The 71,900-nt window shown below is 39.9% G+C and overlaps 2 protein-coding genes and 2 long non-coding RNA genes across 5 annotated transcripts; 3 read left to right on the top strand and 1 right to left on the bottom strand.

The window, feature by feature from the left end:
• Window positions 1-15,842: 15,842 nt before the first annotated feature.
• On the bottom strand, window positions 15,843-52,697 carry GRXCR1 (glutaredoxin and cysteine rich domain containing 1). Of its 2 annotated transcripts, none has more exons than XM_053976847.1 (4): window positions 52,287-52,697; window positions 25,783-26,022; window positions 17,943-18,008; window positions 15,843-16,028 (listed from the first exon to the last, which is right to left on the bottom strand). In XM_053976847.1, the coding sequence occupies exons 1-4, from the start codon at window positions 52,692-52,694 to the stop codon at window positions 15,849-15,851; spliced, it is 894 nt and encodes a 297-aa protein (XP_053832822.1). In that variant the 5' UTR covers window positions 52,695-52,697; the 3' UTR covers window positions 15,843-15,848. The 2 variants fall into 2 exon arrangements, with proteins under 2 accessions (XP_053832822.1, XP_053832824.1); XM_053976849.1 differs by having other exon boundaries at window positions 25,783-26,012; window positions 52,256-52,697.
• Window positions 48,556-50,766, top strand: LOC128806949 (uncharacterized). The gene is made up of 3 exons (XR_008436988.1): window positions 48,556-48,681; window positions 48,879-49,103; window positions 50,593-50,766. It is a non-coding gene; the product is annotated as an uncharacterized LOC128806949 (long non-coding RNA).
• Window positions 52,698-55,229: 2,532 nt separating the features above from the next.
• Window positions 55,230-60,673, top strand: LOC128806251 (PHD finger protein 7-like). Its single transcript, XM_053975673.1, has 12 exons — window positions 55,230-55,630; window positions 55,960-56,051; window positions 56,137-56,238; window positions 56,517-56,641; window positions 56,718-56,880; window positions 56,967-57,073; window positions 57,290-57,403; window positions 57,543-57,661; window positions 57,815-58,919; window positions 59,272-59,643; window positions 60,143-60,454; window positions 60,548-60,673. The coding sequence occupies exons 1-9, from the start codon at window positions 55,588-55,590 to the stop codon at window positions 58,873-58,875; spliced, it is 1,926 nt and encodes a 641-aa protein (XP_053831648.1). The 5' UTR covers window positions 55,230-55,587; the 3' UTR covers window positions 58,876-58,919; window positions 59,272-59,643; window positions 60,143-60,454; window positions 60,548-60,673.
• Window positions 60,674-60,922: 249 nt separating this feature from the next.
• On the top strand, window positions 60,923-62,203 carry LOC128806252 (uncharacterized). Its single transcript, XR_008436744.1, has 3 exons — window positions 60,923-61,010; window positions 61,709-61,791; window positions 62,010-62,203. It is a non-coding gene; the product is annotated as an uncharacterized LOC128806252 (long non-coding RNA).
• Window positions 62,204-71,900: the final 9,697 nt, after the last annotated feature.

Raw genomic sequence — 71,900 nt, forward strand, 5'->3', positions numbered from 1 at the left:
TTTCTGCTGGTTAAGGTCACTTGCCCTTTGACTGGCTGTCTTTTCAAAGGCATGTAAAAATCATTTGCAAAGGTGCTGCCAGTCATTTTATTTCCTAGCAGACAACAAAATACTCAGTATAATGGCTCTGTTGTCTTTCTGCTCCCATGCATCAATCAATTAAGACCACACAGTACAGAAAGTCTCATAGCAGGGTAATATTCAATAAGGTCATAGTCTTACATTGATGAAATTGTTAGCAAAATTGCAAGTGAATTTAGTCTGGCAAGGGATGAAGCTGTTAAAGGCAAAATGTCCTCCAAATCATCCCTAAGGATCTGCAGGTTTTACACCCAAATGGTTTTCCTTACTCAGTGGTGTTTCAGTGGGAATTACAGGAGTCCAGTATGTCATGCAGTACTTTTTGTCTTTGAAGGGCTGTGCCTGGTCAGAGCAGAGTTTGGTGATGGAGGAAGGAAAAAAAGGGAACATAAGTAACACCAATGGTTTGAAATTAGGAACAGAAACAACTTTTTTCCTCCTTATAGGAGAGCATAAAATCTTTGTATGCCCCAATCTGAGTAATTACTATTAAAACATTTATCTGATATAAATTTGTCTTAATTGCCAAATGAAAATTGCAGTCATAGGATTTGTTTTTACAGGGGGAAAATAAAAATTATCATAGATATGTTATTCCATACAAGCACATTTTATTTTACCTTTTCATCTGTGGTTCATAATATCATCAGTGATCAATATATTTTCACACTTTCTCTGTTTACAATAATTATTTTTTATAGAGAGACAGTTCTACCCTGCTAACTTCCTACATAAACTCATCAACTTCTTTATAATCTACCACATCTTCCCAGAATACAGAAATTCCCTGTAAGGATAATGTTTTAGTTTGGTTCTGCTTTCAGAGCTAAGTCTGGAGGCAAAATAATCTCTGTCTTACCATGTCATGATCAGTCTTTTTTATTGAACTCTTAAAGACCACAGAAAAATGGTAAGCTCATATAAATATAGCATTATTTGTAAATATTCTAGTTATTTATTGCACTTTCTCCAATAAATACATTTAACATCAATTGTAAGCGACGATTCAGTGCCCTAAAGAGCAAGCACTCTAAATATAAGAATGATGATGCATATCAAAGCATTAAAGGGAAGGCTTAAAGAAGCCCATATGGTTGCTCATGGTATAAATTTTTTTGTTTATATCTGTATTCTTAGTTATAAATGCTATACCAATAGTATATCTATTTTACATATATATATGTATTTATTTATAATTAACAAACCCATGTCCTACTTAAGATATCTTGAGACATGGTTTCATTTTGGAAAAAATTATATGCATATATTTCCAGTTATCCAAACACTATAGAGTCACTCTTACATTTTCAAACCTGTTTATATCATCCAAATAATCATGAGCATTTAAAAATTTATTTTAGTGCATTTTTTGCTAGCCTAAATGCAGTAATATTCTCATGGGTGACAAGAAAAAATACCACAACAATTTAGTTGTTTGTTTCTCTGGTTTGGAAAAGCTTGACTCAGTGAAGAAGACTATTTCTTTGAAGCAATCTCTTTTAAGCTATGGCTTAAAAACACTAGAGCAGAAAAAGTAGTTCCCTTTTGAGTTTGTTCATTATTTATCCCTTTAATCTCAGCCAAGGGTGCCTCTCTTTCTGTGTAACTGCTTGTGAATGAAGGTCCTCAGCTACTGCTGATGCTCACCAGATTTCTCCTTGTCCAGTGTTAATGTTGTTTGGATTGTCTCAGTGTAATATATTTCTTGTGAAAAAGAGCAGCCCTTTTCCACAGACAGCTAATTACTCTTGGGACAACATAAAACCACTGTTCCAGAGCTGGAGGCTTTGTCCTCCACTTTTAACCTTATGGTGTCCTGAAGATTTTTAGGAACAACATATTCTCTTTCTTATTCAAACAGAAATTGTTTCTCTTATATTATTACTGTGCCTTTTTTCTTGTTATTCATTTTTGAGCAAAGTGACACAAGCTTTCTGAGCAACAGAATAGGGAAGCAGGGAATTGTGCTGCCAGCAGAGAAAGCAGCAGGCAAGTAAACAGATCTTTCCCTCTTACATCATGGTACACAGATTTAGCCCTCAAGAAGCAAGAGCAGCTCTGGGAAAAGCAATGACAATTTTGCCATCGCAATAAAAGAGAGTTTGAAGATAAGCTTACAGAGCTGAATTGCCTGGGACAGAAACAACTGGGACTGCAGAAAACACTCTTAAACAACCAGCAAGTTCAGCCAGTTTCCTGCAGATTTTGCTTTTGTGCATTTTTTTATTGTCAGAAAAGACAAAAATATGACAAAAGTGTACTGTAACACTGTAAAAACATGTCCATGGTATCACTAGATGTCTCAGTGTGACCACAAATTTTGCCTAACGTGTGAGCAATATAGTCATTAAGAAGTTTTCTAAACATTTTAAATTGCTTCTGGTATCTATAAAACTCCTGACAATAAAATGCTTTCAGGAAAGAAGTTCACTGATAATATACAACATTTCCCACATGGACATCTACCTACTCTGCTGGGTTCTCATTTACAGCAATACTAGGAAGAACATTTTCTTCTGCTGTCCTCCAGGTGCTGTTTTCATCAAATTTGTGGTATCACTGCTTTCTTGTATATTGTTGGCAATATTTCTTCTAATCCCTGTGGTTCACTGCCAGCACTACAAGCCATGTATTTCTTACTTCCAGAAATGGCTGTCCTGATGTGAAAGTTCCTAGTACAAACCATACAAAGGAGTTTTTGACACTATCGCCACCTACACACAACTACATTGTGCTTTCCAAGTGAGGAAAATCAAACATGAGGCACTCATAAGAAATGGTGCAGATTTAAAAGAGGCATTAATCTCCATCCTGCCAAATACAGGTTCTTTCCTACCATTTCTCCACTTAATAATTCAGGACAGTGGTGAGAATGCAAAGAGGAGCACTTCAGTTCTCTTATGTCCTGACTTTGGACCTTTCTGAAAGGTGTGTCAAGAAATCCTTCAAGAGGTGCTCAAGATAAAGGCACTCAACAGCTCTGCCAATAACCCTGGATTTGCCAAAATACTAAAGAAGTGAGAAGGGAAGGGCAGCTTTGAGTTTTTAGAATTTATTAGATGGGGGGTTATTTTTTTTCACTTTTTTCGAGCTTCTAAACTTATGTGATATATTCCAAATAATCATTTTAGTTCTGAAATCTCATCTTTTGTAATTAGGATATGCTCTCCTTTTCACTGTGAACAATCAATCAAATGTATTGCCCTACTAGTAAATCCTGTCTATATATATATATATATATATATATATATATATATTTTTTTTTTTTTTTTTTTTTTTTTTTTTTTTTTTTTACTTTTTTTTAGTTCCAGGTGAGAAAAAGTAGACTTTGCTTGTAATACCTACTTATTTCACTATGTTTCAAGGATTTAGAAATTGACAAATTATTTATTTTCTTTCCCTGATTCTTGCTATGTTATCTCTGAGGATGGAAAACCAGCCAAATCCCCCATATATTATGAAATGTTATTTTTTATTTCTAGGTCTGTAATAAATGTGTGCCAAAGCTGACAAGGAACCTTAAAAATTGAGACCAGTGTTAGTTTTGTTTTTTGACAGTCAATATTTTATTTGCCTTACACAGACATCATGACTTGCTGACATAATGGCTCCAACGTGTGTCATATTGCAGAGGCTACAGAGTTCCCCTGTGTCATATTTCAGATTGATATACTGGGTAATGTAATAGGCCAGGGCCTGCTGTAAATTCAGGTGCTATGGCCATGTGAGAAAAGATGTGTGAAAGATTTAACCAGAAAGTATTTTCTTCCAAGAAAATACATTCAAATATTTAGGGACAAGTGATGCTATGATTATTTGCATAGCTTTGGCATCTGAACTATGGTACTGGATCAGCAGAAACCCTCTCAAAGGGGATTTCTTTTACTGCATCCTTGAAATTCAGCCAGCTCACCCAAATTGTGATCTCTTGTGATATATGATATGCACTTAAATCATGAGCTTAGAGCAGCTGAAATTAGAGAGAGCAATCCCCTAGATTAAGAGAGGTGGAAGCAGCATCTACTTTTCATCAGGAACTTAAAATCCAAAGGAAATCATCATTGCTACAAAACAGGAATGGTTTCACTGCCTGTTCAGACCTGTTCATCATACTTCTCATTTGCAGCAATCTCCATCTTACTTATGCATATAGTTACATCATTTAGCATGATTAGAGATATGCAGTGGCAACTTTTGGCTAATCACTGTTCCTCAAAGATATCTCTACTTTCCCTAGAATTAAATAACACTTCTGCGCCTTTGGTTGTAATGCCAATTACTTTAGGATTATTTTAAAAGTCTTTCAAAATCACTTGTGCTGTGCCAGAATTTCTGTTGCATTCAATCCAGAAGACGTGATCTTTGCATGACTACTGTGTGCAGGCTATCTTTTTCCAGCAATATTTTTCAGGATTCCATGACCTTTCCCCATGAAGTAAAAATAGACTAACAAACTATTACCTCCTGATCAAGTAACTTTGAAGGCATCCAGGCAATATTTCTGCCCAGCCTGTCTTATCTACTGCTATTCCTGTGTATAGTCTCAAATCCTTTTTCTTGTTAAAGAGCTCAGTGCTGCTTAAAATCTATTCTAAAACTGCATTTCCAAGCTCAATTGTTATAGATCTCCTGCAGTAATTCAAAGTTTGCAGCAGAAAGTACAGTGCTAAAAAATCTAAACTTGCTAGAAACTCAATAAAAGGCCGCATGGCATAACTTAAAGAAACTACAGTATCATGTATTATATTTTTTCCCATTACAAGTCTCACAGTGTCACTGTCTATTCTGGTTTGCCTAACAGACTACTTCTAGTTTAGGGCTACTCGACTCAGTCCTTTCCTCCCCAGAAACAAAAAAAAAATATGTATAAATTAAGTTACATTAAGGAGGAAGGACATGGCTTCTGGTGTAGCTATTATGAATTTCTTTGTACTGGATGGTGATTTGTTCCAATATCATAGGATAGAAAGACAAAACTAACCAAACAGTAGCATCATAATTTCACAGCAGGAACATTCACAGTTAATATTAGAATGCAACTAAACTTCAGGTTTTTATTACAGGCAACAAGGCCATTGTGTCATCAGAGATGTGACTTTTTAGTGCAGTTGCACATCAAAGCTACTTTAATGCCATTTTGGAGAATGCTCTTAGTTTCAATGAGCATTTAACATGATCACTGACTCTGGACAGAGGCAGCAATTTCCATTTGTTATAAGGTTGTGATAAATTTAATCAGGTAAATTTTTCCTGTTATTAAAAAAATGAATTCATTCTAATGGAAAAAAAATAATTCATCCTCATTTACACAAGGAGACTGTGATGCCAGTAGTGCTTTGCACCAAAGGAACTTTTTCACTATTCAAATCATTAGGAATTTAACTGTTACACAATGTAACTTTGATACGGGAACAAAAGTTTTGCTTATTTAAATATTACAGTGGATTATTGACACCGTAGAAATTAGAAACAAATCAAGGTTACCTAAAAGAAACTGGTCAAGAAGCCAATGCCAAACCAAACTTTCACTGTGTACTTCAGAGGGACACTATTCAGAGTAACAAGATTGACTTGAATTGTCTCATAGTTGCCTTCCAGAACAAAAAAAACAGTCAAGCAAACAACAAATTATGCAAGATCTCATAATTTCATATAATTCCCCATGCAAGGAGTAATGAGTCTGAAGCTATCCTGCCCCAGCATAGATCAGAAAGGCACTTTGCATTTTCTCTCAAAAAGGGCAAACCCAGGTCTCTGTGAAAAACTCAAGGTTCTTTGGCATAAAAGAAAGAAATTAAAGAATATCCATAATAGAAAGAAAACCTAAGAAGTTAGCAGACACAGTAAAAGCTAACAAAGAGCCTTCCAGAACTTTAGAAGGAGGGTGTGAGGTCAGTGTAAGACACTGTTAGGTTGTGCCACTGAAAACAGAGTGGAAGAGAAAGCATTCAAGTTGTTATTGAGATGAGATATGTATGGGCAAGAGAACACAAAGGTTGTGAAGAGCCTGTCCTTTGTGCAGTGGCTGAAAGCCAGAAAACTACCAGATAAATATATGAAAAATATTTGAATTGGCATGATTTTTATTACTATTAAATTACTGATGTGAACGGATGCATTTGTGGGGAGACTTTTATTTGTGGTTATTTTAAAACTATATTAAATAAACTGAATACATAGCTTATGTTTCTTCTGGGCAAGCTTTTTTTTTTAATTTTACTTAACGGGCTAAATTTCACTAATTTAGGAGTTGAGACTGCATAGCCTCTTTCATCTGCAAGAATTGGCATTTAAACATTTCTAGGTGGAATGTTATTGGAGACCACTAGAGGTACATGGTTGAACATGGGACCTTGTGAGAAGGATTGTCCTACAGTATCCATGAATGCACATAGTCCAGGATAAATCTCTGACTCTGACTATATATATATATATATATATATATATAGTAACTACTAGACATCTTTTACTAAGTATAAACACTGCTACTGATTAAATCTATACTTTATATAGATAAAAATGTTCCTCTGCACATTTCTTTCTGAAATGAAGTTGTTATCGAGAAAAGAGATTGCATTTCATGTTCTTTTTATTTTCAGGTGTGAAGGGGAGCATTTGTTTGTTATTTGAAGCTCTTTTATGAGCTGTAGGTCTATACACACTTACTAGTAGGAATTGCTAAGCGTAAAATAGATGGTATAAAGTAAAATGCTAAAAGAAGGTAATTCAAAACTGTAACAGAAAATCAGAGTAATCGGGTTTGGGTTGGGTAATGTGACAGGTAGTTATGTTTATTCTGTGAAACACAGAAACCTTACCTAAGATCTATCATGTATTCCTAGTTATGGCACAGATTTTGGCCAATTCACAGAGGCTCATTAGGAGAGGTGCCAATATGTCCCACAGCACCCAAAACTCACCCACACTGGGCTGCAGAAGACATGGCTGCATGTAGGGCATGACAATACCCAAAAATCTCTGCTGAAGTGCTGCAATCTTTCCCCAAGTCTCACACAGGACTAAAAATACTAATGGATAATGTGAACTAGTTTGCTCCAGCAGAGTCTAGAGCAACTCATAAGTATTGTGCCAGGAACAGGTTCTTCTACTTTGGGCCCACTTCTGAGAATTTTGCAATAAAAAATGAGAAGGGCATGTGGCATTGTGAGAGTAGCAAAACAAATTGCTGAGTACAATGACACAAATGTTCAAGTTATTTTCTTCAGAAACAAAGGAATAAAAATAGAGCTTTACTTTTTTAAGTTTTGATTTTAACTGTGTGAGGGCTTGGGCTGCAGCTGATGCCACTTGTGGAAAATATAATGCTTTCAGTTTTTCATAATCTTCCTTCAAATGTAAGCAAACATTAAAAGCAGGGTGTGAATATAACAAGTTCTAGAACAAAGGTGCATCAGAGTAGGAAGCTAAAATGCAGTTAGTTAATAAATCTTTATTTGGTTGATTTCATTTAATAGCAAAATGCATGAACTATTTAATCCCTGAAGGGTGGTAGATATTTTTCTTTCAACTAGATAAAATATCCAGCTAATGTATGTGTCATCATTAAGTTCTATCTCTTGTAATCAAGGTAATAGTTGTCCTTCACGGATAAGATGCATTTTCTAGTATTTGGTCAACAGAAAAAGCACTGAAAAATTCTCATATTTCTGTGTGAAATGACAAAATATTGGCAGTCAGTTTCAATTGCAGCTTACAGAAGAAAAAATCTATCAGAAGTGCAATGTTCAAAATTGAAAAATTTTCCAAAAAACTGTGACAGCCTTCATTATTATGAAATGTAAATCTTTGCTTCTGTAGACATAGTCTGATCCTGTTGTACTATCACAAAATAAAACCACTCAGTATGTAATGGCTGAAGGTATTAATAGTTATTTCATGTCATAGAATCAAATCCTGATAAAGATAAAAAATATTACCAAACTTCCTACTAGCATGTCACTGTGGACATCTAACCCTAATAAGCAGTGATGCATGGAGAACCTGCTGCTTCATGTTAGGAACAAATTTACAACAAAAAGATAATTTTAATGTACTTTGCAACACATTTGATTTTTATACACACTTAGATTTTTAAAGTTAAAGTAGATGTTATATCTGTGTTTAACATTTAATTATTTCTAGGTATCTAATAACATCAATAGAGGAAGGAAAGAAGTAAAGTTAGAGACTTAGGTTCTCAGGTATAAAGCTTTTGGAAAAACTTTATACTTAAGAAAGATAAATACTTCAAAGAAAAAAAAATTATGGTGTAGAAGACTTAGTGTATTCCAATTTCTGCCTGAGAGCATCCACATGAATCTGGGCATCAAAAAAAATTGTTTTTATCTGGAGATTTAGATTCTGTGCCTCTGAGGCAAGCTAGGATGTTAAAACAGGTATGTTAAATCTGATTTACTATTCAGAATTGTTGTGCTGATTTTCTCTGTTTATTAAATACTTTCAGATTCACAGCCAAGTAGTCCTCTATCAGTTTATAATTATTACTTTCATTGTCAATATGAAATGCCATGTGAGGAAAAAAGTGCTTCGGGAATTTAGTATAACTTGACAAAAAAACCAAATCTCACATTAAGCTGAAAAGATACCATCTGCTTTGGCTTTATCCTGTTTCTCTGTAGGTGTAATGGATGAAGACAGTTCATTCCAGGAAGTGAATAGCCCCCCTGAGGTGGCTTTCAGGAGATCTGAAGGACAAAGGCGACACCAGTTGAGGATTTAGGAGAGAAAGGTGGGAAAAATGACCTCTATTAAGCAGGACAGATAAATAGTTCTAAGAAGAGGGGATGCAGCAAGTGATCTGGGATCAAATTCTAACACCAAGTTATGGTATAGCAAGGTGTTGTGGACCATAACTCATAATACAGCAAAGACAGAAGATAGAAAATGTCCAAGAGAGGACAACAGGATTTGTGAATAGGCCCTGAGGCTATAAATCATACTGTAAGCAGATATACCAAGTTGTCTGAAGGCAAGCATGAGGTGTGGCATGACAAATTTGGCATTATTGAACATTAGTTGCACTGCAAGAAGTATAAGCTGCAATAGGAAAGACTTATTGTCATTACAGACATGATAAAGGAGTTGAGACTAAATGTGGAAAAATATTCCAGGGTTTTCAAACCACATTGCTCATGAAGTATGTCTTACAAGATGAGATTTGGTGGCTATAAAGAAAGGAGATGGTTTAACTATTAACTTTTCTTTGATACAGGATGTATACATTTAGTTAGAAACACAAAAAAAGACTGGAAAAGTTAGGATCATCATGTTCCAAACTGATAAAAGAACATGGGATGAGGAAAAAGGCAGCACAGCACCACCTGTCTCAGAGCACTGTGTGCACTGTTGGGGATATCACAAGAGTACAACATCAAATAGCAAGAAGCCTCACTGGGAAACTGCATCCCACAGAAAATACATTAATGCATCTCTGTAAAACACTGAGGAACAGGATTACAGACTAAACTTTCTGATAGGTTTGTCTGCTAATCTTACTTTGGTTATTCTGGCTTTTTCTGAGAGAAAGCCTAAATGATGGAGGGAATAATAATAATAATATTCTACTTATGTTTAAAAGTACATCCTGATGCTTAATAATATTCTAGTAAATTTTACTCAGTGATTATGCTGGAAAGGAAAACTTATCAGCATCAGCTATTACCATCAAGCTGTAATGAGAGGCAGGATGATTTTCTTATAATGCTAAAAGCAATGATTGCACTATCTCAAATATAAGAGTAATGATGATGACTGTTTATCTTTGTGCTTATACTCAAAAAAAAAAAAAGTTTTTACTGAGTCCTTTAATTTTGCAGGCTGAAGTATTGATCTGATGTTCACTCTGCCTGGTGGGATCCCTGAGGCAGTATAAAGCATTCATTGCCTGTGCAGTGCTATTGGTGCACAAGGATTAAATATATCATCCCACAGGATGGAGGATTTCTGCTGGAATACAACATTCCTGTCCTACTGTGTCCTAGTCCCATATGCAATATGGTGAGGGAAGTTATTGTGCAAATGAAGTTTGAGGGCAAGACAGCGTCTGGATGTTCTTCAAAGTCTCAGATATTGGCTCAAATCAGGGGCAGACTTCCAAAATAATGGTATAATGTTGGTACTGGGACTTAGCACAGAGAGGATTCACATTTAGATGATGTTTTGTGTATTTGTCATCCTCACTCATTTATAATTTACCTGACTTGAAATCAGAAGTCGGGTAAATTTTGCATATATCTGACAGACAAGAATGCATCCACTAGATTAAATATTTATAAAGTAAAATAGCCACTTTTAAGTGGTAAGATGATGAGCGCTCACATTTATATGGTGAAGCTTGATGAATTTTTATTGATCATTAGTTGCCTACTTAGAACAGATCACAATAAATAATGAAAATTGCAACTTGTAGTCAACTCTTCTGACTGGTCATATAACTGTTGTTTGTTTTGTGTTGTCACAGCAGGCTTTTTCTCCAGATCAAAATATAATTGTCAGCTGTCAAACGGCATTACCCTGCAGCATATTTCTTTTATATAAACTTCAAAATTTCAGGCCACTAAAAGAAAATTATTTTTGTTGAAATAAACTTCTGATTATTGGGACAGAGAGGAGTCTTTTAAATAAACCTTTGTTTGCAGTAAGATGTCTTTCCCATCAGCAGCAAAAATATGAGACCTCAAAGAGACAACAGCAGTATATTTCTTATTGCAGTGTGTTTTTTCTTGAATGGAAAACTTATTGGTTTTCATGAACCTTTTAACTCATTTGAAACCAATTGTTCAAAGTAGAGCTGATAAGCTAGAAGAAGCTTAAACTGCAAGTGCTTTTTCACAGTCATTTCCTTCTAAAGCAATTATTTCCCGATTCACTATCCCTAAACAAATTAATGCTAGAAGAAAGAAATTGGATTAAACAAAGACTTAGTTCTAATAATTTTTACTTTTCAAGTTATTGTTGGATTACAATGTCCTTTACTATCATCTCTAAATTATTTAAAGTAAGCTAAGCAATCTTAATTCTCCTTACTAAATTATTTAGGGTATAAATATTTCCTGTTGAATGCTTTTGTGGCCAAATAATGTAACTCACGCTAAGAGAATAAAATTCATTTTAATGCAATTATACGATGACAATAGCTAGGAACAGTACCTGAAGTGTCTTCCATTAGGTATTCACTCATGAAAATTGTGGAGCTCATGTCAATAAGAGTCATTCCTTATTTTCATTAATAAAATTCCAAAATTCTGAAGGAATTATTGTTACTTTTTTCACAGGACATTAAAGTCAAAAGCAGAAAGCTTTCTTACAATGCATGTTTACTTACAGCTTGTCTTATTTCAAGACCTATCAGATCCTTTTCATTCATTGCTATGAGTTCACAGATATAGGACAAATAAACCACAGAGTGAGTGAACATCCTGGAGGGCTTCAAGACACCACAATCTTACTTTTAAAGAGGAATTTATACTAGACAGTATAAATTTATACAGTGAAGTATTAATTACATAATTCTATATTTCACAGCACTTCACTTGTTAAGGGAAGATAGGCCAGACCCAGCTGACCAGGAATTTAAATCAGTAGGATGTTTGTCATTAATTTGACAGGATCATGTCTGAGGTTAGAAAACTTCAGAAATAAGTGTGGAGGTCAGTAAGATCTATGCCTGATGTAGTTTTTAGCTTTAAATAAAAGGCCAAGCTTGTTTCTGCAGCTCTGCCTGCAGAAACTCTCACCATTCCAAATTTATATAAAATATTTTATTACAGTAGGCTATTGACACAGTCTGTCTGCTTTAGGTGTCTCTAGAAAGAATATACCATGGAAACAAAGAGTTTGAATGGAAATCAACTTCTAGATGCAGTATTTCTTATTGAAAATCCCCAGATTTTTTTTCCCCAGAAAATTAATATCCATTGGCATGCTAGAGGAGCTAACTACTCCCCAGCAGGAAAAAGCCAAATATGTTGAATAGTGTAATATTAAATAAAATGTATAATTCCTAGTTTTTTAGTGCAAGTGGGAAGAAAATTATTCTGAAATAACCCATTCCAAAGAAAGAAAACAGGAGGATGAACACCCTGGTTTATGTGGTCCTCACTATTTGGAGTAAGAAAATTTCTTACCCTCTGCCCTGTCGCAGCATATGCCACAGCACATGTTGCAGTTAAGACAGCCACAATACACACAGTACCATCATACAGCTTCCAAAAAGCTTCAGCCCATACAGAGCAACACCACACCACATCAGAAGGCTTCAAGTGTGCCCTCTGTTCCCTTGAGTGACTGGTCAGTAACCTGGGCACTCCATGGCTCATTGCTGTCAGTGCTGCCCACCTGCTTCTCACAGCTGTACCCACTGGGGATGAGGCTCAGCCACAGCCCCACTGGGGGCCCAGCACAAACTGTGAATCTACACTGCTCCTGTGACAGCAAAATTCTCTACAGTGTTAAAGAACAGTCTTATGCTCAGATATGTAGTCCACTGGAAAGAGTGCTGCAAGCTACTGGACTGAAACACCAAACCTTAGAGCCTCTTTCTTAAGCTCATAAAGACTTTTGCATAGAAACAGCCTAAGGATTACCTTGCTCTCTGATACTAGCTCTCATATAGGTCAATATGCTGAGCTTTCAGGTAGAGAACATTTACTTGGATCCTTACTTCAGCCTTGTCATGAGGGCCAGAAACAAGAGAAGCAGAGCTTGATGCATTTAGAAATAGAAAATTTCCTGTACAAAGATGCAGTTAGATGAGTCTTATTTGTTAACACAGAGGAGATGACTGCTAACTCCTTGGAAGTAAAGATGCACTACTGGTATAAATCAGACCTACATACCTCATTTTATTTCAGAATGACTTAAAAGCTGCATTGCTAGCTGCCTGATGCATCTTTTATACTAGAAATAATCATATGTCTCAACTCCTGGGCTTGCCTTTGTAATGCTGTCATTCTGCCACACTTAGTGTTTCTAGGATGGCTGGGGAGAGCTGAGAAGCCAGACCCAAAACCCTAGCAGAGATTGTAAACAATACATGAAAAAATATCTCCTTAAAAAAAAAAATCTGTTTTTCATGCAGGCTGTTACAAGAAAAATATACCTGGAGAGAAAAAACTAATGATTCAGTTGGTGAGAGAGGAGAGAAAAAATTCTTTTCTAGTACATTGACAAATACTCAGTTTGTCAGCATTAGGTGTCCTGTGTCTCCCATAGAGATCCTTGGGGAAAAAAAAAAAGATTCTGCAAAACTTGACCTTTTGCTTTCATAACTTTTCCTTCTAAAAATAAAATTAAGGAGGTTTTGCCTTATCTTTGCTCATCGGCATTAGGTGCCTCTGAAGGGTTAGAGCTTTGGCTAGGACAGTCTCTCCAGATTTCTTTCAGAGCCCCTGGAGATAAATCAGGAAAGAAGAAAGATTTGTTTCACTCTGAAGAGAAGTCATTTTCTGATTGCCTGAATGGCAAGAAAATCAGCTTCAAACCCTTCTCCCAGGTCAATGAAGAAATTTTGTTTTCAGTGAAACTGAAAATGTTTAGCATACTTTGCCAAGTCATAGTAATTTGGTCATATGGTGGGTGAATGGTGATATGAGCCATCTCATCAAGCAATATGTCCTCTCAGGGGTGAAGCTGTGGAGTTACTATCACAAATGCACTGGCATTTTCTTCACTAGTAATTTCCCTCAAGAATGAATTTGAGTATGCCATCTTGAGTTCATTATTCACTACTGTGAATGTTCTCACTCTCTAGATCCATAGCAAGTTAAAAACTAAAAGAAGTTTGTTTTCATGCATCAGAAATGATGACTTTCTAATCATCAGTATTCTGCTTTATGCTGCCTTTCATTCTCTATCATACCTGCTTGGACTGCAATACTAGCCAGAAATGGAAGGCACATGACTATTAAATAAAAGAATGGTAATGTATTTTCTTTCTTCTTTTCTTACCCATGCTGTAAAGAAGTAAGTACATCTGCAATTCAGAATTTTATAGCTGAGGTGCTGCTAAGAATTATGGATGGCCTTCGTATAAAATTGAATCTCTCTCATGTTATGCCAAAGATCCAGGTGCTTCCTCTGAGCCTTAAGGTAGAATCTGTAGGAGAAGTAGGATCGTACAAGCACTTTCAAGCCTGCACATTCAACGTTTAATAGAATATGCATAAGTCCCTTTGATTCAAATGCTGGAAGACATAAGTAAGCTCAACTTGTCCAACTCTTCAGCACCAGCTACCACCTCTAGAAACAGCATGTGGAAGGGAGGTGGAGGAAAGATGTCTAATGATTCAGTGAGGAAAATAAGGCATCAGAAAAACAAAGGGTTTTTTTGCAAGCCATGTTTTGTTCAGCTGTGGCTGTGGCTATCCTGGTTTATACCACAGCTGTGCCCAAAAGACTGAAAGAATACCTGAGTTTTTCATCACAGAGAAATTAAGGAAGGTTATATGGGAAAGAGGGAAGGGAAATAGGGTACCAAACTGGAATAAACAACATCTAGTAAAGCAAACTGACTTACCTAAACCCTAGTCAGCACAACTTTACAAATAATGAGGAAAGCAAAAATGACATGGCTCAACACTTGCTAATGCAGCTTGGGCAGGGTGAAATGACTACCAGGGAAGCCTTTTCTAGCCAACACTAATTTCACCAAGATGCTTTCTACTAACTTTCTACTAGTTGTGTCAGTACAGACTGACAGCAGGAACATGAGGCAGATGTGCAATGTCAGAATGACCAGCTGGTGATGGCTCGCTATAGTTACCCTGTTAAAAAGTATTCTGTGGAAGTGCATGAATGGTAATGCACTCCCAAACTGGAATGTATTCCGTGTGGAGAGCCCACAGTCCATTGAGGCTAATCGCTGACTAATTATCTTGTGCTTGTGCTGGGGAAACCCACTAAAATTGGCAAAGGTATTTACAGTACTGGAGTTGTCTGGGCATAGACCTGGGCCTTCCTGGGTAACAGATGCCCTGAAACTACCTTGCTAGGCTAGTCATCAAACCTTGACAATTACTAAGCTGAAAAAACTGAAATCTCATCCTCAATTACTTTTATGCAATTTATAAAGCTGTCAGGTGTTCTCACTGAATCATTATAAGATCTACTGTGACATACAGAATCATAAAGCTCTGAGATACTACCATGCTTATGAACATCTACTATATTAAATGTAACTTTGTCTAACAACAATAATTTTGTAACAAAGAGAATACAGTACTAAAAGAAAAACTTGATTCATGGGACTTTCAAGAAATGTTTCTATTTTTCTGTTGCCACATAGAATTCAGGACAGAATTGAGGCCTAGTGATTTTTCAGGGAAGTGCTGTGTGGAACAGTCTTGGGCAAGTCCACATTACAAAATCTTTATTCTTACTGAATTTGAAAACAGCACTGCTCAATAACCGGAAGTTTGACCTTCATTTTGGTGTAATTTTCAGTGCATTACTCAAAACCACATATGATTGCTGATGATCCCATATAGAAAAAGAAAGAATTCATATATGTGATAAGTTTTCCAGACTACAAATCTCTCATAAGGATACTAGAAAGACGTATTTTAGAGTTCATGATATGGTTGACAATCGAAGATTAAAAAGATCAAATGCTCAAACCAGAAGTATACAACAAATGGATTTTTATTGACTGTTTTGGATAAATGGATTAATTTAAAAAAAAAACAAAAAGCATATTACAAACTGGTGCAGTACCATAAAATTTGTTTGAACATGTGGAGATGCCATTTTTAGCCTGCACAGCTCCTGCAGCGCTGGAGCCCATTCTCATTGCAAGCAGTACACTTGAGGGCTTTGAAGGAGTCCGTAAAGCAGTTCCGGAATACGGACATCTTGCTCCCATGGCACGCTGAGCACGGCAGGAAACCAAAGCCCCCACAAGAGGGGCACTCTTGAGGGTGCTGGACTCTCTGCTCAAAGAATGAAAGAAAGAAAAAAATGTTACCTCATCAACCACCATAAGGTCTAGGACAATGAGGACTCCAGGACAGCTAAAAATACACATCCTGGTTCCCATTTTGGGCAAGACTCACCACCCATCCCATGGCAAACCACCATGGAAGAGCAGTAAGTCTGCCTTTTCCTTTGACCAGATCCACATGCAATGTCAGAGAGGCTCCCTGCAGGTTCACTGGTCACTTAATACCTCTGTAGCCTGCATTTACACTTGCCCAAATAGCAAGTGAAAGGATAGCTTGCATGCATTACTTGGATGTTGTTTATGTCTAGATTAAATCTAGAGGTATTGCGATGATTGAATCCAAACTCCAGGTAGTTTATGCTGATGCTATGTTTTCTATGCTGTACATTAAAATATTATGACTTTCTGCATTTGCATGCTCATGCTGAACATATTATACCTATTACAGTTAAAGCTGATGATATCAAAAAGCCATTCATAGTTTCTGACAAGTGGTACTCAAGGAAATAAGTGGTGTATTCAAATTTATGTGTGTAGAATGCTGAAACTTTATGAGTAAAGAAGAAAGATCATCAGTGTCCAACAGTTATACCCAGAAGGAAGGCTTGAGGCCTCTCAATTATCCCAATTCCCAAGTAAAACAATAAATTTCCTCTATTTTTTTATTGGATTAAAGACAGCAGAGCATAGAAGAAGAGATTTCAAAGACACTTTTAAGTTTCACTTGCTGAAAATGTGGCTAGTTTATTTAATGATTGCCTTAAAGGTCAAATCAGAGAAAGGAAAGGTATGCCACTTTGTGTACTTACCACCACATCTTTTAGCATTGCACTGCTGAGTAAGGACTTTGCAGGTTTGTTCACAAAGAACAAAAATCCATACAATTCCTGCTACTGTTAGTCTGAGGAATTATGTACCACTAAAAATTAGTGAAAAATTATTACCAGAGTACAGTAAAATACCCACAGAAAATGTAGTATACGGAGCATCATCAAGAAAAAATGAAAATATTTCTGCAAATCCATTAATAATTGCATTCATCTATTGAAAACTCAGATGAACACGCAAACAAGGCATTTTTTTTTCTTTTTGTTCTGTAGCTTATAAACTTGCTGTTCTTCACAAGGCAAACAGCTCCTATTACTATTAGCTCTTCCAGATTGGAAATATTTAATGGAAAATTAATATTCTTTTTATCTCAGGTGTGCTCCCATCTTTTGTAATTTTTGATGACTGTTTACTTCATTGAAAATCATTGCAAATAATCTCAAAATTTTAGGAGAATAATATTTTTAATCTTTATATTAATTATTGCTTGTTGGGCTTGTAAATGTACAGATACCTTTAGATGTAGTTAAGAGAACTAATAGAGTTAGTTACTAAAACAAAGCAAAATTGCTTTAGCTCAGTTTCTTGAACAATGGCCATTTTCTCCTTGAACAGATGGCAGTTTGTGGAACCACTTCCTTCATCTCCAGCAAAGAAGAAAACAGACTGCCCCTTGCAATTGCAGTAAACCCATTTTTGAGACAAAAATAAATGAGAGAAAGAAAAAACGCAAACCAACCAAACACACCAAAAACAACACCAAAAGGCAGTGAAGCAGTGATTGTATTCAGTGAGAAGTTATCAGTTTCCTGTAGTCTGACATTGTTTGTCCTATATATGTACTTTTTTGTCTCAAGATTAGGACACACATTTGGCTAGGTAATAACAATTTTGGGCTTCCATCCCAAAACAGGGTGCAACAAAGAGTAAAACAAAAAAAAAAAAGCAAAAAAAAAAAAGCATTTGGGTTCATCAGTTTATAGTAGAAGAAAAGGAAATGGTAAAAAAAGAAAATCTACTTGATTACAAGTAGTAAATGTATATTCCCTATATTTATTTGCAGAAATACAATTACCTCAATTTTGGTTAAGAGATCCTGCAGTTCCCCAGATTCATTCATTAGTAAAATTTTCTCAGCACCCTATTGGGAAAAGAAGATGAAAAATGTCAGGCATTTTACCATGCAAAAACCAGAGATGATTAGAAGATTTGGACTTGAAATTTTAAACAGGCTGAGGACAAATTTGACTCACATTAATTATATTGCAATTAGGTCAACCTTAGTAAAGCTAGAAGGAGAGGAGAATCTAATCACAGGTCTGATAGTAATGCCTAAAGTTTGTTAACAGGTGATGTATCACATTTCCTTTTCTGCAAAAGGTGACATAGCTTGGAAATTCTGATTGTCTTCCCTTTATTTTACAGGGTATGTTTCCTGACAGAATAAGAAATATTTCTAGTTATTATGTAAAAAAAATACAATTTTATAAATATACAACACAGCAAAATGAGAAGAGGAGATTGTATTTCAAATATTCTGGCAGCTGAGCACTGAATTAAGACATAATGTACCTAATGTACAATACAAGGAGAAAAAGACTAATGAAAACACTCTAACAACATTAAAGTCAGACACAACAGTACATAATAATAATTTAATCTGACTACATTAGGCCTCTTAGAGTTTCTGCATCCTGAGCCAAAGCTCTACTGAAGTGTTGGGGACTTTTTCCTCCTGTAAGTAAATGCTAAGAGACCTGCAGACAAAATTAGTGTTAGGGAAGATATGGAACTCTTTGTTCCCTTCTCTTCTAATTAGAGCACCACATAAGAACATCTATACTTTACTTAGGGAACCAATTTCATTGAATATTAATTATTGTGAAATACTTGTAAACACATTTTAACCAGAAACCAACAAAAGGTGAGGAAACTGAGACACAGATACACAGGCCTTGCTTGTTGCCGGGGCAATTGGCCACATCTTCACCCCGTGGTGAGTACATGCTGTTGTGCTGCCTCAGTTTGCTGGTCCCTACATTTCCAGATTGTTAAATTTTGTCTTTGAGTTTGCTTCCAGCCTTAACTAAAAGGTGTGGTGGGACACTGGCACAGGGCTGAGGTGCAGTGGGATGCTGGCACACATCTCAAGTGCCACTAGTTTGAACTACCCATGGTCAGCCCCAGCACCTCTCCCAGTTTCTGGGAAGTACAGGAAAAGCTGCTGGTTAGCACAGGGAATACATGTGTGACCCTAATGTACCTCTAAGTGTCCAACTTTTCACAGAACCTTGCTGGGAACTACTGAGGCTACAAGTGTGTAGCCCAAAAGCCAACTAAAGGCAACTAAACCTTTCAAAGCTCTTTTTATGACACCCTACTAAGGTTATTTTCCCTATAGAATCTTTTTGCTCTAGGTTTGTAAACACTTTTGAGTCTGTGTTTGATGATTTTAATTAATAAGGAAAATGCTTATATCTTAGTGGCTGTGGAAAGCCACATTTTCAGCGGACACTACTCTTACAGTGTTACACTTTCAAATAGAGATATTTAAAAAAAAATAAGTGTCACACAAGGTAATTAGTTGTAGTTAATTAGTCACAGAAGATGACAGAGGACTGATGAGCTGGCCTTATTGTGCTGACTCCTGAAATCCATTACAGGTCACGGGCACAGAGTGCACCAGCTCCAACATGTGCATGAGGCTGTCTGACTCCCCAGTAGAGCAGGCTTTAGCAGTCTGTTGGCCCCTTTCATGCTTGTCCTCTCATCTTTGCTTTCACACAGAGGAGCAGGCAATGGGAGCAACGTGGCCAAGGCAGCACATGGAGTATTAGCTTGGGGTTTGGATACACTGCAGCAGCTTAAGACAAACCTTGTGCTGCTCTTCTCTGTTGCCACAGGGAAAAGCATTCCTGTAACTTCTGCCCTATGTTTCCGTGATGTTGTATAATGCTAATTGGCTTTTACAACACAGTAATTAAATGCTTGACAGGTTTCCCATTATAGATTTATATTTTAAAGAATTTATATTTCTGATGACATTCAGTCAGCTGGGTTCCTTTCAAAGTAGACAGCTATGGTTTTTAAATTAAAACCCAAACATCAGAATGGCTATCAATGTTTTTGAGTGCCACTCTGTCTTCTCTGATTAATGGCTGCCCCAAGTGAAATATAAGTAAAAGTCTGTAGAGGTTAACCTTCCCTCTGGATCTTTGAGTCTTAACACACAGAATCCATAATTAATAGAGTAATTAACACAGCTGTTAAGTCCAATAGGTGCTTTCTGACCAGAAAGCGATGACTTTCTTTTACCTCCTAGGTTGTGCTCAGTCCACAATTACTTGGAAAGGAACGTGAAGCCTTAAATAGTCTGTCCCTCCAGAGAGTAATATAAGGAGTATGAGGGACAATGGGCATAATCTTCAGTGAGAAGTGAGTTTTCAGGTTTTTTACCCATTTTTTAAAATTTCAAAGCAGAAGCCTGTGAATCCTTTGTCTACTAATTTTACTGAATCTCTACCATGCTGGAGGAGTCCAGGGGTTGTAGTCAGATATTCCATTGGCAAGGAAATGCCACAGACATGGCTAAATCACTCAGCATTTTTTCCAGACCCTTTTAATTAATAAAATTATTTTCCCTTGAGGACATACAGAAATTAACATCATATTTCAAATATTAAATTCCCATTAACTGTAGAACTAGGACAAGGTCCACTAAGCTTTCTACTGCCCCAACTCTGTCTGTTCAATAAACGTGTCTGTTGCTACCTATCTTGGATATAAACCATTACCATTTCCACAATGTAATTCTTAATCAAGGAATAAACACAGATATATGGCTCTGCATTTGGCTTTACTAGAATACCTGCGGGTTTTGGGAAGCAGCCTCTCTTCCACATCACTCCTTATATACTGAGAAAGATTAGCAAGGCCCCACAGCATCCCTCTTGTGGACACATTTGCATTGCAGATAAATTGCATGCCTTATTTCCTATTTTGCTAGCACATAAGCAAAAGGCTTCTTGTTAAGGCAGCAAAAATGCACTCACACACTTCACCATTCACTGGCCCACATCTTCACTGGGACATTCTGAGGAGCTGGGCTGTGCATGTCCTGTCCCTGCCCACAACATCACACCTCTCACAGTCAGGGGCTCCTTGGCAGCAGGTACACAGGGGTTACAAATAACTGCCTGGAAATCTGCCCATCAGCTGAGACAATTGACACTGCAATATAGTACCAGCACCAGAAATTCTGGATTTGGTATGCAAAGAATGGGAAAGGTTAATGTGTAAAAAGCAACTGAACACTGTGTTTCCTGACATGTTAAACTGCAAAATGGAGGAAACAAGTGGGAAAAGCCTAGGTGACTGAATGCAATAATTAAATAATAGTAATACTGGCACAGAGCCATTCATATCCTCCCATTAAGTGAATACCAGAAGAATGTATTTAACAAAACACAGAGAACAACTAAATATATATGGCCACTGGATATCAGCTAAAAGGAAACTGTTAATTCCTGTTTCACAAAAAAAATATTTTACACATGCATTTTCTAAAAGTCAGTTACAAAAACAGTCGCATTATTCTTTGGAAAGGATCATAACCGATGTGTCAAATAAAATAATTTTACTATAAATCTAATGCTGGTTTGCATTTATTCTAGCTGGGAAAACTAAACAGGAGACATTTTCTTCAGAAAAAACAGTCTTAAATTCACATATCTGAAAAAAATCAAGGTTCACTTGTATGGCAAGTGAACGCTGGAATTCAATCATATATTTCAAGTGAAAAAAATACATGTATTTTTTAAATATTATGCTATGAGTTAACATATTTACAATGAATTACTTATTTGGCTGTTTTATTTGCATCCCTTTCCCAGGAGTATAAATACATATATGTATATATATGTATATATGTATATATACATAAACCTTCAACTATTCTGAATGGCTTTATAAGTCTAAATGAATGCTCCATTATTTTTTTTTTTCTGTGTGGCTTTCTGTTGTCTGGAAGTAATTTTTTATTCTGCATTGGTTTATCCCAGCAGATGGCATAATTCCATTTCAGATAGAGACAACCTCAGGTAAAAAGAAGGGATTAGATCAGCCAGTAAAGAGCATGCAGCAGAAAGAAACAGCAATTTCCTGACAGACTGATATTTAGACAGTGTGTGTCAAGCAATACAATGAGTCAATCCTGAAAAAAAAGAAATTAAAAGCCCCGCTGTACTGCAGCATGCAGTACATTCCCTGACAGGGGCTAAATATGATTTTTTTATTGCTTCTGCCCAAGTCATGGATTTGTTTCATTGTCCCTGTGCAGGCAATGATAAATTCCACAGCACTGTGAATATTTATCCCCACAGCCTGCAATGCTCAAACAACTTTGTCCGTGCTTCTGAATAGCTTGGGTACAATATACTCTATCAGATGTACATATGCTGGGTTTTGGTGCTTTCATTACTTTTATCTCATTAAGAATAATCTTTCACCTTTCAAAATTGTTCATATTTTATTTCAGGGTTGGGATTTTTTCTCGTTATGACTCATTGAAAGCTGCATAGCTCAATATAGATTCTCCTTTGTACTGCTCCATGCAATCTCCTTCAGGGAAGGGTTTCTCAGGAAACAAATACTCAAAATGAAAACAAAAGAAATAAAGAGGAAAATATTGCATGATTTATTTACTGACACACCAGGCTTTGGGATTTCTGTGTTTCATTTGTGTATCAGAAGTTAATTACTATAAAAACCATTATAGAAATATCCATGTTACCAACGAGACCAAATTCTGTAATTAGTTCTCAATTGCGTTTTAATGAAACACAAGCCTAGCACAGGTTCCAGCCAAAATACAGCCTTTGGGGTCACAATGCACTGTCTTCTGAAGGTGAATTGACAGAGCTGGGGGGGAAATACTTGATTGCCAGACCTTCTCAACACACACCCCTCCTTATTTCTCTAAATGAATGAATTTCACATTCTCTTGTGAAGACATATTAAGACAGAGAAATAACTGCCATAAAATAATGGGGCTTGCCACATTTACCAAACAGAATGAGGGCATACAGGTCCCTCGAGCCTGTCCAAGTGACAGGCTCCTCCTGGGGCTCTTCTTCCCCAGCATCCTGCCAGCCACAGGCGCTCCGCTCACAGCCACGGAGTGCTGCCCATGTTAGCCTTGCTCACACTGAACTTGGCTTTCTCATCATGCTAAAGCACATCCCCTCTCAGCTAAAGCACACCAGAATGGTGTTGCAGCAAGCAGCAGTGCCTCCCATGATGATAATTAGTGGAGAGCATGGGGGGCACAGACCTTGTGCAGGAGGAGGGGTGAGGCACACGCTGCCATGAGCTCCCTGTGAGCAGAGGAACTGTCTCATGCATTGTTCCCTGCCTGCAAAGCTGCTTTTCCACAAATAATGTCATTCTTACATGAAATAACTTTAATTAACTCATTAAACTAAAGTTTTTTCCAGCTAACTACAGTGTACCTCATCAAGTTAAGGGGAAAAAAAAAGAGAAAGGAAAAGAAGCAGGAAAACCCACCCCATATCTGGGGGTTTTCCTGGTTTTTAGTAGCCCAATTTAGTTTTCTTGTGCTAAACAATGTAAATGTCATTTCCTTGCTGCAATAAATGTGTCTAGATCATAGTAAAAGCTATCTTCCTAATTCACTTGCCTTCTTTTCTACACCTCTCTAAAGAATCTCATACAGTACTTAGAGAGCTTAAATGAGATTTTATTGGGTTTTACACTGTCACTCCTCTTTTAGAAAACAATTTTCTCACAGTCTTTGAAAACAAACAAACAAACAAAAAATCCCCCAACTGGGAGTAACTTAATGAGCCATCCATTGTGGAGTTGTGTTTTTAGGTTCCACTGTATGTATGTTCAAAATGGTTTATCCCTCTGTACCCCCCTTGTGCCTTTTCCGTTCATCCCAGGTTTTCCCATCAGCATGTGTGTGTCCATCAATCCCAAAAACCCTGACTCATGCCCCTGACCCCGCCCTGGTGACTTTTCCATCCTTCCCCTCTGTCTGGAAGCTTCTGCCGGGGTCGCTGGGTGATGGACAATGGCCTGGGGTCCCTCCCCTCCTCCCTGCTCAGTGGATACCCCGGTGTCCTTCCCTCGGGGGGCCACTCCCATGTCTTCTCCCATTGCCTGATCGGTTTCCCTGCCCTCCCTATATCAGGGCCTGCTCGAGGCCCAGAGCTCACTCTCTTCTGGGACCTCTTCGAGTGCTGTTGGGCTCTGGGGCTCTCCTCGGAGTCACAATAAATCTTGGACTTATCCCCAGAAGAGTGTCGCCTCCATCCTTGCCAGTGGGATCAGCGGTGTCCTCGGAGCCACGCAGGCACTCTCTAAAGCCCAGCTGGGTTCAGCAGGGAGTGCCTCTCGCTGCCCTCTCGCCCTGTGGAGCTAGCCAGGGCTGGCAATAGATCTGCTCTAGCGAAGTTGGGACGAGACACGGCAATCCATCATACCAAAAATGACCATATCCAGGCATTTCCTCCAGTTAACCGCATTATTTATTTAATCAGTTTCAGTAGCTTATCTGAATTCTTTTGACAAATTGATCATGTGTGGACTGACATTTTCTTGGAGTCAATCATAATTCACTACTTACACTTTTAACATAATAATTAGATGAACAAATCTTCATCTGAATCTTGTTGAATTTTAAGCTGCTCTTAAATGTAGCACTTTTACTCGTGTGTGGCTGGAGAACTCTCCAAACCAGAGTTTTGATAAAAGCATATTCTACAATGAAGTAAAAATCACTGTCTGCTAATATTCTGCACACAAATGGTTTTACAGCTGCTCTAGTGATCTGGCAAGGCCTTTGACTGCAAATGCATTTGTTATAATGCTCAGGGCAGCCTAACTCATGCAGAACATGGAAATCTTGGAAGGGATGAGGAAAAAGAGGAGAAAGTGTTCATACAGCCCCAATATTTATTATCCCCGATTGATGGTTACACTGCATTTTGTTACTTAAATGTTTTATGAAAATGAAAGCTTTAAGTGATGCAAACACAGTAACCTCACTGTGTTTAAATATAGTTTGCCTTCACAAATCACAGCCTCGCAGTTGGTGCTAATTGCTAGCTTTTCACCACTCAAGACAAATACCTTCTCTGAGTTTTCAAACTGTTTTCTTTGTGCCACTTTCCAGAATCTTTTTATTTTGATTTTTTTTTTCTGTTTATAAGAAATAAATTTCAAATATACAGGTTCAATGAAAAGGTGATTTCGAATGTAAATAGGCTTCTACACCTAGAATACTAGTGTGCAAATTGGGATTTTGCATTTGGAGTTTATGTCTTACAGTAGGGCAGTGTTGGGCTCTCCTTCTCTCTCTTCTACAGCTAGGCTTTTTAAAAAGTAAGTATTAATCAATTTTGGATCTAAAATATGTTCAGTTGATTACAGATCCTGATACAGACTACATCATCTAAAATTCAATGTATATTTAAAGTCTGATACCCCAAAGTGTTAGTCTCTTAATTCAACACAGATATTAATAAATGACAGGTTTATGCTATGTGTGTCCATCTTCCTGGGTCAATCATACATACAGGTTCTCATAAGGAAAAAAAATCAATTTCTCTAGATTTTCATGGTTTCAACTACAAAATAAGATATTTTTTTAAGAAGCAGGTGATATCTTAGATGTACTATTGCCTCTTACTCCCTAGTTATCTTTTTCATCTTCAGATCAAACTTATCAGTGAAGGTCTGTGCAGTGCATACTACAAAAGGATTTCTGTCTTAGCTTGTTACCATGACTGCAGCATTGGAGCCAATTTTCTTAAAATCTTGCTTCTCATTCATCAAGATTTCATCTGCTCCTCCCAATTGTAGAATAAAATATAGGTTCATGCTTTACTTACCCCAAGATAATGGCCATCAATAAACACAACAGGGAGTGAGGGAAGTTCGCAGACACTTCTGCATCTTTCATCTAGTTCTTTTCCATAATCACTGTTCAGAGCAATGTTTTTTTCTTCAAACTTAACTCTATGATTTTGAAATATCTTTCTAACCAGTTCACATCTTTCAAAAGTGGTTCTCACCACACGAAGACTGGTAGTATAAATTACTATGCGGCCAAACTCTGGGACTGTTGAGACCTGGAAAAAAAAATAGTTCCTATTACATTAAGCAAAGGGTTAATATCTTCCAAGTATTGAGTGATTTTATTTAAAATATTATTAAAAAAAAAAAAAAAAAACAAAAAAAAAAAACAGCATTTAAAAACAGCAATTTAAGGCAATTTAAGTTTTTAAGTAAGGTGCAACTTGACTTTTTTGGAAAGTCTTAGAGAAGGTAAGTCAACATATATTTTCAAGAAACAGATATATTTTAGATCCTGATGGACTTCCAAATGGGAATAAATTGACACTGATCTGCTGATGTCTGATTCTCTTAATACAGTCACTTGTGTTTGCACAGAGTTTGATAGTATCCAGACTAAGACTAAGCTTGCTAGCTTAGATGTTATTGACAATCTGCTTCAAGACAAAAGCCTAAGCTAAGCCTTAGCATGTCCATGACCAAACATTAGCTTAGAATACTTTAAGTCTCCATGCTGGACTAGATTATGACTGCAGAAGGTACAGCTGAATCCCTAATTTTTAATGTAGTTCCACAACAAATTACTTTGACATCCAAACAACAGTAAAAAAGTGTATTTTTTTTTTTTTGTGTATTCAATGTCCAATCAAAAACCTACTGCAGCTAGCTGGAAAAAAGTTTCACACTACAATTCAGATTTTACTTTTTATCCCACTTTTCAATATATAAAAGTTTATGCTGTTTCTTTCCTTTCTAGGATGACAACAATTAGACAGTGTAAATACTACAGGGATTAATTTCCCCGAGACAGTGTGATAGATTTTCAAGAAGCCTGAGAATAATTCCTCTAAATAAAGATACTATGTTCAAACATACACCTAAAATCCCAGCTTTAAAAGGGTGGTAATGCATTTCCAAGCTTTCCAAATTATCCATTGTATTCAGCAAATTATATTTATTTCATCAGTATTTCAGGAGTCAAAACACAAGTTAGAAAATAAAAAGCAAGGATATCTCTACTACACTGTAGCGCTGTATGCAAAATGAACCTTGATGGGTGAAAAGATAATTTTTTACCTATCTCATTAATTAACTATAAAAACACAGTTGTTAAATTGGGCAGATGCCATTGCAGATTTTGCAATATAAGCAGTCATGATTTAACTTACTACTTGAATACCAAAAAAAATCCTTGAAAAAGTATATTCTGCTTAGAGAGGTGTTTACAAGGTTCTTCACATAGGAAAGAGTTCTCAGGAAAAATATTTGCATTTCACAGATCACTTATAGAACACTGAGGTGTAATTGTCAACATATATAGCCACGGCTTTCATCTCCCATTCAGGAAAGGAATCATGTTGTGATAGGTCAATATTTTTTCTCATAGAACGGATGTCAGAAATTCAATTTTAAGAACAAGTTTTATAAAAAATGGGCAACTTTTCTGCAGCCTATCTTCTAGGTTGAAAATCTGTTACACTGCTACTGCAGTATTGACTCTCCTCCAGCATATCGTTCACACATTCCAAGTGAGAGAATTAGCTCATTCTCTCCATAAAAGACAAGTACTCTATATAAATACTGCAAAATATTTTAGTAACCACACATGGGTTGCTTGAAGGAAGAGGAGTTTGTTGTTTTCATAAGTAACCAAAAGAAGTTCTTAAAATATTACTTAAATAGAAAATTTCACATATTCCTCATTTCTTCCTCTTTGGAGTGACAATACATTTTGAAGTGTGAAACAGGATGGAAGCTCTTGTTCCTCCATAGCTCTAATCTCTAATGCTGCTTGTTCCCGGACACCAGAGGCTAGCACCATAGGTACAGACATTATCTAGTAAAGCATCAGGACTGTGGTGTCCCTACAGCATACAAATAAGCAGCTGAAGAGATGGAAAAATGGAAAGTTGTAAAGTGATCCGGAAAGATATCAAGTGGAAGGGATGTACAAAGAGTCACTTTTATGTTTATTCCTTTCTTTTTTCCTAATGTGTCAGTGAAGAAATACCACTTTTTGCCCTGCAAAGAAGTATCAAGAACATTGATTAAACAATTCTTCAGGGAAATTTTCATAGAACCCTTGTTTTCTGTGCTACAAATGTACACAACTTGTCCTTGCAAGGACTTTTACCATGGAAAGATATCCTTCTTGCCACCTGTCTGAAAACCACATTGGTAATGAACAACAGGGGGGTTATAATCTATATTAATTCTTACTTTTCTAAGCAATATAGAGGCTGAAAACTGTAATATTTAATTACCAGAATACACTCTTGAAGTAAACCAGTAAACACTGTGCTTTTTCTTCCTAGGTTGGAACTGTGGCAAAACCATAATAAATAACAAGCAATGTAAACAAATGAAAAGAAAGACACTTTCAAAAATGAACTTTCACAATTTTGCTTTGCAAACTTGAAATTCAAATCACCTCATATAACTCACAAATGCATATAAAACTTAGGTGAAATTAAACAGAAGGCTATTCTCTGGTTAATGGGCATGACAAAACTTTAATAAAGCTGTGAAGTTGGACAGATGAATATATCAAAAGATTTGGAGGAACTTATATTAACCACTTATTTGCACTTCTTGTAGGTGGAATTCTCATTGAAGCAAGAAGCTTATGATCCCTAAGCTTTCTATATATTTTTCATATATTTGTAGCTTTTTAGATAGCTAATGCATGGCTGTAGCACCAGTACTTTTCCTACCCTTTCCCCTATATATTAGAACAATAAGCTAACCTTGTAAAAAATTCCTGAAATACTGTTTAGTCTTATTGTCAGGAAGATGGCCTACAAGAAGAACGTTTTGGTTTCCAACCAGAATCTGAGACATCATAACAAGAAGTGGAGCAAAGAAGCCATTGGACCAACTCCAAGGGGTTGACCCAGGGTTGGGTTACAGGGGCAAATTAATCTCCTATTGGGCATATCTGTTATATATCCTAATTAATTAACCTTGTAAAAATTGTAGAAATCCAGCCAGGTGTGCCCATCACCACTGGTACACCTGGAAGCTTCCAAATAAAGGTCTGCTTTTTACTTTACTATGATAATACTGTTGCAAGGCTTTTTTCTCTTTTGATTGTAAGCAACACTTAACAGATACCATTTGGCCTAAGGTGGCAACTACTGTGTCAGATTCAGGAAAACCCTGTAGGCCGAGGTTGTGCTTCAGAGAAAGTGCCTACATGGAAAGATTGCCAAGGAAGAAATTTAAGTTTTCAGGAGGAAGTAAAGTTGCTTTAGTAGTAGTCTTCTACTTCTACATCATTTACAGCTCTTAGTTTAGCAGCCCAATGTTACCATCTCCCCAAGAGTCTAAGGGCACATTCTGCTTTACTGTCTCAGCCTGAAGAGCTTGTATTTTCCTTGGGAGAATCATGTAGTCAGCAACAGCAGCAGCATGACCTGCATCACTTCACAGCACAGCTGCCACTTCCAGCCTAAGAAACAGCTGCCCTTTTTTTCTGTCTATAGAGAAAAAGTAATTTGTTTCACCAGTTCAATCCTATTCATGATTGAACAAAAAAAAAACCCACAATGTTACTTACTTTGTGCCTGACTCAGTCTTTTCCCAGACTTCTTTATCAGGTCAGTCAGGGCTTTTGAAAATCATAGCATCATAGCATCATTGAATGGTTTGGGTTGTAAGGGGCCTTAAGGATCACCTACTTCCAACACCTCTGCCAGAAGCAGGGACACCTCCCACTAGACCAGTTTGTTCAAAGCCCTGTCCTTATGTACAGCTGGGGAAAATCTATCCCTCTGCCATCCCACTGGCATCCATCTGACATGGTTGACTAAATATAATCCTTAACTGGGGAAATCTTGAGGGATGTCATCCATGAGGCTAAATTTGTGAGCTCTTTATCAAGTGGCACCACAAAAGAAAGGAAGAAATTGCTGATGAAAAAGAGAAGGCTTAATAGAACAAGCAGATGAGAAACAAATTGAAGGGATTCTGGGGACTGAAAAAGGGATGAAAATACAGAACTAAAACCAGATGATAAACCAAAACCTAAAATGTCAGGACAGAGAGAACAAGAGTAGTAGACACTAAATGTAAATATAAAAATATGAAAAATATGACCAAAAAAAAAAAAAAGGCAGTAAAACAAAACAAAGTAAATGATAAAACAAAGAGAAGGTCACTGAAATCTTGAACCTTTTTTAAAGGAAATCCCAGTAGTCAATGTAACTGTACAACAAATACATTACAGAATATATGAATCTCCAAGTTGTTTGAAAATTTTGGAGTGTCTTAAAAAAAAAAAAAAACTGGTTTGTATTACTATAGCTTCAGAAATATGAAATATTTGAGAATCATACTCCTAAAACTTGTCTTTGAGAATTTGCCTTTTCCCTATAACACTTGTCTCAACAATACCAGACTTTTCAGTAGCTCTGAAAAAAGAGTAAAATAGTCAGATGTTTCCATGGTGCTTCTGAAAGCCAAATAAATACCGTTCATCTCTCATTAATATTTTTGGGTTCAGACTTTCTCCATGATATCTTATCACTGATTTTGGGGTACAGCTGCAACTGAAGCAGCAGCAGAAGTGTCCATCTTTTCCTATTGGTCTCATAGTTACCTTGGCCCTGACCAGTCCTGCCAGACTGAGCAGATACTTCTCTTCTCTTTGGAAAGGGAATTTATAGAATTAACAATTGAATAACAATGTCGAATTAATTCTTCAGCATATTTGCCGTGAATCACTCTCTAAACACTATAGATTTTATTTAATATATCTTACAACATTTTTGTCTGCCTTGGTGACTTTGAGTGGCTTTTTATCTTCGAACCAAAACCCTTATCATGGATATTTTTGCAGCATGACTAATAGCTATTAGTGGTCCAAGCCAATGCTTTTCTGCTTGTAGTTTAAGAACCACTGCTATCCCTTGGGGCATAAAGTGATTGTTCCTAAAACAGTGGTGAAATTTGCTTTTTGAAAACCTTTGTATATGACCATGTCTGCAAACAACTAAACAGACAAGTCCATCAGTGAGAGGAATAATGTACTCATGATGTTAGCCTCATTTTTATTTGGTTGCAAATGAAAACCATGAGAGCAACACTACCAAAGTAGTCATGGCATTTTTTTTAATCCTCTCTCTAGAAAGAAAGTATAAACACGTGTTTTAACCCCATCGGTTGAAAAGAACAGCTATTTACATGCTTACATTATCATTAATTTCAATGGAAGCATCACCCACAAATTTACATTTGAGTCTTTTAAAGAAAAAAATAATAAATGAAAAAAAAAAAATTAGCTGTTATAGTACTTTGATAAAAGCTGAAATGCTTTATCACCTGTCACATTTTTAAAGGTTTTTACTATATTCAGGTGTAACACTCAACATGTTATTTATGCAGTACTGAATTGCTTATGTGACCTAAATCAAGGGATGATATACCCTTCTCTGTCTCACAATATCATCTTTCAACATCTCAGAGCATTCTGCTGAATTATGCACCCCTTGGCTCTGTAATTAGATACTATCTGACTGGCAGAAGTATCTGCTTCACTAAGTAGGCTGAGGCAGGAATCTAGAACACATTACAAACCTTGTGCCAGAGATGCTTCCATGAGTAAATGCAACACTCATGATCCAACAAAAATGTTGAGCAGAAGAAAACCAGTTATACATATATACACATACATACATATTTTGTATGTACGTTTGCATATCTAACGACTTGCATATCTAAACAGTCCTCACCCTCAGTGTCCTTACTGCTGCTCATCCAGCACACACTCACACAACCAGGTTACAGCCTGCTCCCAGGTGACCTGAACTCTGATAAGAGGGCAAGTTATCTCCCCAGGGCTCGTGGTCTCTGCTAGACCCTGTTGCCTCTGCCTCCATAGCTTCTAGAGTCAAACCACGTGATACACATCTAGATCTGACTCTGGAGTAAAAGCAGCTCCTGTTCAACAGGGCACAGCAATACTGTGAAGTCAGCCAGGGCAAAATTTATTTCAAATAAATGAAAAATATGTTCAAATTAGTTGAAAGAAGATCACTATCTGTCTACATCTAATTGCATTTTATTTATCAAGTGCTGAAAGTTCTATCAGAATTTTCTTATTAATGTATTTATGCCATTCAGTGTATGACAGGACAAAATGAAATGTTTGAAAATCAGAAGCAAATCTGTGATTAACTCTAACCTAGTCTACACTTCTCCTGGGAAGAAATACTGTAATATAATGCTTGTTTCTTTTTTGCTTTTTCAGTCCTTACTTCTCTCACACCTCATATTTACCAATTTGACATTTCCAAGAAATTCTTCTCAAATAAAAGAGAGACTCTGGGGAGACCCTTGGAAATGTTCCTCTGGTTGGTAAGAGAGAAGAAGCATTTCTCTGTTCTGCAAAGACAGTCCTTACAAAGATTGAAGGGGAAGAGGCAGGAGCTACTGAAAACAGTTTTGTTCTCAGCAGTTTACGTGAGACACTAGAAGCCAAAACAAGGAGGGTCCAACAACCTCCTTTCACATTGTGCAGTTTTTCGAACCATTCCTGTATTCAGCAGAAGCCAAACAAGATTTACCTAGACTCTCCGGTGACATTTGTATGAAGCCCCTTCAGGCAGAGCCTCCTATGTAGGGAACAGGGTAAGAGAGGTAATAGCTGAGCTGTTACCATTATTTGAATAACCCTTAGTTGTTGCAGAGTTCTGTGATTCTATTTGCTAGTGTCCTCTTCCCCTCACATTAGCCTTATAACAGCACCAAGCAAAACACAATACTATGGAGCACAAAACAAATATCAATACAATATTAGAGCCAGCCATATGGTCCTACGAGTAATCTTTCTGCTTGTAAAAAGATGGACTGCCAATAGCCTTGAAATTTCCACTACCAAAGAAAATCATAGAATCATAAAACGGTTTGAGTCAGAAGTAGACCTCGAAGTCTATCCCCATATTATGGGCAGGGACACCTTCCACTAAACCAGGTCACTCAAAGCCCCACCCAGCCTGGCCTTGAACAATTCCAGGGATGGGGCATCCACAACTTTTCTAGGCAACCTGTTCACCACCACCAAAAGTAAGAATTTCTTCCTAATATCTAATCTAGACCTACCCTCCTTCTGCTGGAAGTTATTCCCCATAATCCTATCACTACATCTTTATGGCTTCTTTCACATCAGAAAAATTCAACACAAAATTCAGCATAGTACAATTTTCTTAACAGCCTTAACACAAGAAATTTATTTTAAAAAATTTTCATCAGCCATCACAATCACCATGCAAAAATAATACGCAATAATTCTCTGAGGACAGACAGGTTCAGTTGCTTGCCATTTACAGCAGGAACCTCCCAGTGCAATGTTAAGGCAGCAGTCAGAAAATATCTAAGCCAAGTTTCAGCAAGGCATATGATAACATTCCCTTTAATTTTCAAAGTGTGCTGTGGGATCTCACACTAAAATAGCCAACTGAAACCTCATCACAACCTTTCAGCCTCTTTATGATCTCTCCTACAAAATACGTCTGTAGCCAAATATTTCCTGGATTAAGTAGCACTTCAAATCAGGATTTGGGTGTTGTCCCATTGCTTTGGTTCTTTTGAGTTTATCAATCATTGTAAGCTATGTAAAGAATTACTCTAGGATGATTATTTTATATCTATTTGTTTGGCTAACAATACACATACATTTCAAGGCCTTCAACCAGTTCTAATTGGTAACCAAGATTCAGCCTTGTAAAAATAAATGTGACAGAGAGAATGCTCTGTCTTTCACAAGGTATTCACTAAATAAAGTGAATGAAACAGCAGTATTTCCTAGTATTTCATAGTATTTACACTAGGCAAAGGCAATGTATTTGTCATTAAGAAGGTTGACTGGAGTATACTTCATAAAATTAGTTTCTATCTCTTGGAGCACAATTCTTTGAGTACACTTAGTGACTATTCACCTGGATAAAGTTCCATGGGAGTTAGTGGATGCATTTTACCAAATACAGTGGTTTCTTGTCAGGTGAGCAAAATGGGCTCAGACCACATGGGAAGTACACTTGCTTTTTCTGACATTGATCTTCATTTTCACTGAGAGCTTGAGTGTTTCTCAGCCTTCAGTGACAGGGCCATGGCACATTCTGGTCTTGTTTTTTCATCAGTTAGTTTAGTAACTGTATTTTGTCATCTCTGAAACAAACTCATTGGGAAAGGAGAGAGTAAAGTTAATTGTTGCTCTGATGCTTGTTGATCAAACAGCCTGTTCTTATATTATCCTCTTTTTCCTTCATCAATTCATTTAAGACTAACAAGACTTGCTATACAAGAGACAAGGTGCTGGGATTACTTTACTTACAAATACAGTATTTTCAAGATGGCTCCTTTGAGACAGGAAACAACACTAGACCATAAAACTTTTTATTTCAGCAAAACAAGCTCAGTTTTTCAGTGGGAAAATGCTGCTGTTTCTGATAAGTACTTTTTTTCTTTTTATGGCTGTTTTACAGTATATTTAATATGAGCATGGTTAATATCTACCTTAACCTATATAAAACATGACATTGCCCAGAGAAGTTGTGAATGTGGGACTCTGGGCAACCTCCTCTAGCAAGTGGCATCCCTGCCCATGGCAAGGGGGTTGGAACTAGATAATCTTTAAGGTCACTTCCAATGCAAACCATCCTATGATTCTGTGATTACACATTGTGCAAACTCCAGTCAACACCTGTCCTAAAAAGGAACTTTCTTTGGCATCGGCTTATGCCATATTTCCCCTCTGTGCCTACTCTGTATTGGAAGGCTGATTGTAGTGTTCTGTAACCTGGCATCCAACCAGGGAAACATTTGTTTTCCACAGGTGCAGTGCTAGTAGGAGATTTATAAGCTAGTGTTCCTGTTGTTTGATTATCTGCTACGTTTGATAAATGGCTTTCAGCTGAACAATCTGAATAGCAATATAAACATTTTTTCTTTGTTTGGTGTAATCACTGGATCAGGAAATTGAAACCCATACTTCTGCACGATTGTGTAACAGTGTTATAGGATATATTAGCCCTCTGATTTGCTTCTTGGGTCTTTGACTGCATAAAATAAATGCTGATTAGAAGTGCTTATTAAATTTTATTACCACCTCTTAAGAACTAGACTGTGCCAGTCAGGTACAGATGAAGCGTGATATTCAGGAAAATTAAATGGTAAACCAGCACAAATTTTGCAAAACTTCAAATTACCTTTTGGACAGAACTGAGTTTCTGGTGAAAATTACACTATGGTTTGTTCTTTTAGCTAAAAAAGTTACAAAGAAAATTCACCATAAGATGCAGTTAAAATACAGGTATTTTTAAGCTGTAATCAAAAGAATGAACAAAAGAATTAAACTCACTGTTGGTCACCAGGAAGTGTGGTTGAAATACGGTGTTAAAAAAAACCTACCTACTCCCATTCATCTGTCTTTGCCAAAACTTCTGAATTCAAGTTGTAATTGAAAACTCATGTTTCCCTCATCCCTTTTTCTTTCTTTACTTCAAACATCTGACCAGATTGCAGAGTAAGCTTCCCTTTCCCCCCAGAAAGCCTGATTGCTCTTCATCTCTCTTTCATGTCAAAGTAATTCATTTCTAAATAAGTTTTAAAATGAACACCCAATTTTGCCAGGCCTCCAGGAGTGATTTTATTTCCTCTGACACTGCCAGCATGTGGAACCCTTTTTTCTGCTGCCTCTCACTTTTGGCTTCATGCTTTTAAGACAGAGTACTTCACTGCCACAGTTGAGGTTTCTGACAGCTATTAAGTGAGGCTCTTACCTTTTCATGAGATGTACATCAGGTCAAAATGACAAGTTTGTGCTGCAGGTGGGTTGTGGGAGTGGCTGGGAGCTCATTTCCATGGTGCCAAGTTCAGAAGTAGATGGCACCTCCTTGTTTTGTTTCAGTAGGGCTGAGCATGTAATGAATCAACCAAAATGAGACAGAAGCACACCAGAGGTCTCACATCACTAAGCAGATAGATGTCCCCAGATGGAACCTGGAGCTTTTGTGGTGAGCACAGTTTCCTAGTTTCTGGTCAGCTATGCTCACTGCAAGTGTCACAAATATCTTGCCCTTTTGTATGAGATCATCACCATGCATTGCCATGGAGCATGTACAGTGCCATCATTTCAGATGAACTCTGCCCTTCTGGCATGTTCTGTCAGTTGCAGTTTATGTCTGAAATGTGTTGAATTCAAAGTATTGCTTCCCTCTCTGATAGGTTTGTTGAGGAATTCTCTGAATCCAAGTGAACACATTAACCTAATCATCTTAACAATGAAAATACAGAGCACTTAACATTATTTTAGTCTCTTCACAGCCAAACATCAGCTTTTCAGGTTCCAAAACAATATTTCTAAAACCGGAATCACAGCTCTTCCATTTTCCTCCAAGATATCTCTATGAATCCAGATACCAGAGAGCTTTCTCCAGCATCTCACAGGCAAACTCAGTTTTCTCCACAAGAATTTGATTTATCTCCTGAATTCCCTGTACAATATGAGTGTTCCTATTTTATTTCCCTCCAGCCAATTCCCTGTATTCACAGTCACAGACCTTGTATAATTACCACTCAAGATCTTCTGAAAACTAATTACTTTAACTCAGTATCTGCAACCCAGCCAGCATCATTTGCCATGACCTTGGTTTCCACTAGTTCTGGCTCTTGGTTAGCTTTATCTTTTCAAATATGTCTACAGAACGGGGAGGGGAGGGGAGGGGAGGGGAGGGGAGGGGAGGGGAGGGGAGGGGAGGGGAGGGGAGGGGAGGGGAGGGGAGGGGAGGGGAGGGGAGGGGAGGGGAGGGGAGGACCTTTGCTTCCACCAGTAATAACCTATTGTGTTTTACCCATTAAATCCCAATACCCACTCATCATTTTCTATCTCATCTCCTGTACTGCTTGGTGTAACTTAATTCCTTTAAAAATCATCACATACAAAATTTACAAAAGTTGTGAAGTACTTGATTATGTGTATACAATTTGCAATAAGATTCCCACCCAGTCCAAAGAAATCTGCTATGAAGCATTGCATATCAGTGGTCAAACAGAAAGTTCTCTCTTCTGCAAGAAGAATATTATTTCTGGCAGATATGGCTGATGTTGTGACACGATTGCACACAGTTGTGATGTCTACACGAACATTATGTTGTTGCATGAATCCTGTGAGCATTTGGAGATATTTTAATTTAGGACTAAATTTTGGCTTGAATTTTCATTGCATGTTAGATTCATTTTGGCTATAGTAACATGTCTGATCTGTGTGAAACTAAGGGGACCCAGCTTTAAAATTATCCCAGGGAGGGTTTATGACTTTTTACATCAATGAGAAAGGACAAGGAAAGAGTTGAATTTCTGCTTTGACTATTTTCAGCTGTTTATCTGGAGACAGTTTACTGAAGACTTTGCTCACAGAACAGCAGCATAACACTTTATGCAATGTGCCTCATACATGAGTAAGATACAGGCATTTTAAAATGGCTAGAAATTGGGAAGTCAAACTAAATGTGAAAGTAAAAATCATTCAGTTTATCATTCCTATATGTTTTCTGTGTCCACTAACAGACAATAGTTAGAGAACAGGCAAACTGGAAGGTCATTGTTATTTCAGTGTACCTTGCAAACAGAAACTAATTAATGTAAAAGAGGGGAAAAAAGTCTACAGCATGTCACCTAAGGAAATGTTGCTATCAGTAAATTAAAAATGTATGGCTTGAGCTGCATAGCATCTGCCTACCTGAAGCTGTGCCTGTAAATAGTGTGGAAGACCAGAGAACTGAAACAATGGATCCCAGATGGGTCATGAAAAGAATGTTAGTATTAATTACACAATTCTAAAAAAACTACAGTCCCCAGAAATCTGAGAATAAGTCTCCATTCTTAGAAGATCTGTCCTAGATTACATCATTTAATTTCCTACTGCTTAACAGTTATGAGTTACCACTTGGTGATAACAGTTATATGTAGGAGTATGAAAATAATTATTATTCAACAGCTGATCAGTGTTTATTTCACTTCTATCTTTTATCGCTAGCAACAAGAATAAATACAGAGTGAAATGAAAATTGAACTTTGATAAAATGGAACTTTTTCTCCAGTTTTAAAAAACATCGTTCAATTTTTGCTTTGTTTTTTTTTTTCTTCTGGGCCTTTCTGTTCTCTGGTTCTACTCAAAACAAGAGGGGTTAGAAACAGAAGGAGGGAGCTTGTAGATCTACTTGAAATTTCTCTGTTTAGTACTTAGTGTTTGGTCACTTGACCAAAAAGGACTTTTTAACACCTCTAGACTTGCTTATATTTGGATGTATTATGAAATACTTGAATAAATTACTAGTTATTTTTGTGGCATAGTTATTTTCCATACTGTCAGCTGACATTTTAAGTTACTTTGGGGATTTCTCTCTAACAATATGAGTAAGATTTTTCAAATATGTTTACTTCTCTTGGGAGGGAATGTTTAATCCTACTACATATTCAGACATTGGTGGTAATTCTGCTGTTTGCTTATGTACCATTTCCCATGATAACACCCTGAACTGTAAAAAAAAAGAAACACCATACATTTGCCTGAAACAGTAGTTGTGGATCTCAAATCCTATTTTCTCCTGTCATGAGCATCTTTTAATCTTGCTTCTTATTTATCACACTGCTCTAGGTGTTTGAACCTATGTTGTGTATTTGGGGACAATCATTGGCCACCTCATATCCTCTTTGAGAATATTCTGTAAATAAGGATGACTTTAGTCGGAAGTGAACTAGAACAGGACTTGCTGAGGATAGACAGATAAAGATGAAAGTGTTTGATATCTCCAATCATGTGGAAAAGTTTGCAAACAGCATGGCTCTAAGTGAGTCCTGGTTTGTGAACTCTGACCCCATGTGTCTGTAAGCACTGCTGGATCACTCAGTAGAACATTTCATACTGCAGAGAAACAGACTTGTGTGATCAGCAGCAAATGGCTGTCATGAAAAATACAACGTCTGCTCTGACCCATTTATTTTTAACTTGGCCGCAGCATTGGAATACCCGCTATAGTGTTTTCTGGCAGGCAGATGAAGTTTAAAAACAAGATTTCTATCCCTTCCCTCTTTCTCTTTGCTGCTCTCTTTCACCAATTCGTTACTCATTCTTTCTAAAATAGACTTACACCGCTGTAGAGACTGATAAATGCTAATAATAACATAATAGTAGCACATGCACACAGGGATCTCTGACTCACTTTACGTTTAAACATTGCCAGGTGCAGTTAATGCATGCAATGATCTCCTTTATAATTCCCAAATTTCTGTTAGTTTGGTTAATTAACAGGCATTAGAGGTCTATGAAAACTGTATTCTAGTCTGTTGAGCTGCTTACCAATCCCATTCATCATATTTCTGAGTGGAGAATAAAACTGTTAGCTGATGAGATCCTGCTCATGGTATTACATGGCTCTGCCTTTTTGTCAGCTATGCTTTGTGTGGTAAGTGGGCCTGTTTTTCCAATACTTTCTTTCAGTATACCAGAATATCTCAGGAAACAACACGGTAGTCCATTACTTCTTTATATTTGCAGCAGTGTTGCAACTGGTGATTTTCCTACTGCTAGAAAGAATCAGCAAGTAAAAACTGGTATTCAGGAAAGCCCTAATCAGTCACACTTAGTTCAGGCAAAAAAATATTGCATTTTCATTGAAAAATGTTTCAGATTTTCATGGATTAATTACAGCCTAGAGTCAGTCTGTCATATATAACAGAACTGTTCATGCAAAAACAACTGAAGAAGGTAATAGCATAAATACATAAATGAAATAAAGTGTCATTCTCAACTGCAATCATCAGCAGAGAAAATTCAAAAATTGCTGTCATTCTTCAGAGTTTACCTTCCTAAGGAATAAAATGAGAGGAAAGGGTTAAACGAATTCTGGTTTTGATTTGGGATACACCCTGGAGTTTTCATGTTCAGCAGACAACAAGCTTTCTGTCAAAAGTTATTATACCTTTTACTGTATTCCTGCAAACAGAAGCTGAAATGAGATGCGTTAAAATGCTGAAACTCCCAGCGAATGGTGAGCAAATCAGGGAAACCACCATTCTCCCTCAGTTTTCAGTTCCAAACACCTGACATATTATGTACTTTTTCTTTCCTGACACTTTATACAACTTGAAGTCTAACTGAAAATATTACCTTTGTGGGTGGAGATAAAAAAACAGGCTATTGTGTAAAGGTTGGAGGTGTCATTTGCACTACACTAAAGTTAAGGAAAAACTAATTTTCCTTTAATCCTTAAAGTTAAGGAAAAACTAATTGTTAAGGACAACTATTTCTCAGGTGTTCACAGAGCATTGTCTCACCTGGGACCACAAGACATTCTGCAACCAGTAATGAAGTCTGCACAGGTCTTTGAACAAGGCAGAGATCAAAGTTATGGTGTGATTAGTGCACCAAAGTGCTGATTCAGTCCTTACTTCCCAGAGAGCCCTATCACTCAATACATGGAAGTGATGCACAGGGGTATCTTATAGTTACAGCACTACTTTGTCCTGCACTAGCACTGAGTGATGAACGACTTTGTTTCCCCACTATATTACTTAACCTAATTGGAACTATGCTCTCGGCTATCTCATTACTTAATAATAACTAGAAATTTGGTACCTTAATCTTTAAACCCTGAGTAGTTAATTATTACTTATATACTCAATATCCATTTTTAAAATTAAAGATCCATCTACATTGCACACTTTTAAGTGCTTAATTTCTTTTTTTAAGCAATAGATTTTCAAAAAAGGCAGAGAGCTTGAGATTTTTATGCTGTTACAACTCCTCGAGAGCATACATAAAACAGCTCTGCCCTAGAATAGCCTATACTGTGGCTGCTGGCCTTGATGTATGAAAGGGAGCAGATGACTCATCCACCAGTTTTTTGTAAGTAAAATACAAGACAACTTCATGAAGCAGAATATAGACACCATTGCTGAAAAGACTCTAAATTTATGCTTTTGTTTTCTTTTGGTTTTTAACCTTATAGGTGTAATATCTGAAAATCAGAATGTTGCAGGTTTTCTGCTTTATATCAGCTCCTAAACCTGTTGGTCAAAAGAGCTACCAAGTTACTTATTCTGTATATATACATCTGCAGCTGACCAATGTTTTACTGAGGCCAGTGTAAGCAGCTTTACTTTCTAGTCTGAGTCAGGATTTTGCTCAGAGATGTGTATTTTTTAAATAAAATGTTCATAAAATCATACTTTTCATATGATAATGTTCTTACAGAGGGGCTAGAATCTATATCATGTCATAGAGCTAAATGTGTTCTGTTCCAGGAATAAGACTACAAATAAAGAAGCTGAGATTATTAAATCATCTGTCTGCTTTTCTTTTGGAATAACATTTCAATGGCTTCTTTGCATAGATATCATTTAATACTGTGCAGCAAGAAAAATCAATAACAACATTTATTCTAATTTCATATCATGTCTTCAAAAAATGCTGAAACTCTATTCTTGATTGCATTTCTGCCAGCTGAATAACCTTCTTCCAAAGTGAAAATTGAGACAGCACAAAAAACATATCACAAATTTCACTAGACAGCTCTCCCGTTTTGAAACCTCTTGCCCTTATTTATTGTGACCTGCTGGAGTAGCTGATGCTGAAACCACCTGACTGAAGGAACTACATGATTCAAGACTGCTCCCAGTCAGGAGCAGCTAAAAAAAAAAAAAAAAAAACAAAAACAAAACAAAAAAAAAAAAAAAAAAAACCAAAACCTATAGTATTAATTATCGGCATTCAGCTGTAAATATTGGCCAGTACAAGTGTCCTTACACCCCACAATCTTCCACATGAGGATGCAAAAGAATATCATCCACCAAGCAGACAGGTTTGCAAAAGGTTTGACCACCCAGCAGATACAACAACAGCTGCCATGGATATATTTTCCAGTTAGATGAAAAGAACCTATTTCCTGAACAAGACCTTTAGAAATGGAGCTTTTTAAATCCTTATGAACTTGAAGAGTCTGAGTAGGTGCTTATATTTTTGAATCATTGAGGGATTTGAAAGAACAACCAGATTTACCCACTGCATATGAGTGAATCTGATAGAAAGCATCATAGAATCATAGAATGCATTGGCAGGATACTTTCAACTGGAACAGGTTATCAGAGACTCATCCAGACTGCCCTTGAACACTTCCAGGGGATGGGCATCCACAACTTCCCTGGGCAAGCTGTTCTAAAGCCTCACTACCCCCAGAGTAAAGAATCTTTTCCTAATATCTAATCTAAACCTACTGTCTTTGAATTTGAAGAATTCCATTCCCCCTTGTCTGTCACTATATGCTCTTGTAAAGAGTCTTGCCCCATCTTTTCTCTTAAGTTCCCTTCAGGTACAGGAAGTCCACAATTAGATCACTCCAAAGTAATTTCTTTTCTGGTCTGAACAAACCAAATTGTCTCAACCTTTCCTCATAAGAGAGTCTGATCAACTTGGTTGTCCACCTCTGTACTTGCTCCAACAAGTCAATTTCCCTCCCAAGCTGAGAATCCCCAGGCTGGATGCAGCACTGCAGGTGGGGTCCCACCAGAGACCTCATCAGCCAACACCTGGAAAGGGAAGTTCTCAAGGTATAATGTGACAAGTGGAAGGAAGCAATAATGCTAAAGCTCTCATTTTTCACTGTGTCTGTCAGTCTGCCTCTTAGGAGATTCTCCACTTGAACAGCAATGCAATGTTTCATAGTTGCCTGCGGGCTAGGAGGGACAGTGCTTTGCATTTAGATGTAGTAAAGTAGCAAGATATGAGCGTCTGGGCAGAAAAATATTGCATTTTCTTTAAAAAGCTGTAAGCTCTTCAGAGACTGAGTTCCTTCTGTGTTACAGAATTTTCAAGGAGAAACAAGTTTTTCTTAAATAACAATGTATGTCTCCTTACAATTCCTAATAGTTTTAAAGCTTGTTAGATAATTAGCAATTAGTAGTATTCGAAACAAGGGTGAATTCCAAAGAAATTGTTTTTTACATTTGTACGAGTGTTGGCTGATTTGTCAATGCAGCTCATGAGACTGCATGGTTTTATAAACGTGTGCAAATATTGGCCAGAAAGGCTTTTTATATTTCTTTTTGAGAAATGGAGGAAGAATGAGTCTGTGTGTGGTTTTACTGCAGTACAGAAGACATGCCTGTCTGACATTGATGGATGATGTCCCTAGATAAAGTTCCAAAGCAAAATAGCACTAAGGTTGTTAAAATGCTTTCCACAATTCGTACTAGCAATGAATGATGGTTTTTCTGTCTTCTTTCTTGCCATGCGTGAAATGAGTCTCTACCTCAGTGACTCCAGCTGCTCATCTGTGACCACTTCTGTTGCTTTCTCTGATGGAGGCTATAAAGAGTCGTCCTGTGGCAGCTTCTCCACAATATAACTACTGCATCAAGCAAAACCACAAGATTGTCTGTTTGTATGGGGAGCTGTAACTTTACAGCTTCTTTTTAAAATCAGCAGGCTGGGGATGCTGTCCTATCTATTATTCCTCTTACAAGCTTTGGAAAAGTTCATTGAGGTTTCATTTTCATGTTTTGTACTACCTTGCAATGGATGTTGCAGCAATTAGAAAGGTTTTCATGCATGAAAGCCATCCCTTTATCCCTCTGGTTGCAAATTCCATTCTAAAGAATGCTTTATTATATTTCAGCTACAAAATTATGATGCCACCAAACATTACAGCTACAGGCTAAAGTTCCAGCCAAGAAAAAAAATTGTCTTTTTGACCATTTCTTTCTGTCAAGCTGTTAATCATGTACCTTGTTTTGGTGCAGTATGTAATAAACTGCCAACCCTAGTAGACAAATATCACAGCAAGCTGTAGACTGACTGGAGCAGTCTAGCAAAACAATACCTGCGGCACATATACATTTATATTTTCTAGCTTAGTGTATTTGCAAGCCCTAGTTCAGAACTGAAACAGTTTTGAGATCTGTAAACTTAATAATGGGATATTAATGCACTTAACTTGCTAGAAATTTTTTAAAGTTTTAATAAAGGAGCTGTTTTTCATCTTCACAATTACCATATTTTTGCAATTGCACAGCTGTGCACTTTGGTGACAAATTGGCCCAATGTAGCCAAATATTTGCTTCCATGTTTGTAAAGTTTTAAGTAAAACATATTTAACCTAAGACACTCAAGTGCAGTGAGAACCCTGAAATATTTGGTTGTAGAGTAATTTATTTGTACACAAAATTAAGGGTCAATGACCAAGTATGAGGCTAGGAATTAAGCACATAAGTAATTTATTTCATCTTTATGTGTTCTGTAAAATTTCTATTCGCTGTGTTGAAGGCATGCAAAGGTTCAGAGTCAGTGAACTAGCCAGCAGCCTGTTGCACATGTCAAAGAAAAGTGAATAGCCCCAAATTTTCTTGACAGCCTTAGTTATAAGAATACTTCAAAACATATTTTCTCCTTATTTTCCATCTCAGTTACCAAGTTAAGCTTCACAGATTTGCTACTAATTAATGATTAAGACTAATCAATTAATCTTTTTCATCTCTGGTGTAAGAGGCCAATTCAGGAAAAAAATCTATTCTCCAAATAAGTGGAAAAAAATTCTGCGCTAGCATCCTAAGATATTTTTGATAGGCTGCTTGCGTAACATGACCCTTTTTCAAGTTAGTTTGAAGTAAGATGAAGCATTTTCCATGTTAATTCAAAGGCTGAGCACCTTATTGAGCAGTTCCACAAAGGGACGTTATGTAAGAGTCCCAGAGCAGTACATAGGATTAGACCCAGTGCTCGTCTGTTATTCCAGGTCATCTACCAGACAGATAATTAAAAATAAGAGTCTGGAAAGCATATATGGTGTTTCCTATTAAATCTGTTTCATTTTATGACTATTTTCAGCTCAGAAAATTTCCTGAGGCCAATATGAGTTAGGAATCCCACTTAGTAGAACTAGGAAGCCTTTTCTTCCATTTGGCAGTTGTAATCATTCTTTCAAAAAGAAAGCAAATCTATTTTTAGATTTAAAGAGAGAGGATGAAACAAGGCAGCAGAACATGATTATTTGCAATCTCTCATATCTTGAATACCTGATTCAGTCTCCTTTCTATCTCTTTTCCCTCACAAGCAATTCACAGGCTACAGGTTTTTCTAGGATACCTCCATGCTGGAGCACTGTGATCACTACAGTGCTTAAGACAAAAAGGAAGGGAGGAAGGAGGGAAGGAGGGAAGGAGGGAAGGAAATGGAAGTCAGGCATGATGCTGAAGAGCACAGTACTATTTGGCCTGGCAAGTTGAGAATCAGCAATCCTCTGTTCTACTCCACAACTCCAACTTATTATCACTATCTTGTGACTGTCTATTTCAAAGTACATCTCCCGCCACTGCCTCGTGCAGATGTAATTTGTAACAAAGCAGCATCTGCTTATGTGCAGTTTGTATAGGAGCTGATCCACCAGGAATGCTCATGGAACACCTACTGCATGAAGCCATGCTGCTGGGACAGGCAATGGAACTCTTATGGATCCCATAGGACACAAGTAGGAAGTAGCTGTCAGGTGCTGTCAATCCTGATATGCTGAGGCATGTGGACAAGGCAGAGCATTAGTGGAATTTTCATTAAGGAAAGGCTCTTGGTGCCTTTGAGGCTAGGTGGCACCAAGTGAGATTTGGAGAATCTTCGTTTTGGAGCTTGATGTCTAAGTCCTTCCTCAGAGGCCTGTGAGGTTTTTGAATCTATACGTGAAGTCTTGACTCACTCTAGTACTACATATTCTGTATATACATATTTACTGCAGTAACACCACTCCTTCTTCACTATGCTCTTTTCATGCAAGGGACAAGGCCAGTGTCTCAAGAACACTGACCTCATTTATGGATCCTTTACAAGGATCAAGACTCATCAGGGCAAGAATTATTTTGAGGCCATGCAGTGCACTGGAGCATTAGACAGATGTCCAGTACATGCTGGTCAGACTGCCAGCATAAAAGCCTATAATTTTTTTTTCTTCAATTATTGACTCAGTCTTTAAAAAGTTATACATTTAAGCACAGTTTTGTTGGTACGCTACCCAATGTTGAAGTATATTGAGAAGTCAAGACATCCCATATCTACGCTTTTTGAAAATGAGACAGACTAGTCTTTTTTAATTCAAAACTTGTATATCACTTTCAGAGGTTTAGATACTTAAAAATCTATTTACTGATCCTATCAAGTATATGTAAAATATGTATTTCATGTCCAACAGAAGCAAATTGTAAAATGTCCTGAATAGTCTAGTAATAGACTTGTCTGACCTCAGAGCTTTACAACTGATTTCTCAGTGAAAAATAAAAACCAATATCTTAAGTACTGACCAAATCCAGGTTCCAGTTAAAAGCTCACAGACCTGACCATCTCCCTTTTTAATTCAGTGTGTCTTTTCAGACACCCACTCTGGAAACCACTTCTAATAACTGTGACATGATCAACAGCATCAGCAGAATCAGTGTCCAGTGCAGTGTTGTCACAGATCAAAGCCCTTTTGAAGGTACAAAGCAAGTGGTGAAGCAATTCTGTGCCCATTCCAGAAGTGATCTAGTTGTCCTTCTAACTCTGAATTTTCTGTAACAAGCAAAAACCTGCTTTTCATAATCACTTGATCCTCCATGTTATTACAATTTTTCCTGTTCTCCAGTGGATTTCAGTGCAACACTGTTCAATAATTAGTTTTCCAGACTTACTAACACTAGGAAAATACACTGGAAGTTTGTAACTCAGATACCTGCATCTCAGCGGTATTTATCTCTATCCATATAAGGGACATTACTACATCAAAGGCTCTATACAAGCAATCCAGTCCATTGTTTTCTTTTGTAAGTTATGTCCATTTGGGAGTCAGAGAAGTGTTTATGGAGGAGAATATGAAGGCAAAGTTCAGGAGAGTTTTTGCAATCTTTGTAAATCCAGTCCTAGAAGAGGATTTTGAATTCAAATCCAGTGATTTTTGGAATGTCAGCAGTGATCATCAGCTAATCAGCAAGATACAGACTTCTGTTTATCATGTCTTCAAGTCTTACCAAGACTTCTCCAGTGAAAGTGCAGATCACTCTTTCTTGTCTCCCCAGACTTCTGGGGATTGCAGTGATATATGCTCCAGAGGCTGCAGTGGTATACAACATGCCAACTACCCTAAAAACCTTTGCTTATTCTACTACACATGAACCTTTCCTTAACACCACTTTGCAGCCTCTGACTTCTTTGGAAGATCATTGGTTTTGCTGCTGTATTTCACTTTATTTTGTTTGTGGTACTAGCTAGTCCTATCAGTTTGTAAGCTCTGCATGTTCTGCTGTGTATTCACTTTTCCAGGTCACCTACAAGTAAAAAAAGATGAAAGTGCTCTTAAACACCCCAAAAGCTATCCTCTTAAAAAACTTCCACATAATTCTTTATGCTTTCCCACCTTTCTCTCTAAACGTGAATAAGTTCATTCTTCATCAGGCTGAATAGTGACTTGTACTTCACAACCTTACATGTGAGTTCTACCTGAGAAACTGTGCTTGGAAATTTCATAAAGACTGAGTGCATTATGTCTGACTCTTCACCCGTATCCTCTCTGACGCAATGCTCACAAAGGCATTCCTCAGCTTTGTTAACCAGGCCTGCCCTTTTGCAATAGACGTCAGGAAGCCCTGCCTGAGAATGAGTTCTGTGGCTAATTTAGCAGAACCTGACCTTTCAGAGGAGGCGGGAAGGCCAGTGGAGTGTGTAACTATGGGAATGGAGGAAAAATACCCATGCTGCAACATGGAAAATGAGGAGACACCTATGTAAAACCTTTGGCTGAGCTCCATTACATTGCACATTGGGGTGGAAATCCAGTTTGGCATAAAATGATCATTGCACTACCTAGTAAGATATTAGACAACCCAAGGATTTTTGCTCTATGTGACTCAGCCATAGCCATAGGAATGGCTTAGTCAGAAAAATCGGTTGTGAAAAGAATGGTATCTATAATTATATAGATATTTCAAGGAAAAATAACTGTTTATCTACTACTTTTTACAGAAAATCACAGGAAATATATGCATTTGCATTTAAACAGTATTGTAATATTAGAATACAGAAGTTTTGGTAGTATACTGAAATAAAACCACAATTACTTCAGATGTGCAGAGAAGGGGGGGCTTATGTTTCTGACACAATTGGCAAGTCATGTCCCCAGCTTCAGAGCTGCCAACACTGTCAGCTTTAGAGTCTCAGCAGGAGAAAATTTATACCAAGGAGGTGCACGAGCAGGGAAAGTGGGAGCTCCAGCTTCAGCAGCTCCTCCTGCTTTTCAGGATTTTCAGTAGAGTGTGTTTCTCACAAATAAACTGCTCCCAGCTGTCTGCCACCTGTATTTCCAGCACTGCAGGAAGCTACCCCAGGCCCAGGTTAGGTGCTAGTGGAGGCTGGGTGACGCATGTGACTGTCCCTGCCTGCCACAGATGACCACCAATGACCTCCTCCCACCTTCCCACCCAGAGTGGTTGTTATATCAACACCCATTACCACCCCACCCACCATTCCCTCACCCTGCCAGGATGTGGTTGCTATGTCAACAGTCTGTTTGTGGCATCCACCCCAAGGAGGAAAAGGCTGGAGGTGTTGCCATGGAAACCATGCTGTCCTGAAGCATCAGTAGAGCTGGTCTCTTCCCCATCTTTCTTCCTCAGAATGTTCTGTCTGGAAGCTGAGGCAACCCCTGGATGTATCCTGCTCTGTCCTGCATTCCTTCCCCATGGATGTGTTGGCCCCAATTCCCACAGCTGCTCCCACTCCCCTGGCAGCAGCTTCACCAGGGGATGACCTGGTGTGCACGAGTGACTTGAAGGGAGACCTTTCAATGTCACAGCGCTGGAGCAGCTCTCATCTGGGGACACAGTCCTTAACCAGAGTAATGTGAAGGACTCAGCTTCCCAGAGAACAGTGGAAATGAGAGGTCATGGACTGAACGGGTGAGGGAAGTGCTGAGTGCTTGACTGTGGGAAGATGCAGCAGGGGACACACATCTAGATATACATTCTCAGACCAGGCTTGTATCATATAGCAACAACAACCAAAAAGACCTTTTCATCTAGAAATACTTCCTGCCTTACATCACTCTCTTAAAATTGAAAAAAGCTCCAGAAGGTGTGATTTTTTTCAGATAAGTTTGTTGTGGGAAGAAAGTGTCTGAACCAATTCTGTAGAAAGGCTGTAGTAAGAAAGTGTGAAAAAAATATTCACAAATCCAAATATTTCCATAGAACATTAAAATACACAAGCGCTTTTAGCACAGGTATTTGAACATACAAATTTAAAGGACTTGAGTGCACAACATAACAAAACCTAGTTAATGAATCCCTGCTTATCCCTAGAATATCTGAACAAAGTAATTTGCTTTAAAGGATCTCTCCTCTATCACAGGGAGCCTCTAGGGATTTGGGGAAATAGCGTATTAAAGGAGTTTGCAGACATAGTCTGAAGAATCAGAATGCTGATATTGCAGAAAAAAAGCCATGCCCTAGTTTCAGGGTCACAGAACACTCACACTCAGTATTTAGCTTCTTACATGCACATTTTAGTTAGGCTGTGATATAATAAATACTAAATAAGAAGCATTTGCACAGAAGAATATATCAGTGCTTAGAATAAAGGTTTGTCAAGAGTTCATGTGCATACTCTGAGATTAAAAATACTGATTTGACACTAACGCTGAGAAATGTACAGTTTATTCATCTCATATGAGTTCCCGCTGTTGAATCATCAAAGGGGCAGAGATGGACTCTCCTGAGGGAGGGGCACTCTCCTCTTAACTGTTGTTATACATTTGCTGCTTCTTATCAAAGAGAAACATGTAACTGGAGATGACCTCACATAATCAAGGGGGTAACTTAGAAAAATGCCCAGATAGAGAGATTTTGCGTTGTACCTGCTAACAAAAACATCTTTCTATCTTACAAAGCCTTCAAAAGAACAACTCTTGTTGTTCTCTAACTGGTATTACAGCTCAAGTAATTGTCTGGAGCATGCTTACAGAAAACTAGAAACTGTCATCTAATCTCATTCTAAAGGCCATTATTTCATTTGTAATTGGATGGATTTCAATCATACTTCTCATTAGGATCAAGCAGTTTCAAATCCATCTCAAAGTTAACCTTTGTGTTTTGCTCTTCTCTGAGCTCACCATGTGGCATACAAAATTGGCTCAGAGTATGACATAAAAGATATGCAAACTATCATTCTCTTTCACTAGACTTAGAGCTTTATCTCTGGGGAAATCTGAATTTGTATAGAAACCTCAAAACATTATATTCGTTGCATTGTTGCATATAGGTCTTTGATCCAGTAGGTGCTTAATGTAAAAATATAGTTTTTTTCTGGAAATCACTCATCTAGTCCTGCCTAGGAAGAAGCTTCTCAGTTCCACATGTATTTTCCTCATCCACTTTGAAAACCTGCCTTTTCTTTTGGACTTTGCAATGTCTGTAGCAGAGTTCTTCATTGGAATTGCATGCTACATGAAAAACTCTTTGGTTTGTTTTCATCTGAGAATTTAATTTTTTCCCTTTCTTCCACAGTAAAATATTGTCAATAAAAAAAATCCTTATCACCTTTTAAACCAGTCATTATTTTACAGGTTTTAATTAAGGAATTCTGTGGTAGATTTGGATACATGTACTTTTCTGAAGTTACAAGATGGATATGCCTCCTTTCAAGAAAATACTTTCTTCTGGCAAAACAGCTCATGGAAATAGCACTGGTCCTTCCATTAACTCTGCTAGGAATACAAGAAGCTTTGCAATCAAAGTACATTGATCTCAGTCCATGGGCCTTTCCTGAAGAACTTCCAACCTGGGGAAGAACTTCCAACAAAACTGGGGATAGAAAAAACAATAAGGCAGGGACACAAATTAAAGTACATATGTCTTCAAATGGGTCTGTTTATTTAGCTGATTCAAATTTCTTAGCTTAGTGCTACTGATGTAGTAGAAGACAGCTTTTAGAAGGGAATGAGGCTAGTGGGGTGAAATTGGGTACTCTGTGTAGTGAAATAGCACAGAACAGTGGAATTGACGTTGGAGAAGAACCCAAACATGCCTCAGTTAACACTTACTACTTCAAATCTACTTTTAAAAAGTGAGTTTGTTACAAATTTTATCAGCATAAGGAATTAAGAACAAACTCTTCCATAAGTAGCTTGAAAGAAAGCAAACTACTTTAGTGCTATGTGATGTAATGTAAAAGAACAAAAATGAACATGAAATTCTTCTCTGAAACTTCAACTTCTACAGGAACATTGATATTGACAAAAAGACTGTTAATTTAGGTACAACATAGAGGATAAGTTAATATCCAGAAGCAAGAGAATGTTACTTTATTGCCATTTATTAATGTAATATGAAATTACCTAATTTCAAAGTAATTTCAAAATGCAAAAAGTCATTATTAATATCAAATTCCCCATGATTTAAAACTGCATAAAAAGTTTTAAAATAATGCCCTGAAACCATCACAGGATAATTTAATTGAAAAGCATAATTCTGGATTTTAAGAACTTCAGAAAGAGTCTGGTTGCACACTTGTTGCTATCTGTGTGAATATAAATGATTGAAAGGCTTGAATAGCATATACAGATAAATTATATATATGAGATAAATATTTTAGAACTTTTATCTTGATTTTTCTGAAGGCCTATGTTTCTCTGACTAAGGCATTGGTGTGGCATATACTGCTTCAAATACAGATATTCTGCTCCTTCTACAAAATATATAGAAAACAGACATTAATAAAAGAGACCTCCGACTAAGATTTCATTCCCCTGAAATTTTCATGTGGGAAAACCTTCATTGATGCCATCCTGCACCTAGTTTGACTTACTTTGCAGATTAAACAGAATGGAATTTGCACGTATACATATTTACATGTAGGGGACAGTAGATAACATCGTAAACTCATTAGAATTAATACAATAGGAGTGGAAACATGACACATCCCTGTACAGAAGACCTGTATAGATCTCCAGCAAAGCCCCAGTTAAATCCTCTGACACATTTCTTTCCTCATCCAGACATGGGAAACACAGCATACATATTTCTACTCAGCAAATATTAGGTCAATTTTGAAAAGCAAATTTCACAGTCAATATGGAGTGTGTAGCTGTTTCAGACAAGAAGGACCAATAAGCCCCTCTCATGCAAGTGGATAGCAATGGGAATGAGACAGAATATTGAGAAATCCTAAATGAGAGCAGTCTGAACAAAGGGAAGAATAGTGTGTGGAGTTAAAAAGGACAGAGAGACAGCTTACAGGCAGCAGATCTGCACCACCTACCTGAAATACCTTTGCCAAATTGTCGAAAAGGGCTTGACCAGCGCTGACTTTATGCTTGACTCCCCTGACTGTGCCATTTTTGCTGAGGATGTTGACTCGCTTTGTACCAAACCCCTTCTCTTTAGTAGCTCTAACTAAAATGAGCAAGTCATCCTGCTCATTATCATTCTCATCGCACTCCGACCCTACGTGTCCATTCTGCTGCCCGTCCACTTCACTCAGCCGGCTGGTTTGGTCAGTCTCTGAGCTGCTGGCATACTCGGAGTCCAGCGAGTCAGCAGCCTCCCCATCGGCGTACACCTCCTTCAGCACCCGCCCGCTGTGCGACGATGCGACGCGGAACCGAACCTTCCTCAACAGCCTCTCGTTGTCCACCTTCACCTCGCCCTTAAACATCGCCTCTTCCATTGATAGAAGCAGTTTGCATTGTTCCAGTGTAGTGCCCATTGCATTTGCCAGTTTGTCACACTTAACAACAATATCAGCGCTGTTTTCTGTTGACAGAGGTTCTCATATTAAACTAAAGAGGGTTCCCAAGAAGCCACTGCCGTTCTGCAGTTAATAATGGATGCATTTGTGCTATGGTTACCTTTAAACTAAAACCTGTAAAGTGATCTCATTAATTAAATATTAAAAAGACATTGTGTACTTTTTAGCACTAAGGAAGAAAGCAAGAAAGGGAGAAATTATACGCATTGATTAAAAGGGGAGTGGAAGGGGAAGGGCAAGGGTTAGGGGAAGGGGAAAGGGAAGGAAAGAAGCATTTGGACAATGCTGTCAGGCATAAGGTGTGACCTTTGGGGTGTCCTGCACACAGCCTGGAGTTGGACTATGATGGGCCTTATAGATCCCTTTCAACTCATAATATTCTCTGATTCTGTGATTCTGTAATAAACCAAATAATAGCAATTACACAAGTATATATGAAAGCATTTGGAATTGCTAAAAAAAAGGCAAAGAGGAAGAGTTTTTCACAAGATCTACAAAGTCACAACTGTTTATGTCCATTGCACCTGGGGGAAAAATGAAAAACTTCAGCACCTGAATCAATGATGAGCACATTTCTTTCATCAAAACATTTAACTTCCCTACCAGTTAAACCTCATTCACCAAAGTCTGTTTTTTACACAACCTTATGGAGATTCGGCAGGGAGCTGCTACTTGATGGTTTTCAGTGCTGACCTTTTTTGTGTCAATTCAATGTTTGTAGCAGGGTTTGGGTTTTGTTTTTTTTTTGTGTGTGTGTGTTATGGTTTGACACTGGCGCAATGCTAGTGCTTTTATGAAAATACACCTTCCCAATAGAAATGTTGTGAGATGTTATTAGGAACAGAGCAGAGCAGGCCCAAGTTTAATAACAAATAAAATTAAAAAAAAAACTTTATTAGACTATTATTACTGTAGTGTGTATAAGATATACACACTAAATCTAGGATGAAGACTTTCTAAAACACTTTTCTTCTCACTTAATTTTTAAAATAACTACAGTGAGACATCACTTGGGATTCTTGATTAAGTTGTTACCTTTTAGATAATCAATATTTAATTTATCAAGGGAGAGAAGAGTCTCTTTTGTACTATAGATCCCCCAGGAAACACAGTTGTTACTTCCTGTGTTTCCATGTTATACATGGTAACTGCCCAGAGAAAATTTGTTAGTATGACACTTTCTTTTTCTATGTTACAGTGTTTTTATTACTATGCATGGATAGACTGCTTATAGGGTTTTTTTAAGGATGCTTTGCTAAGGACTAAAAGAGACAGCAATTTAGCTTCTCATCTGGGGACTACAGTCCCCCCCATTTTCCCCTGGGGCTAAGGGTCCAAGAACAGAGATCATCTTCTTCTTGAAGACAGAGGGCATCACTATTTCTTCTTTAGTTTTTTTCTGTTCTTGCCATTCCTGTGCTGGTGGTTGCCAAAGCAGTTTTTTTTTTTTTTTGTTTACTACTGCATCTTCTTAAAATACAGTCTCCATTGTAGGAGAATTTGGTTTAGTTTATGGTTAACAAGAAAAGTTTAGTTAAAAGCTAGTCTATTATCTCTTTTCACTTAAAAGTTTCTTCTTTTAACAAGTTCAGACTCCCCGGATGGTTGAAATTTCTGCCCAGAACTACCAACTCTCACACTGGGCATCTTTCCCCCACTTCCTCTTTCTCCTCTGCTGGCAAATTTCCAGGTGCTGTCAGGCTCTCTGTCTCTTTCCCTTTGGTGGGGGGGGGGAATCTCCCCTGCTCTCCACCCTTCCATCCGCGGGAGCTGGCTCAGTTCCAGACCTTCAGCCCCCTCGGCCTACCTTGACCAGGCCGCATGGCTTCTCCTCCCCCACCCAGCCCGTGGCTGGGCAGAGGAGAGTCTGCACTCTCTGATGACCGGAACTAAAGAGACAGTTCCCCTGGGAGTTCTTGCTTTTAACCCTGTGCTCTCAGAGGCGTGTCTACACCTTCAGTGGTTACTCTAGGTGCTAATATCTAAACCTGACTACTGATTGGTTGGACTCAACTTCTTGAAAAAATTCACTTCCATGTCAAACCACGACATTGTGCTTTGAATGTGAGTCTTTGCAGGACTTTGAATAATTCAATCATATACCCAAGACAACATTTTACTGTGTCCTGCTGTCCAGTGCTGAACAGGTTTGAGACAGAGCAGGTAGCTCTGTGTCTGTATGAAACTTGCAGGAGCAGCACCAGAGCAGTGCCCGATGGTTGCCTCGGGGCCTGGCATTTGACCCTGCACTTGCTGCAGGAGTCCCTGCCTGGTTCCCTGCTGACCAAACCTTCGCACCCATCTCAGAACCTGGGTTCCCAATAGGGCCACCTCAAATGGTTGCCAGGGTTGAGGCTGTGGCTGCCCCAATTTTGGCTGCACGATGCTGATGTCAGATTGGCCATTGTGACCCGTGCGACCAAGGCCTCAAAAGGGAACGCTGGGCTCAGGCCGTGTGTCAGTGCGACCTGACAACAGGAGGAGAAGGCAGGGCAGGGACACTGCTGCCCAGGGACCAGAGGAGCCCCACACCTTGGGATCTGGGCCTGTGCTGCAGGCTCACCTGCCTCTCCCTTCCCAGAAGCAGCAGAGGAACAACCAGAGAACACTGTGGTGTTCCTTGAAGTGACGACGAGAGGAGAAGGCAGACAGGAGCAGGGCTCACGCAGGGCTGAGCAGGGACTAGTGCCCTCGTGGCTCTGGGCCTGTTCTGCAAACTCCCCACACTCTTCTTTCTCCCACAGAGAGAGAGGACCAGCAGCTGGAGGAGACGGTGGTGTTTCTGGACAGGGACTCACCACTAACAGCTGCCATGTCTTACAGCAAGCCGGAGGGCCCTGGTGCCAGGGAGACAGGTAAGAGCAAAGCCGCCCTCCCACAGCCTGGCCCAGGGGCTCTTGTGGCAGGCAATGTGGGGCCCAGGGTAGAGGCAGGGGGAGGCAGGAGCTGCTCAGCCATGCCGTGGCTGGGAGCCTCCTTCCTCCCCAGGTGGGGCCCAGCTGGGCCAGGGGCAGCTCCTGGGACACCCGTGCCTGCAATGGCCCCTGCTCTCCAAGGCCTCCAGCCCTGCCCATCAGCCAGGCAGGCAGGCAGGGACAGAGCAGCCCTTGGGGCCAATGCTGCATCAGCCAAAGAGCCCCGCAGAGGTGCTCATGCCCTCTGCCATTGGCTCTGTCCCCTGCAGCCTGCATGCTGTGTCGCCATGCAAAGGCTGACCCAGACATCTGCGGTGACAAACTGGAGAAGCGTGGGCTCTGTGCCCATGTGTTCTGCCTGGTGAGTGGCTCTGGGCACTCCCTCCGCCATTGCAATGGGCATTTCCTGCCTCTCTCTCCTCATCTGCTCATCCCCTTTGCTGCAGTTCTTTGCCACTCTACTTGTTCGTCAAGAGAACGATCGTGTTGGACTCATGGGATATTTTCCTAGAGACATCCAAATTGCAGTCTGGCGGGCGGCACAAAAGGTGAGAGCCTGACAAGAGCAGGGAGATTTGTGCCAGGCAAGGTTTGCCAGAGCTTAGCCCAGACACTTGGAATGAAAGGCCTGCCCTTCTGGCCGGCTGTGGGACAAAGTTTGGTTCCCAGCAGCTGCACAGAGGCTCTGGCACAGGAGCCTCCTCCACCAGACGGCTCTGTGGGCTGAGACCCAGCAGTGGCCACATCCTACGCCCTGCCCAGAGCCATGGGGCTGCCTGGGGAGGCCCCGAGGCTGCTGCTGATGGGGCTGCTTGGCTCTTTCCAGCGCTGCTGTGTCTGTGGCCAGAGCGGGGCAACCATCATGTGTTGCAAGGAGGACTGTGGCAGATGGTTCCACCTGCCCTGTGCCAAGGAGGGCGGCTGTGTCACACTATATATTCCAAATTACAGGTACCTCCTCCCCACTCCTGGTCGCCCCTGGGCGAAGATCCAACATTTCTCACTTTGCCCATCCATTTTCCTCCAGCACCTACTGCCCTGAGCACCGTCCAGAGCAGGAGGTGGAGGCGACTCCAGAGCCGGGCACCAATTGCCTCATCTGCATGGAGCCTGTGGAGGATAGAAAGACCTTCAGAACCCTGGTGTGCCCAGCGTGCAAAAGGGCCTGGTTCCACAGGGACTGCATCCAGGTAGGAGCCATCCCCTCCGCCTCGGGGCACAGCAGGTGCTCAGCAGTACCAGGGCCTTGCTCATCCTGCTTCTGTTTGCCCTGCAGGGACAGGCCATGCGCGCTGGTCTTTTATCCCTCCGCTGCCCCCTGTGTAGGGACATTGAAGAATTTCTTGCACAAATGTTCATCATGGGGATCCGAATTCCCTTCAGGTTGGTGTCCTTGTGCCTGGCTCACAGGACAGGAGGTGCAAGTGCTGTGCTGTGCCAGGCCCTGCCCCAGCAGTCCTGGCCCTGCCCTGTCCCGTGAGTCTGGGCTTCAGCTTCACGCAGGACTTGGAAAAGCGCTGGAGAAAGAGCAGGGACAACACCTGTACCTCCATGAGGGCAGGACATCAGAAACTCATCAGCTTTTCCTTTTTCCATCAGAGAGCCAACATGGGAGGACAACGATGGCTTCGCGGATCTAGAAGAGAGGCACAGCAGGTGCACTGCCAGGGATTGCCTTTACCCGGGAGGCAGGGAGGAGGCAGAGGAAGAGGGGTAAGTTGGGGAGCCGCACCTGAGGCCCTGCAGAGTATGTGTGTCACTTCAAGGGCTCAAAGAGAAAAGAAACAGAAGAATTTGTCTGGACAATCCTGTGCTGTGGACACGTTGTCCATGAGCCCGTTTGCCTCCCCAGGCCCTGGGAACTGCTCCTGTGCTCCTCCTGTGCTGCTGAGGGCACCCACAGGCGCTGCTCTGGCCTGAGAAATCACATACAGAGCTGGGAGTGTGACAGCTGTGCTGGTCTCGGAACGGGTATGAGGCAAAGCAGCCGGTGCCCCTGGGCTGGGGACAGTGCCCAGGCTGGGCTTGGCAGAGCCCATTTGCTCCTGAAGGGCTGGGGGTTCTGCTCTGGCCTGGCTTGCCTCGGGCCTGGGTGGTCTTTGACATTCCTGCTTGGCCTTATAGCTTCCAGGGATGAGTCAGAGCTCAGTGGCCCTAGCCTGACCAGACAGTCAGGACTGGAGCCTGCTTGTGGCTCCTCAGCATCTGAGGCTATCAGCCCCAGCTCCTGCACCCTGGTGCCATCGAGGCTGGATCCCCAGTCTCCATCTGCAGAGATCAGCAGCCACAGCAGCCACCAACACACAGCATGGCAGCAGTCTCTGCTGTCTTCTTCACCGGACACCAGCAGCCCCACCACATCAAGGTCAACGTGCAGCAGCTCCCCTGACCATGAAGACAGGGTCCATTCCAGACGTGCTGGGCCTGGCTGCAGGCGAACCCGCTCTCACCAGCAAGGTCAGGCCCCAGATGGACCTGTCCGATCAAGGAGTCGCTGTGACAGGAGCAGAAGGACAACCACAAGGACTGAGAAGCCCAGGCGAAGGGAGACACCTACACAGACATTCCCCAGATGCAGCCGCGCCCACCAGCAAGGTCAGGCCCAGAGTCCACCTGTCCGGTCCAGGAGTCGCCGTGACAGGAGCAGCCAGACAAGACCAAAGACTGAGAAGCCCAGGCGAAGGGAGACACCTTCATGGACATCCCCCAGATGCAGCCGCGCCCACCAGCAAGGTCAGGTCCAGAGTCCACCTGTCCAGTCCAGGAGTCGCCGTGACAGGAGCAGCCAGACAAGACCAAGGACTGAGAGGCCCAGGCAAAGGGAGACATCGTCACAGGCATCCCCCAGACGCAGCCGCTCCCGCCAGCAAGGTCAGGCCCAGAGTCCACCTGTCCGGTCCAGGAGTCGCCGTGACAGGAGCCACAGGACAACATCAAGTGCTGAGAGGCCCAGGCAAAGGGAGACTTTGTCAGGGACATCCCCCAGACGCAGCCGCTCCCACCTGCAGCGCCAGGCCTCGAATCAACCTGTCCTGTCCAGGAATCACCAGGACAGGAGCAGCAGGACAGCAGCAAGGGCTGAGAGGCCCAGGCGCAGGGGGACACCATCAGGGATGTCCCACAGGAGCATCTGTTCTCGCCAGCGACGTCTGGCCTCAATTAGGACCTCCAACAGCAGCATGTAGTGTCATCTTTTCTTTCTTTCCATCTTTTGCTGCCGGAAGTGAAGGTGAGAGCGGTCAGTACAGGGACCTTGAGATTTGCAGGTCTGTGAGAAAACCATATTAGCTCTTGGCATTTCTACCGTCAGGAAAGTGGTCTTATGCTAAATACCTTGATTTCTGTCTTGCCATGTGTTGAGTGAAAAGTCACTTAAGGATGTAGCAAATGAAAAAGGACTCTTGTTCTTGCCCTTAGACTCCAACCTCAGATGTTTCCCCACTGCTTACTCTTGAAAGTGAACCACTCCTTGATGGGCTTGGATATGGTTAGGGAGACATTCAGAGCAAGGTGGCTCTTAGGGAAGCTGTCTTTGAAAAGGATGTGTGCTGTGTTGCTATCCTTGAACAATCTCATTTCAGTAAAGCCAAAAGGAAGAAGAGAGAAGAGAGTGACACACTGCCTCAAGTGCCTGAAGAAATTACTATATTTACTATATTTACTATATATATATTACTATATATATAGTAATATATATAGTAATATATATAGTAATATATATATATATTACTATATATACAATTACTATATTGCTGCTGATTTAAAAGACTTGCTTGGACCTTGAAAGAACAAACCAGAAAAGACTGTGGAAATACCCTGGGACAAAGAGGATGCACAGGACTCTGCCCCAGATGACCATTTGGGACCTTTGCCTGAGAACGATGCAGCTCAGGAGTCGAGTGCTTTTAAGTTTTCCTTCTTTGGAGACACAGAGGAGTTGGGCATCAAAGAAGGTAACAGCAGAACCCTTCTAACAGTGCCATTTCTAAGGAAGAGCTTCTGGCAGGCACTATAGAGCAATATGGTGTAAAGAAGGTCAGGATGCAGGGGATTTTCAGCAGCAGAAGTCAGTAATTAGGCAGAAGCATTTTGATCTTCATTTCTGCTTGCCAAGGCTGTGGTGGATTAATGAGAGGTAACTCATGCTTGCATCTCAGGCATTCTGAAAGGCATGCTTTGAGAAGGCATTGGGGTTTTTGCTGAGTGGTGAAAAAGCTTGTTGTCATGCCCTGAATTTATCAAACAGGGAGAAAGGTGACACACCAGTCATATCAAGTTTCATAGAACCCAACAAGATTTTAAAGGAAATTTGTGTTAATGTAGAAGGAGGAGCAACATCCTGGAGTTGACCCCAAGATCCACGAACATTCTGTTTGTTACTGAATTGTATTCTTGGACCTTTAGAAAAAGGAAACTGAATAACACATGATCATTGGGGTGTTCTAACCATAGATAAAATGAGGCCTTATGAAAAGAAGATGAAACAACATTAAATCGAGTCACAGTCCTGAAGGAGAGAAGAGAAACCGTGTGAAGTTATCCGAAATATTTAAAAAAAAGAAACCAATGCAACAAGACAAAGCAACCAGCCTCCCATACTTGTGCTGAATTCAGAAGGTATTCAGTGTCTTCTGAATGCAATAATAAATGTTTATGAATACAGAAGAGATCCCTAGAACAAACTGGAAAATCCTGGACCAGAGATGTAGCTCAGAAAATCCGGCAGGAGCAGATTCTGTCCTTCCTAAATCTGTCTTCTCCACTGTAAGTATTTGTCTTGAAAGGAGGAATTTTTCCTGACAAGTGGAGGAATAATCTGGTTTTGGCTTTATTTCTTTTTTGGTGCTGTTATTGCAGAGTCTTGCGGACTTGGAATAATAAAGCCGGTAAAAGTCACATGGGAAGAGGATTCACACGTCCAAGACAGCAGTTCTGAGAGTGCTGATGAGCCTGAGACGTGAGAAATTGAAAAGGACCAAGAAATGCAAGTTCCATTTCTATTTGTTGTCTACTTGGCTGTAGTAGTTGGATGCTGTGGGAATATTAATAGCAGCACTCAGTTTTTAAACTGTTCCTGGAATTCTGTGAGGAGGAAAAAATGCTGCCTGCTTATGAATGTTTTCTAGTCAAAATTTGGCATCCTTACTTGTGGTCAAAGTTGTGGTAGAATCCCATGAGAAAGTCCTGGTAAAATAAAGGCCAAGCAGATTTCTGGGTTTTTTTTTCTTTCAGATAATTGTCTAATAGGAATCTGGACTTTTAGAGCTTACCAAAACATTAGCCACTTGACAGTTTACCTAGATATTTTGGATCCTTTCAGGTATTTATATCATCTTTAACTTTTTCCTGTCTTTCTGGTGTTACCATTAGGACTGTTGAATGCTCTTGTCAGCCACATATGTCCCTGTGGTTCTTCGTCCTAATGAATCTGGGGTTTTCTCTTCCAAATCCAGTGAATTTTGTATTTAGAAACAAAGAAAACAACAACCAAAGGAAACGTACAGAATCCGCAAAAATTGCAAAGCCAGCAAACAATTGCTTGTTATATGTTTTGTAGAATGGAGTCTTAAGACAGGCTTAAATGATGTGCGTTTCTCGAGATTGATTCAACAATGCTGCTGAAATGTATTGCTGTGTTCACACAGTTAGCGCCTAGCAATCTTCCAGTCTGTCTGATTTACAGGGTGTGTTACAATGGAGAGCTCAGTCCTTAGCAGGCCTCAATTCTGGGGGAAGATGTGTGATCCTGGTGCTGAGCTTCTAATGAAACAGCTGCTATTTCACTGCAATTTAGATTGCAGCATGTTGAGGAAAAGTGCCTTTCATGGTTCTGTGTACACCAGGCTGCAGTAGGGAACATTTCTGCTGGAGCCAACGTCTGGTGGAGGGCAAGAGAACAGGAAGGATGTGAAGAATTGACTTCTGAAGAACATTTTTGCTGTGCTGTCCATGACTGTTAGAAGCAGCAGCACAATCTGAAGTGTTTAAGCCTATTAATTGGTTCTTTGTTTTGTGCAGAGGGTCCAAAGTTATTCTGTAGATTAGCAGACCTCAGTGAAGAAAAAGAGGGTTGGGAAGACAGACATAGATTATTGCTTGAGGTGAGTATGTAAGATCTGTTCCCTGGGAACTCTAGGTGAAAGCTGAGCACAGGGAGGGAATGCAGGTATGAATGGGCATGCAGAATTAATTCAGGACCTCGAGAAGAGCCTCCAGTTTTGTAACTCCCCGGGAACAAAAGTGTTTTAGCGTACCGGTGTGTATAACATCATGTTGTGTTGTCCAGTCAGAGAAATCACTACATCTTTGTCTGTTACAGGAGCAGCTACTTAACTATATGTCAAGAATGTATTTAAGAGAAAGAGTGAATTTAGAGACTTCTCCTAATAGTGGATTCAGAACCGTCTCTGAAGAATTTGTTAGATTTTCATTATTTTCCAGAATGCCGAAGGAAGCATAAGGATACCTGATAGAAAGTACAAGGAAACCAATAAACCTTTTACTAATTAGAAATGCGTCACTTTTGTTCCTTGAAGAAGTTGCCAAACAATGTTACTTTCAAAATCCCTTCAAGGATCTAACAGGAAAAAATACTGGCAAACCCTGTTAGGCAGCGTTTCCGAGCTTGGGCTGATGATCTTGGGTGCTGGCGAGCCACGGGAAGGCTCCAGTCCTGACTGTCCAGCCAGGCTGGGGCCATTGAGCTCTGGCTCATCCCTGGCGGCTGTAAGGGCAAGCAGGAATGCCAAAGGCCCCCCAGACCCGGGCCAGGCCGGACCAGAGCAGTGCCCACAGACCTCCAGGAGCACACGGGCTCTGCCAAGCCCGACCTGGGGACTGCCCCCAGCCTGGGGACACGCGAATGCTTTGCCCAAGAGCCATGCCCAGAGCAGCAGAGCTGTCACACCCCAGCTGGTTCTGGTTGGTGTGAGGCCCCAGCAGCGCCCATGGGTGCCCTGGGCAGCACAGGAGCTGTTGTCAGGGCCTGGGGAAGCACAGGGGCCAGCCTCTGCATGACGACACAGCATGCAGGCTACAGGGACAGAGCCAATGGCAGAGGGCATGAGCACCTCTGCGGGGGTCTTTGGCTGATGCAGCATTGGCCCCAAGGGCTGCTCTGTCCCTGCCTGCCTGCCTGCCTGGCGGGCAGGGCTGGAGGCCTTGGAGAGCAGGGGCCATTGCAGGCACGGGTGTCCCAGGAGCTGCCCCTGGCCCAGCTGGGCCCCACTTGGGGAGGAAGGAGGCTCCCAGCCACGGCATGGCTGAGCAGCTCCTGCCTCCCCCTGCCTCTGCCCTGGGCCCCACATCGCCTGCCACAAGAGCCCCTGGGCCAGGCTGTGGGAGGGCGGCTTTGCTCTTACCTGTCTCCCTGGCACCAGGGCCCTCCGGCTTGCTGTAAGACATGGCAGCTGTTAGTGGTGAGTCCCTGTCCAGAAACACCACCGTCTCCTCCAGCTGCTGGTCCTCTCTCTCTGTGGGAGAAAGAAGAGTGTGGGGAGTTTGCAGAACAGGCCCAGAGCCACGAGGGCACTAGTCCCTGCTCAGACCTGCGTGAGCCCTGCTCCTGTCTGCCTTCTCTTCTCGTCGTCACTTCGAGGAACACCACAGTGTGCTCTGGTTGTTCCTCTGCTGCTTCTGGGAAGGGAGAGGCAGGTGAGCCTGCAGCACAGGCCCAGAGCCCCGAGGTGTAGGTCACATTTTAATCTGCATGGATTTCCAAGTAGGGTAAATGGAGAAGATGGTGCAGTCTGCTATGGTTGCTTTGGTTTTTACCCTAAAACTGATCGTGTTTGTACGAATTTACCAGCTTGTTGTATTTTGCAACAGCCTGCTACTAAAAAATCCCCTTTCCAGGAAACCTGCACAGATGTGTGAAAAACAAGGTTCACTCTCCTGGTAAATATAGCAGTTTAATAAAGGACAATAGGATACAAAAATAAAGCAAAGTTTAACGGATGGTTACTTGGCATTCAGCCAAGAGCACATCTGCTCTTTTGGAGACACCCTCTACATAGCTTTTCTTTGTATCAGCCTATTGTATATTCATAAGCAACCATGCATATTTAAACCTTCCTCTAAACTAGTTTCGATGTTCCAAGAAGTGTTTAGCGTGGCTCCTCCTCGGGTCCACATTTTTAGAGCATGCACATTGTTTGGCTGTGCTTTTAGTCTGTTCTTATTACCATCTTCAGCTTGGGCTCTGGTGTTTTAAAATAGGTGTAACATTTTGCTATTTCGTGGTGACACTCTCTCGATCTACTGCAGAGGACCAAGCAATGCCGGTCTGTTGGCAGGTCCCAGCCATCGCTCCTGCTGGCGGCCCCGGGGCAGGAGCGGCCCCGGCCGTGCCACGGCAGGGCTTCCCACAGGTGTCGGCACTGCCAGCCCGGCTCTGCCGAGCGGCCCCGGCCGTGCCATGGCAGGGCTTCCCACAGGTGTCGGCACTGCCAGCCCGGCTCTGCCGGGAGCTCTGGCAGTGCCACGGCGCACGGCAGCTCTGGCCCTGCAGCAAGATCTGTGGGCTGCGACCCCGCAGCGGCCACACGCTCCTCGCAGAGACCGAGGCACGCCCACGCCCTCACAACAGCGCGGCGGGAATGCGCTCAGGGAACAGCGCGAGCTCGGCTCTGGGCGGGAGCCGCCCCGCCCCTCACACCCGCCCGCCCCTTCCCGCTCTCCGGCCCCCGCCGCGCGGCGCCCGCGCTGGCATGGCGGCTCTCGACTGCGAGGCAGCGCCCTGAGCCCGGGAATGGCGCCGGGAACGTTCTGGCACTCTGGAAGGCGCGGGCGGGGACCTGTTGCAATTTGTGCGAGAGGTCCCATTTCCTGAAGAAAGGATGTCCTGTAATGCTTGAGCTTTACGCACTTCCAAGCCTGATCAACAAGAAGAGACATTTAACCTGTGACACACATAGCAACCTGCAAGCTAGAAGTGATGTCCAGGTGTTAGAAAAACAAAGTATTTGTTGCTAGAATTGTCTTTTAAGACTCAGGGCTGGGCATGTTTCACTGATCTCAGACCCAGAGGGAAGTTGACAAAGCTTGGGAAGAAGGATGCCCACTGATAGTGGACACAAAAGATGCAGAATTTAGGGTCCATAAGGCCATCTGCTAGAACTGCCAACATAAGGAAACAACTCAGCAAATATGCTGAAATCAGCTCCAGCTGGGTAAAAAAGTATGGTGTTTGCAGGCAACAGGACTTTGGCACCCAAATTATCCTGGGCCTGACCATGGGATGGTTCTGGTCACCAGAACACACAAAAAGTCGGTGCAGTGTAAGTGCTGGGCGTTGTGCTTCAAGTACACAGCTGAAAAAGCTGGTGAGACTGTGCTGGATTCTTGTGTGGTATCTACCCTTTCTCTCTTTTTCTTCTCAAAATCTGTTGTAAGCCTGACTAAAAAACCCTAGTTAGAGCCATGCTCACTGCCTTATTCTCAAAACTTGCAGCTGACTTAGAGGTTTGGTACCTTACAGAGTGGGTTTGAGGCCCTGGAGCTGGAGGGACAGACAAGTGATGAAGGGGGCAAAAGTCCTTCTGGAGTAGAGGGGGCACCCAGGGTAAGACAGCCAACACCATGTGTCGTGGCCACCTCTGTTCCGAAGGAAGGCAGGGTCCTTGCAGGCCTTCCCAAAAGTGTCTCAAAGGAAGGTTTCAGTCTCCTCTGCCCTGTTTCCTTGACTTTAGCTTAATCTTTCTCTCACAGAAAGACAGGAAGCTCAGGTGTGCTAGGAGATTACTGTGGCCATTGGCAGAGGTGAATAGTCAGGAATCCAGAGGCTTGTGCAACTCTCCTCCATGGAGAATCTCTTGTTATGGATTTCTGATGAACCAGAGCTTAAATGGCAAGTCAGCAACTGGAGAAATACACCACTGAGACAATAAAGCTGTAACGTGCCTTGTTTTGAGGAACAAGTAAGACAACAAAAGTTCAAACAGCAGCTACTGAGAAGATGAAGAAAAACTATTTTTTCTAAGGTTTTCTAATGTTTGTTTTCTTCTCTGTGCCTTGGGAAGATTGCCTATATCCTATTTTCTTTGTTTTCTTTTTTCCTGCCATCAGAATGAATCTTGCATTATGGATATTTGAAGTCAGATATAAGAAATAAGTTCTCTATTGTTTTCATATATTGTTTGACAGTCATGAAAAGGGAAGTTTAGAGGTAACAGGCTTTATCTTTTATAATTAGTGCAGACTCAATTGTAAATGGCCGTGAATGTCATGCTCGCTTGCAAAGATGCTAGATTGGTCTTTGATGGGCATTCAACCAAGAAAAAAGTACATCAAAGACTCTGGAGGTGGCTGCCATGGCGGGTTTCCCTAAGGTGTCACAATCTCAGCCCCGCTCCATGGCGGGTTTCCCTGAGGTGTCGCACCCCCAGCCCTGCTCCATGGCGGGTTTCCCTGAGGGGTGAAAGCCCCAGCCTCGCTCCATCCTAGGTTGCTAGGACATTCTGTTAAACACTTGTTAAACAGAATGTCAAGGTTTTTGTGCCTTTATTGCTGTTTACATTAGAGAATTGTGTGCAATTTTTGTTCAATTTATATAATGTAGGAATTAAATGAAAGAGGAAATCAAGACCTGTGTCTAGGCCATGCACACAAGTGCACAAGGACCTACAGAGCCACAGGGAAACTTTCTGCTATCCTTTTTGCTAGAGTGAGCAGAAAGCATCCATTTCCAAAATCTTTAGAGAGGAATGCTCTACATTACATTTAGCAATGCTATCAATTAGTATCCTGAACTTGAAATTCACAGCCATTTGGACAGTTCATTCATTTCGATTTTTCCCACAGTAGATTTTCATAGAAGTCAAGCTGCTGAGCTAAACACAGAAGCAGCAGTACATGAAAAGCTGCTTCTGTCATTATGTGGTACTTCCAGACTTAATTTGTTTATTTACTCTTGATAAAGTAAAAGGTCAGCTATTAAATATGTTATATTTTATCTGCCCCAGCAGAGTCATGCAAGGCAAAGGTTTTCCTTCAGGAGGGTCTGGAAAACACTTATAGCCTATTGACTATAGTAGTAAGAACAGTGGCTGGAAATTTTGATCCATGTCAAATAGCTGATAACAAGCACTATTAACAAACAATGATTTTTACCTGACAATATTATTACCTGACAAACAAAAGCATTTTTATTACTTCTCTTACCTAGCTGGTATAAAAATTCATTGTCTCTAGCTCTTTCTTTTTTTAGTCATGTAAGTGGTCACCATAACAGATGTGTAAATGTTAGCTGTTTCTCCAGAAGCTCTTGCCTGTAGCTAGATGCCAAAGCTTTTGGTGGACACAAATTTTACAGTCTAGATTAGAACTGAATTCCTATGGGGAGCTCTATTAAGAGCTCTGTTATATCTTCTCCTGTGTTCTATTTGAACAGGAAAAAATAATGACAGAAAAATATTTCCATTAGAGCAGCAATTTGTAGAGGAAAGGAAAACTTTGTTGTGAAAAAAATTGTTGTGTAGGTAAGAAGCATCAGGGAGAAAAATCTTCAATTCAGCAGAGAACAAAAAAAGCATGTCAAAAGATAGACTCAGCTAGACTGCTCCTTCACGTGATGCACGGGCCAGATATTAAAATAGACATTTCGTTGCACCCACCCAAGTAATACCACCAGTTTCTGGGGCCACATATGCAGTCAAGACATCCTACTTGGGGGTAGGATTAAGTGCAGAGAGTGTACCGCTCCACCAATCCACCTCCTTACTGACAGGCAAGTCCCAGGGAAGGAGGTCTGGATGCCAGAATCTAGCACAGAACACATCTGAGGGTCAGCTAAAGCGTTGCTAGGCTGTGGAGCAACCACTAAAAAAAAAAAAAAAAAAAAAAAAAAAAGACCAAAATGATGTTTTCTGTCTGATGATTCCAATGGCTCTGCCCAAGCTCTTCTGAGCTTGGATTCACACTGGAAACTATAGGTAGGGCTGTGTTGAGAAAGAAAAAAATTGAGATTAGAAGATAATAGCAGAGCAGAATATTTGTACACAGTCCTTGTAAGTTCTGCTTAAATTTCCTAAATGTGAAAATGTCTTCCCATATTTTTTTGTTTGAAATCTGACCTAAAATCTGACACTACTTCTCCATCACATGTCCCAATCCAAATACCAAAGCTTTGGAAGAAGAACCTACTACAGGAAGCCCTGATTCACTAGGAAGAATATCCCCTCCTGTATCCATAATGCATTTATCATTGTTTCAATGACTAAGGAACAGCCAGGAACTTTAAAAAGAGACATACTCTTTGCTTGTAAAGAAAAATTACTAATGACAGTTATCAAGGTTCATTTTCAAGTGTTGCAATCAGTCCTTCTTCATTGCAAACAAAGATGAATAAGTCAGCATGAAAGCTTCAGAGAGACATTTCCATTCTCAGAGCTCCACATGAAAAAGTTTGAACAGCAGCAGAGATTCCTGAACCCTGTCCTGAAATTCCTCATACATCTATTTCTCCTAGCTCCCACTGGAGATAGAGGCCATCTTTCTGTGTTTGGCTTGTTGAAAAATATAAATAAGACAAGTATAAGGAATAAAGGGGCCTGGCATTCTGTTACATTGAAAAGAACTAACACTCTAGGGAAATTCAGTTTAGTGCTGCTCTTTCTCATGTGATTCATAACCATTTATTAAGTGTCACAAGTACGCTTTCAAGGTTATCCATGTTTATGGATATCTTGTCTGGGTAGTATCATCTAAATAAAATTTCAAATTCTGTCAAACTTCTGTCATCTTTTGACTCATAAATATGTGCACATTTCAGACACAAAATCCTTATAGCTCTTTTTATAAGGTAGGTATGTTAGGCCTACATGTTGCTTTCAACATTTTGGACAGACTCCAAGTAGATCATTGAGTGCTGCACTAATAAATTTCAAAGGTGGTGATCTTCCACACACACATTGTTTTGTTCTGTTAAACAGCTTCTGAGTCCTATTGCTGAGCTCTAAACTTCATTATTGTGTAGCCTTACTGAAATATATGTCCCAAGTATTCCTTGGATGCGAGAAAAGTTTGATTATATAGTTTTAGTTTAATTACTTAGAGATTCGTATAGAGAAATTAAAAAGACTTATAAGTACTATGAGTAGGTTTATGTTTTCTTAAATTTTATTCTTAGGTTGTAGAAATGTTTTAGGTTTGTTTAGATCTAACCAGGCTTTTTGGATGGGCAAAAGTTATTTTGGGGCTCTCACACTGAGGGAATCAATGCAAACAACATGTAAACAGCCCTTTTTTGGGTCAGATTTATTCCTTTGTGGTAGTTACTGCTTGCAGACTTGGAGAGACCGGACTGTTAATGTTTAATGACACAAACAATTGACCATTTATCAGCTCAGATGCAGAGGGCATGCCTCAGATGCAGAGGGCATTCCACCTTGGCTGGAAGCTACAGCTGATTTTGTACAAGGTAAGGGGAAGGTCTGACAAGAGGCAAATACTATGAGGTGGGATAGTGCTTTTCATCATGCCAATGTCCTCCCTTACATAATGGCTAAAAACTCCCATAGATAGATAGATTGATAGATAGATAGATATACATACATACATGCACACACACATACTGTGTGAAAACTCCCCTTCATGACTTACTTTCACTGATGGGAGAAGTGGCTGTAATGTTTTAGAAGGTGCCCTAAATCATCAAAGACTCCTGAAGTGTCCCATGATCCAAAGTAACATCCAGTGTGAGACTCCTCAGGGGAAGTACCTGAGCATTCCCATCTGAACCTGAGTGAATATAAACCAGGTGGACTCTGTTTCTTCAGCTTCCCCCACCCCATCAAGACAGAGACCAACATTTTGACAATACTGAGACACTCACCACTAAGACCAGAAGAAGGGGACAAACAGGACAGGATCCACAGGATCCACAACGTCTTTCTTTTCCTATTTCTTTCTCCTCCCTCTCTACCTCACATTTACTGTTAAATTAAAATCCGTATTATTGGCTTTGGTATATGGTCTCATTTGAACCTTAATTTGGGCAGAGATATCTCTCTAATAATTTTAATAACTGGTTCTTAACAAGATGGAAAATTCTGCTGCTGAGCAAGCAAATATCTACCATAACCCTCAATCTGACTTGAAGCACACATCTTGCATGCCTCCCTCAAGCTTTCCACTACGTACTACTTCTGACATTTATTTTTGAGCCAAAAACATGACTACTAGTCATTTATGGTTTTCATAGGAGAAAAAAATATATTCAGTGCTTTCTTTTTTATAATTTTCTTTTCCCCAGAAGACCACATCATTATTGTGATAGTAGACAGTAGATTCTCTAGCAATAATAATATATAATAATGTAGTTTAGGTCTCATTTCATACCCAGAAGTAAAAGTGATGAAAATAAGATGAAGGACTTTCATTTAGTTCTATTGTTACTAGCTGATGTCACCTCTAGTACTCTTGCTGCAGGTTTATTCATTCAAAACTTGATAAATCTCTATATATTTGTTCTCCAAGTCTTCAGTTTTTTTAGCTGAGACAAGAAAAAAATTTGTGAAGTTGGGCTTTTTCCAAGTGCTATTGTTTAACATAACGTCACACTGACTCCTATATAAAGAAGATGATTTGCATACACCATGATTCCCCATACAGCCATCAGCTGATAAGAAATGCCATCTAATCCCTGAATTGCTATGCTGTTGTTAATTTAAGGTGGATATCATTTTTTGTGACAGAAACATTTCTGTATATACAAATATATTCAATCCTAGATGGTATTTCAGACAACCTTCAGGATATCAGAAACATATCAGCCTTTTCTTATGTGCCTCTGGGGAGAGTTTAATAGCCATGACTTCCCAAAGGTAAGTCATTATGACATCTGGAGGCAGGAGAACCATTCATGGACACGGAAGAGGTGAGACTGGTTTGACTTTTTCATCTGAAAGTGAACTATAACTGAGTCTAGAGGCAAACAGAGAAAGACCAGACAGAGGGTATTAGTCTGTTTAATGGCTGAGGTAATTGCAAGAGGGATGAATCATTAAGTTACTTAGACTCTGTTTTCTCAGCAAACAAATGAGGAATCACCTCACTCAGTTTGAATCAGAGAAACCCTTACTGTGAGCAGGGAAACAATGTCAGCAAATGCTTGTCTGGACTGACTGATGAAACCACTCTGAAGCTGGGTGAAATCACTGCCTTATACCAACAGAAATTCACAGCATAGTCAGTGCAAATGAGCAGCCTGGGCAGTGATTCACCCACTGGCGCAGGGATGTCAGGTTCTGTCAGAGCCAGGCTCTGGGTGATGCTGGCACAGAGCAGCCCCAGGCAGGTGCAGAAGGGCTGCAAAGGCATCACCAGCAGAGAAGGAAGACCTTCCATTTCAGTTTGCCAGCAGAGAAACAGGTACTTTTTGATCTAGAGGAAGGAAAACTTGGAAGGACAGATTATGTTTTTTTTCTTCTGGCACTGATTGTTTCAAAACCATTGGGAACAAATGATGCAATGAGAGCCAGCTTTGTCCCCACACTTGAGTGCATTGTGGCTATCATAAATCTAGTTATTTGTGATTTGCAGTCACTTCCCTGGGCCATTCATTTGCTATTTAAAAAAAGAGATGACAAACATTGTCTGAAAGGATATGCACATACCATAGCACCAGGGAAAAAAATTAAAATATGAAGCCTTCCCTCTTAGCTACTCTTAATCTCTTTAGAGACTGCTCTTTAGAACTGGGAAACACTGATTCACTGATGGAGTACCCAGCACTCTGAGTTTTGAACACTGTTTAATGGGTTGCTTTGTACAATATAATGAATCATATCTCTTCAGTCACATATTCTTTTCTTGTTGTTGTTATTATTATTATTATTGTTACTACTGCTATTATTATTTCAGTCTTTCTTGCCCAGTATAGCCACCATACTCCACTCCTATCTTGTTTTCTTTTCATTGCAGCTTGGATTTTGAGCACTTCAGCTGAGTTAATTCAATTTACAGGCTCATTAACCAGACTGCAAATGAAAGGGGAAGACAGTGTATCTCCACAGGAATTCTCAATGTCAGAATGGTCTCTGGGTCTCAAAATCTCTGGAGTTTCTGGTACAGCATCAGTCTGATTTCTTATACTTGCAACCCAAAATAGGATCCTGTCCTAGGGTGACGGTATGGTGTTTGTATCCCAAATTGTGTGTTCTGTTTATGCCTGATATTATGTTCTGTGCCTCCAGGACTGACTCTGAAAGTG

The sequence above is a fragment of the Vidua macroura genome, chromosome 4 (genome assembly GCF_024509145.1).
Source record: "Vidua macroura isolate BioBank_ID:100142 chromosome 4, ASM2450914v1, whole genome shotgun sequence".
In the NCBI taxonomy this organism is placed as follows: domain Eukaryota; kingdom Metazoa; phylum Chordata; class Aves; order Passeriformes; family Viduidae; genus Vidua; species Vidua macroura.

Excerpts from the sequence above, each read along its gene's own strand:
- GRXCR1 (XM_053976849.1), bottom strand. The coding sequence starts at position 52,694 with ATGGAAGAGGCGATGTTTAAGGGCGAGGTGAAGGTGGACAACGAGAGG. Across the intron at positions 18,009-25,782 it reads TTGATGGCCATTATCTTGGG|GGTGCTGAGAAAATTTTACT; the intron begins GTAAGTAAAGCA and ends TTTTCCCAATAG. Across the intron at positions 16,029-17,942 it reads ATCTCTTAACCAAAATTGAG|AGAGTCCAGCACCCTCAAGA; the intron begins GTAATTGTATTT and ends TTCTTTGAGCAG.
- LOC128806251 (XM_053975673.1), top strand. The coding sequence starts at position 55,588 with ATGTCTTACAGCAAGCCGGAGGGCCCTGGTGCCAGGGAGACAG. Across the intron at positions 55,631-55,959 it reads CCCTGGTGCCAGGGAGACAG|CCTGCATGCTGTGTCGCCAT; the intron begins GTAAGAGCAAAG and ends TGTCCCCTGCAG. Across the intron at positions 57,662-57,814 it reads CTGTGCTGGTCTCGGAACGG|CTTCCAGGGATGAGTCAGAG; the intron begins GTATGAGGCAAA and ends TTGGCCTTATAG.